This window comes from Triplophysa dalaica, chromosome 22 (genome assembly GCF_015846415.1).
Source record: "Triplophysa dalaica isolate WHDGS20190420 chromosome 22, ASM1584641v1, whole genome shotgun sequence".
Lineage (NCBI taxonomy): Eukaryota > Metazoa > Chordata > Actinopteri > Cypriniformes > Nemacheilidae > Triplophysa > Triplophysa dalaica.
Window position 1 is genome coordinate 6,406,507 of NC_079563.1, and position 72,089 is coordinate 6,478,595.

General features: G+C 37.4%; 7 protein-coding genes across 7 annotated transcripts in view; 6 read left to right on the forward strand and 1 right to left on the reverse strand.

The window, feature by feature from the left end:
• The window catches only part of pptc7b (protein phosphatase targeting COQ7 b), an 11,769-nt gene extending 7,665 nt beyond the window's left edge, over window positions 1–4,104 (forward strand). The window contains exons 5-6 of the mRNA XM_056736868.1: window positions 737–866; window positions 972–4,104. Of these exons, the coding sequence (XP_056592846.1) occupies window positions 737–866; window positions 972–1,030 (189 nt within the window). The 3' untranslated portion in view covers window positions 1,031–4,104. The remainder of the gene's footprint in view (window positions 1–736; window positions 867–971) is intronic.
• Window positions 4,105–6,020: 1,916 nt separating this feature from the next.
• On the forward strand, window positions 6,021–19,917 carry tbc1d10ab (TBC1 domain family, member 10Ab). Its single transcript, XM_056737109.1, has 9 exons — window positions 6,021–6,832; window positions 12,854–12,950; window positions 13,551–13,658; window positions 13,783–13,889; window positions 13,969–14,083; window positions 15,171–15,236; window positions 16,273–16,462; window positions 17,949–18,103; window positions 18,572–19,917. Exons 1-9 carry the CDS (start codon window positions 6,639–6,641, stop codon window positions 18,998–19,000), a joined length of 1,461 nt encoding a protein of 486 aa, XP_056593087.1. The 5' UTR covers window positions 6,021–6,638; the 3' UTR covers window positions 19,001–19,917.
• An 18,019-nt stretch (window positions 19,918–37,936) lies between these two features.
• On the forward strand, window positions 37,937–40,156 carry aplnrb (apelin receptor b). Its single transcript, XM_056736662.1, has one exon. The coding sequence runs from the start codon at window positions 38,179–38,181 to the stop codon at window positions 39,247–39,249; it is 1,071 nt and encodes a 356-aa protein (XP_056592640.1). The 5' UTR covers window positions 37,937–38,178; the 3' UTR covers window positions 39,250–40,156.
• A 13,308-nt stretch (window positions 40,157–53,464) lies between these two features.
• On the forward strand, window positions 53,465–54,725 carry LOC130411414 (heat shock protein 30-like). Its single transcript, XM_056736037.1, is given in 5 exon segments — window positions 53,465–53,537; window positions 53,931–54,077; window positions 54,080–54,118; window positions 54,121–54,225; window positions 54,228–54,725. Coding segments are annotated over 5 exon segments (690 nt in total). The 3' UTR covers window positions 54,554–54,725.
• Window positions 54,726–56,126: 1,401 nt separating this feature from the next.
• Window positions 56,127–57,202, forward strand: pmaip1 (phorbol-12-myristate-13-acetate-induced protein 1). Its single transcript, XM_056737029.1, has 2 exons — window positions 56,127–56,368; window positions 56,486–57,202. The coding sequence occupies exons 1-2, from the start codon at window positions 56,356–56,358 to the stop codon at window positions 56,608–56,610; spliced, it is 138 nt and encodes a 45-aa protein (XP_056593007.1). The 5' UTR covers window positions 56,127–56,355; the 3' UTR covers window positions 56,611–57,202.
• Window positions 57,203–58,238: 1,036 nt separating this feature from the next.
• Window positions 58,239–60,941, reverse strand: golph3b (golgi phosphoprotein 3b). The gene is made up of 4 exons (XM_056737523.1): window positions 60,546–60,941; window positions 59,669–59,800; window positions 59,475–59,589; window positions 58,239–59,213 (listed from the first exon to the last, which is right to left on the reverse strand). Exons 1-4 carry the CDS (start codon window positions 60,753–60,755, stop codon window positions 58,789–58,791), a joined length of 882 nt encoding a protein of 293 aa, XP_056593501.1. The 5' UTR covers window positions 60,756–60,941; the 3' UTR covers window positions 58,239–58,788.
• Window positions 60,942–61,520: 579 nt separating this feature from the next.
• isl1b (ISL LIM homeobox 1b) lies at window positions 61,521–65,026 on the forward strand. The gene is made up of 6 exons (XM_056737013.1): window positions 61,521–61,754; window positions 61,852–62,038; window positions 62,836–63,083; window positions 63,162–63,442; window positions 64,361–64,492; window positions 64,592–65,026. The coding sequence occupies exons 1-6, from the start codon at window positions 61,736–61,738 to the stop codon at window positions 64,712–64,714; spliced, it is 990 nt and encodes a 329-aa protein (XP_056592991.1). The 5' UTR covers window positions 61,521–61,735; the 3' UTR covers window positions 64,715–65,026.
• Window positions 65,027–72,089: the final 7,063 nt, after the last annotated feature.

Consider the following 72,089-nt stretch of genomic DNA (forward strand, 5'->3'; position numbering starts at 1 on the left):
TAGTTTTCATCCAACTTCAACAGATTATTTTCACCATGTGTCATGAATGCTGGCACTTAATGACTATTTTGTTTATTTTGAACCAAAAAGAGGTTAAAGATTGCAGCTTTCGTAGATTTCACACCATGCTTTTTAAGGAATCTAACACTTTTGTTCGACCGGTAATCAACCAGTTCCAATAGTCACAAATTGGCCAGACATCAGGTAGAAAAAAGTGCACCAAGTACACTTTATTTAAGTGCACTTCCATAATGTTGTTAATTTAAAAACATATTTCTTTTTGTCTATTCATGATGTCTTAAAATAGCACAGTTGAGTGCACTTAGAATACTTGTTTTTAGGTGTTTTAAGTACAAAACTGCTGCTAGAAAAGCATTTGAAAGGCATTTACAAAAATGAAATGCCATTGTTTACATGCCCTTTTCATTTCAAACCTGTATTGCTTTCTTTCTTCTTCAGAACGCAAAAGAAGATATTAAAAAGGTTGGTAACCAAAAACCGTTGGTCCCTATTGCATTGGTTTGTGTCAAGGGTTTTTTGGTTATCAGCATTTTTCAAAATAACATCTTTAATGTTTTCCAGAAGGAACAAGTCACATTCGTTTGAAATTACAAGAATTTTCATTTTTAGGTGAACTGTCCCTTTAAGTGTAGTATAGTGCACTTTATCACCTTGGAATCGCCATTGTTTCTATTTCATTTCTTTTCGGACTCTTATTCAAATGTGTTTGTCTCAGAACACCAACTATGATAGCATCCAGCAGACTGCTCGCAGCATCGCTGAACAAGCTCACGAGTTGGCCTACGACCCCAACTACATGTCCCCTTTCGCCCAGTTTGCCTGTGACAATGGGCTGAATGTAAGAGGTGAGTCTTCAAAAACATCTGTTGGAGCTTCCGATATCTCTGTGACCTCTTCACATATTTACAATTCGCAAGACTGACCATGTTATGTTCTGTTACCTTTCATAGGGGGGAAGCCTGATGACATCACAGTGCTGCTGTCCATTGTGGCAGAATACACAGACTGAGCACCCTTGTTGTAGCTCGGTCCTCTTACTCCCTGTGTCTTCCACCCCTCTTATATTGCACTGCTCCCCGTCCATCAGCCTTTCCATTCTTCCATTTCTTCCGCCGCGAGGAGGATTGCATGAACTTGATGGTATGGATAGTGATGCAAGCGGTACACACAGTCCAATTGATGACCTCACTTGTGCCCAAATGGATTGTGGCATTTATTCAACACGTGTAGTACCCGAGTCATTTCTAGATGTCGAAAAAGCCCTTCGTAAGTCTAGCGTATTTACGAGTCCTGTGCGCTTTGGTGAAGAAAGTTGTGTGTTGCCCGATAAGGGTGTGTGTTTGATATGCCATCACAAATGAAAATGAAGTATGTTTTGCTATTTGGTGTGTTGTCTGTCTTGATGGAAAAAACTGAATATTGATGACGCCTATATGCTGGACTTCTATATGTGTAATAAAAGTCCTGTTTGGTTGTCACTCAGCGTCTGGAAGGTGTAATAGAGGGATGAAATGCAGGTACTTCAGGAAGGGCTGGTTCAAGAATTTAGCGTGAGGTCTCGGTAAAGACGTTCAAAGATGGGCATAAATGTACAGCTTGTGTTGATTATATAAGATTCTTATGTAAACTGCACAGACGTCATAGCAGGGAATATCACAGTCCGCTGAAACACACACACCTGCGTATGGGGGCAGTGAATGTTAACTGTAATGCGTTTTTTGGATGTACACTCACATGACTTCACCCTTGAGCGTTGAGCTGGGAAGTCTACACGCAGAAATGGCGAGCATCTGGCAATGCTTTTCATGACAATGAGAGGTCAGGTATATAAATAAATGTTTTATTTTTATAACTATTTCGGTTTTATTGGACGAGGTTTTAAAGGAGATGTTGGGGAATGTTGGTCTTTATGGATCGAATATGTGGTTTGTTTAACGCTTTTATTTTCCGTGTTCCTCTAGATTGGTTCTAGGGAACACTGTCACCTACATGTGCTGCTTTGATTTTGTAAATTATAAAAGTGTGATTGACAACGTTATTTATATGAATGTTTTTACCTGTAGGCCTACAATGAAAATGGGTAGAGCTCATGATGTCTTCATTTCACAAAAGCAACGGATCGTGTTAGTGATGCACCAAAATTTCGGCTGCCGGAATAGGCATTATCGAAAGAAAAAAATAGGCCAAAATATCATACGCTCGCTCTAGATGTTATCAAAGGACGATAATGTCAGAGCGCCATTAACAAAGGATGAAACTAATAAATACAACAAACGGCTCAAACTCAGCGGACAGAAAATGAGACGCAAGAGAGCTGCAGAGTTTGACTTTAACGTAACTACTATATGCTTAAAATAATTCCAGAATTTAAACTACAATGTTCAGATGATTGGTAAAAATAAGTTATATTTGAGTGACCAAGGAAAGATAATATATTTTGTATTGTTTTAAAATATGGTCTCCTTACATTTAATGGGTTTAATGTTTACAATTAATACAGTTAAAGAATTTCAAGTAATTTTCGCAATCGGCTTTCGGCCAAGTACATCCTTAATTTTCTGTATCGGTTTCGGCCCACAATTTTCATTTCGGTGCATCACTAGGTCGTGTGATTGGGTAAAATGGATAAAACGCTGCACAAATTATGTAAACCATATACATTTTTGGACATATTTGTAAAACAAAGCAAATTATCTTTTTTTTACTTGGAATTTTATTAAACATATCTGTTATATATTGTGCATGTTCCGGAATGGCAAACCATAGTCAAGCATCCATTCCATGGATAAAAATTGCTTTTAAGTTTTCCGAATCTGTATACTACTTAACCTAGAGATGGAATTATTGACACGGTTAGTCATCTAACTACCAACCAGTTGTTTTATGAGGTTCATTTGTTTGGTCCGGTGCTTTACCAGGCATAAATGAAAAGCTACGAGAGGGTTTTGAGATTTCATTTCAAATAATCCAAAACTGTGAGTTATGGAAATATGTTGTTTTGCTAAACCCTCACCTCTCATACCGTACATGGAACTCACTTTTCGAGGGATTTAAATGTTCCGTTGTACATAAATCCATGGGTCTAGTTCTCCATTAATATGTAGACCGAGATCAGCCTATCCTTTAAAGTTTGTGCCTGCATCATAATTCGACCCTGCCACATGTAACGTCTTGTGGATTGTGGTCATATTGAGGTCATTGTCTTGATCCACATTGAGTGAAGAAAACCAAAGCAGGAAAGCCATAAGACCAGCTTGACCAAGTTATTCTCATCGAGCGTCTCATCCTATCAGACTGCAATCAAATCTTTAAATGTCGAGAGTTTGTGATGGAGTTACTGTGCTTTGTCTCCTTTTTTTTGATGTATGACCCAACTAATCATCATATATTTATGTCATGTTAATGTTTGTTAAGCTGTCATATTTTAAAGATGAACTGCTATATTTCTGTACCACATATGTATGGTTTAAATGGACAAAACAAAGTTGGCTCAACCAATAATGTGAGTACTGTAAAACTGTATTGTTTGGTGGTGAAGGAATGACGTTCTTTACCTTTAACCAGCGTGTCATTGCATGATATGATCGTGACTGAACTAGTTTTGTATGTTGAGTTTTGCTGCTGTCGCACATAAAATACATTTCCCCTGTTGTTGCATCCTACAAACATCACATACGTTGTCCTTACAAAAACAACTACGTTTGAGTCATTTCAAAGCATCTGCCTCCCTTGGGCTCATAATGACTGAATGCTTATCCACACAAACGCACCATAAACGCCTTAAAATCTCACAGTGTCCCATGCAGAGGCCTTCGTGTGGCAAAGCTTTCGTGTCTCGTCTGGGTGTCGCTAACGGCAGTGTCCTCGATTCAATTTGTGTTCACTCTGGATTGTCTGTTCCTCTGGATGGTTTCTATGGTGCTTCTGCAGTCTATATGAGTGTCTAAAGACCGTCTCTAAAGCAGACAATGTTTGAATGAGAACTATACTTTTTGTGTGTACAGTGTAACAATGCAACAGTTCCTGTAAATATGTTTTCCAAGTTGTAAAGTATTTAAATAAAAAACATGGTATTTATACTAAGATGTTATGTAGACTGTGTTGTTGTACCACCACACCATGAAGATAAATATTTGTGTTTCTCAACAAGGTTAATAACCCTGAATACTGTATATGTACTATATACTGCAGAAACCGTAATCATTTTGTAAAATGAAAAAAGAAGCATTATTAATCTTTCTCACAATATAGTCTGCATATTACACTGAGATAAAGTGTTTTTTTTACATAAAAAACTGTCACACGTCACCTTTAAAGCAAGAGCGCAGTGTGATGACCTGCATTTGAACCCGTGTAGAGTGCAGTGATGGTGGGGGCAGTTTCTAGTTTCCAGGATTAGAATCAAGAAAGCATAACGAGAATATCGCACATTCAGTACAGCTTTAGATAAGCTTTTTAAATAAATCTGATTCAGAAATATAAATAATTTTTAATGTCATTTAAAGGTTGGCTATGATTTGTAAAAATGCATGAATTACTCAGTGCTTTCTTGTAATCAGAGGGTGCTAACCACTGGATAGGAAATGAGAGCAGCAAAGTCATTTAAATGTATTATTTATAACACACACAATACAAAAAAAGAAGCTTGAGGGTCGAAATGGGATTCTTGTTTGACATGGATGAAACAGGTTTAAAAGAATTTCATTTTTTAAATTAAAGCATCAACAATGCCCATAATTTTCTTACAGAAGATGTGAGAGAAAAGATGGCGAGCATTGATTATGCCATCCTGCTGAACATCTCCCTCTTCACACACACACAAAGGAATGAACTGAATCTGAACCATGCACACGGTATTCATTCGTGTTTGGATGAAATCTTTTCTGCCCTAAATCACAAACATGTGAGCGGATGTCTGGCAGCAGGAGACCGTGGGCTGGGGTTCTGTGTTGGAGGCACGTGGCCAGGTGACCCAGGTGTGATGCTCACGCTCACTGACTACAAGACGTGATGTGTGCTTGATTTAAAACATGTCATAAGTAGATGTTAAAATATTTGTCAGGGAATGATACAGAGGGAAATGATTAAAAGGTTGCTTTGTTTAAATTTATGTAGTTGGTTATGCTTTCCCTCTTGATAACTTGCATGACATTCAGGCACATCAAACTGAAAAAGCATTTTATCTTTAAATTATGCATGAGTTTAAATATAGCTGTATCATCATTTGCCCCCCACATAAAAAAAAATATTTTCATAAAAGTAATCAAAAAGGTAATGTGTGAGTCATCCACTAGAGGGCAGCCTTATGCGTGTTTTGGCTTTGTATCTTGGAAACACAGCACATCTAAAATGTGTGGTCGTGCACGTGAAGAGATTGTGCATGCATAACTGCGCACACATCAAGACTTCCTCGGGACTTTTATTACGATCATTAGAAAATCATGTGAGGGATTATGATCCCATAGATTATTACCTTTAGCTCTGCCATAACAAAATGCATCTGTCTGTTCAGGACATAGTTAATCATTATGGACCATGAGTGCCAGGTCACACATAATACTCGGACTGCTGACAAATAAAGAATTGTGTAATTTAATTAACAAGTGCATCATTTATTACAACATGTGAAATGAAATACATGTGACAGCGTGCATCGGTCTGAGCTTTATGAAAAATATAGTTTAGGTCTTTTTTTCTATGGGGTCACTAGGGTGGAGAATAAAAAAATCAATGTTTTAATTGTTATAAACCCTAACGATCTTTACGGTAATATTTATATATTTAGTTATTTCAGCGTGGTTTACGTTACATTAAAGTGCATTCGACTTTATGTGGAGCTGCACATCATATAACATCAAACCGCGAGAGCGACTTAAAAGCATACGGAGCACCCTGCTCTCGCGGTACTTTGACATCATACTGCGATTGGTCTGCGCAGCTGTCCACGAAGGGGACGTAAATAAGACAGCATAATCGGCCACGCCCCCTTAAAGCGGGATGCTGCGACTTTAGCGCGGGCACGTCAGTTACGCTCATACGCGCATATTGTGAGACAAAATATGAAAATAACCGTGTTAAAAAGCTTTACTAGCGGTGGCTTTAAAACGCAGTGAGTCTGAATTGTATTTCTTTGTATAAAGTGGACAAACGTCATCTTTTATTTCAGGTTAGCCTGTTAGCTAGCGTATAATTTACAATTGTTGGTTGTTTGGCAGAATTTGGCAATGCCAACGTTAACTTAATAGATTCAGTCGAGTTAACTTAAGTTTCATCTAACGTGCAACACGTCACAACAACATGCACGCAACGTCACATATTCTCTAACTCGGTTTAGCTAATTTGATGCATTCAGTCTAAGTGACACGTTATGACCTACAAATGTATTCAGTTGATGGAATTGATGTCTGGTTAGTGTAAGTTAAGCGTCAGGTTTAGTTTAGTTTGTCATCAGATATGGCGTATCGTTAGTTTAACTGGAGGCTGTGGCTTAAATCTCAGTCTGTTGATAGTTGAAGCGCTGGACAGGAGGAAGTCCATTATATGTGTCTCAACACAGACTTGACTCTTGCTTGAGCCACACGCAAGACAATATTTTGGGCTTTGAGCTCATTCTTAGCATGGCTAAGCTTCAATCGGGTAATGGAGTTCAATGGACGGACAGCTCGAGTCAGCCGGGGACGGTGGAAAGTCTAGCCGGGCACGACAGCTCTTCTGTGGGTTCGGATGTCGAGCTAAACGGCTCTGCCAACATTGAGATCCATGCTGACAAATATGGATTCATTGGAGGAGCTCAGCAGTACAAAGGAGAAAAGTAAGGTTTGCTTTAATGGGTTAAACATTTGTTACTTCTTAACCATAAATGACGGTTTTATGCCGCTCATAAATACTTCATACCATGCAGAATGGTTATATAGCCTAAGATCACACAGTGAAATGTTGTTCAAAACATGTACATGACTTTCTTCTGTGGACCACAAAGATCATATCATATATGATCATGAAGAAATGTCTCCGGTTTTGTGTATACACAATGAAAGTCAATGGGGGCCAATGTTGTTTGGTTACCAACATTCTTTAAAGTATCCTCTTTGGGGTCCACAGTTTTCTTTTTTGGGCTAACTGTCCCATTTAAGTGTTATTTGATCATATTTCACACATTCATATTACCTTATTAAATCAATTGTCTTTACTAAACGAAGCATGAGCTGACTCTATAACACAAGACTTGGGTCTCCAGTGATTCTGTTCCTGCTGAGTTCATGTAAGCCGACAGCTTTGAGAAGTGCTTGGTCAGCTAACGTCCATCTAGACTAAACGGATGATGTTATATAATGTTATAAGCTTTAAGGATCTGCTTTTGTATCACTTTCTCCTCACATTCTGTAATCTGTACTAATGCAGTGAAGTCATAGGAAACTATTGTACAAACCGGTGTCCACCGCATATTTAGATTTTTCCTCTGGATGGTCCAGTATTACAGAATTTGTCTGTTTCACATTGACTTGTCCGAGTGTCTCTAATGGCACGCGACAATGTGGTTCTGTTAGAGCTGTTTAAAGCAACCATGCTGATCAAATTAAAGGCAGAGAGGCGTATCTGTCCTCTTCAGTTCATGCAGAATTTCCCTTATTCCCTTTAACAGAATGTTTCTTATTGAACTCTTGTGTAGAGCCGTGGAGGATTCTCCCCTCCTACCATAAACTCCCTTTAGCACTTGGAGTTGCTCATTAATTTATTTTGGCATTGTTTTCACATTTGATATAAACTATTCATGACTCATTCTGTTCTTCATGCCGGTAATAGTGTGAAAAACAAATGTTTCAGCCAATGTTCTTAAAATCGCTGATAGAGTAAAATCTCAGATGGTTATTGTCTAGACATTTCAATTTGTTTATGAGTATAAGCAGACCCAGTCTATTTTGCACTTGTGTAATATGCAGATGCTTTTATCCAAAGTGTAAACTCACAGTGCAAACTAGGGATTCACCGATATGTACATTTTGGCCGATAACGATAACCGATAGTTCTTGAACACTGGAAGACAATATTTTGGCCAATATACCATATCTAATTAAAATATAACATTTTCTGAGACTGATTTTTTTTCTCTCCTGAAAATCATGTACCAAGTCTACTTTACACTAATTAAAGATTCTTTAATTCTTCTTTTAAACTAGGTCCAATATAGGACCGTTTTAATGTGTTATTTACCACATTTATTGTTTGTTTATAATCACCCTAAGGTTCTCACTGAGCTCTCATTATTTTACTTAATTCGTTGTAAGGGATCGCAATAAAAATATATAACAATTTAAAAAATAAAACCAATATCAATAGCCAATATTAATTGATGTTGTGGTAATACACATGATATTATTGTAAATAATTCTGCACTAGTATCACATTGACATTTCAGAAGTGTAGGTTAGAGCCACAAAGGTTACTAACACTCTCTCTGCCTCGATCATTTGTATTTTTGAGTGTGATGCATTGGCCAAAATAAATAAAATCAACAAAACTGCGTAACCGTACAATTCAAAATAAATAGTGTAAAGTAGGCTTGATGCATGATTTTTGGGAAAAGAAAACTCAATTAATATAAAAAAAAAAGTGTAATATAAAGCTACTGTATATTGTCGGAGTCGATGGTCGAGTTCCGCAGCATGGAGATAAGAAGGAGCATGCGCAGATGTCTCTTTCACTTATTAGCAGGAGAGAGAGATCATATGTTTGCGAAGTTTTGATGAATGTTATATAAACGGTTGATATAACGCTGGATTTGGAGATCGTTTGAAACTGATATATGGAGCCGTCCCAGCGCTAAAAGATGCCAGACATGAACTGCATGCGGTGAGAGAAACTTGATGTCTCAGTTTTGCTGACAATGTGCTTTAGTTCAGCCTACCCCTCCCCCCCGAACGCGCAATATGATTTCGGAAGTAATCGTACAGCTGTATCTATCTTTTATAAATGTGATTAAACTAAATACTCTTCAAAGCTATGACTACTCCATAGGGTCTCAAGATTAATATGAGATTGGCAGAAACCCCGTGTGTTAGGTCCGCTTTAATGCTTCTAAGCAGTTGCCATGGATGTTTTTTAAATGGAAACTAGACTCGCTCTCTCTTAGTCCATTGTTGTATAAAGGGGGTCTTTGAGGATTCTGGAAGTTCTCCATCAAGGCACAGAAACATCATTCATACTGTACTTAATGTCATTAAAGCCTGTTAGAGAATGAAGGCTTTACTTATGTTACAAGGACAATGTGACTGCAGGGTAAAGGAAGGTTATGCTTCCCCGTAGAGAAGACAGAAGACAGTCATTGACTTGGTTATGAGATTTCACTGTTATGCTTCTGTTGCCCTCCAATTGTTTTCTACTGTCATGGAGATGAGCGCCAAGCCCCTGGGGAGCTCTGTATTGCACCAGCAAATGCACAGCAAACTCATGACAGAGATTCAGTGGTTCTCATATTCTTTTTTGTTATAGAAAAACCATTTTTGGTTTGTCTTTACTTTATTTTGGTGATTTATTTATTTATTTCCTTCTTTCTTTCTCTCTATCTGGTAGGCTTTCTTTAGCCAGTCGGCAAGCTTCACCGACCTGTTGTTTTAGTTTTATGTTAAACCAGGCACCAGGAAGAGAGCGGACACGGAAGGACAATAAAGGATTTTTTCCTTCCACAGCATGTCCTTCCTCATCAGCTCTGAGTTTTAATGCAAAGACACTTTTTTTCTACAGGCCAGGGCCCTTTTATGGCACTTGTAGGGTGAAAGGGTTGCTTACCCTGCCCTCTCCATAAAGCCATTCTCCCTCTTTTCAGCTTACATTGTGTGCTGTTCGGCATTACAATTAGCTTGACGTGTAATGGGGAAAGGTAAACACACAAAGACTGCGTATGCATCTGTTTTATAGATCTAAAGCAGTTACGTGTAATCTGATCGCTGGCAATAATCTAACCTGGGCCACGTAATCTGTGTATGCACAGCACATGTATTTGCTTTTCTTTACTATTCTTCCGAGGTTATGCATATCAAGTAAACCCTTTTTGAAGTGTTATAGAGTAAATCTTTTTTTTATAGGTCCTACTTTGGTTTAAGGAGTGTCCAACACAAAGTTTACATACATAGAAGGTGTAAAAACACTTTTCTGACTTTTCAAATGATTTGTTCGGTGATTTGTGAAATGTAATTAAGGACATTGTAATAGTTACTCTTTAAAGGACCCTTTGGGACTTTTACAACGTTCTTTTCCTCCATTATGATCAACTAACTGCAGTCATTTGTATATTCTTCAGGCATTGAGTAATCACATAATCTGTTTAACCTTTTGCGGGGGTTACTATGCAGTGTATCTGGTCCCGTTTGCAAAAGAAAAGATGTAAAAAATTATTCAATTTTTTTTATCTTAAGTCAGTCCAGCTCCCACCTTTCGAAGTTCTAGATACTACAGTCCGGGGTGTCCCGCTGCCCTGAACCCCCCGGTCTCCCTGATTTTGGTTACGTTACCCAAATGTTGAGGTATGGTCTTATTGCATTTGGCATGGGGGCTAGAAAATCAGTACACAATATCCTGTATTCAAGCTTTTCCGCAATCATCTTGTCATCTGCCACACTGTCTTTTTTATTGTCTCTGTAATCTACACATTGTTTCTTATACTGTACAGTACTTTGTGCTGCGAGACGGAGTGGATTCAGACGACATACTGGATTTTGGCGCTCGCTTTTCAAAAGTTCTCTCAATTTTTTTTAGTAGTTTATAGTTAGTAATAGTTAGTGTGTAAATGTGATTGACACATGGGTTTGTCTAAAAATTTTGGACGCAAATTTGAGGCAATTGGTGATAATGTTTTCAGAACTGTATTTCATTTTCTCCCTAAAGCTATTAGATTTAAAATCTTTATTTGAAGCAAACATTTGAAAAAAAATTATAGGTTCAGCCTTTTAATGTTTTATAAAAGAATGAACAACTCACTTCATGAACCTAAGGATTTAAATAAAACAAAAGTACAGTCTTGGATCATTCATTTATATAAGTTGATAATAAGGCCAAATACTATTATTTAAATTGGTAAAGAAATCCCATAGCAGCAATTTTTATTTGTTTTGTTGTCTACATTATTGTGATATAAGAGTCGCTCAGTTTTACATTAAGGGTGTGTTCATCACATGGATGTAATAAAACCCTTTCAAGCAGATGTTCGGGAGTCACACGCACAGACAGAAAACAAACTACAGAATGATTTCCAGAAACAAGTCTTCCCCCAGTTTTATGAGAGAGATCAGAACCAGACCTCTGTTCTCTCCTGACCCATAGATCTCCCCCACACCCGCTTTGACTGTCAAGTGTTTCTCTGCATTCATGCAGGAAGAATGTTCTTATAAACACCCCTCCCAAATTAAAATCACCTAGTGCTCTGCTCGTATAAGCAAAGTATTTACTCCTCGTACAAACTGTATTTAAAACGGGTGGAACGAAACATCGGTCAAATGTCTAACGATACAATGTCTTAATACTATGTTTAAAATATTGATACCCGCTTCACATTCTGGCGCAGAAGTCTGAAAGACTTCATTGAATGTTTTCATAATAAACTTTAATTAAACTATTGACTTCAGGTTTTTTTCAATAATAATTATTCTTTTGTGTTAAAAAAAATATTTTTTCTGTTGTGGGTTTCCCATTTGTTATATACAGGATGTGCAATAATCAAATGGGTTGAATGAAATGTTCAAGTTGTGTATTATAATAATATCCTAATATTGATCAAATCGATCTATCTAACCCTATTTTGGCAAATATCATATTCCCGGCCAAGAGAATTAATATCAGGTTGTATCGTGATGGAATGTCCGACACTCCGCGTTTAAAACATGTGCAGATTTCACAATCATAAGGAATCTTAAATCTGATTTCACATCACTACAATTACGTAGACTTTTATGTATGTATATATTTTGTGAATGTATAAAGAATATCCAGTGGAAACAAAATACTGTACATGTCATGTTCTTTAGAGAATACACTGAATAAATTACATTACACAGTTGTGTGGTAAAATGTTGTGCAAGTTAAGTTTCAGGGAGTCAAAAAGCACTTTTTCACAGATTTATGGAGTGAGAGAGTTGTCGGTCAGTCAGTGTGAAAACTCATAAGGCCAGTTTTGATCATATCTTATTTCGAGTACTGGACAGATTTAAAAAACAAGTCTTGAGTTTTGATTGGCGAGAGGGGGGGTGGTTGGGGGTCGTGTCAGTCATGGTGACATGATTTGAGTTACATAACTGACGTGAAAATTTATGTTAATAAAACATGTTGAAAATTCACCATTAGTGATTTTGAATATTCAGTTAATGCCCGAAATGGCAGTATAACCAATCAGAAAGAAGATAATTGAAGAAATAATTGTATTAAAAAGACCCAAACGATCATCTTTTTCAATATCAATCGACGCTGACGCATGCTCGAGTACTCGTTTCCATCCCTAGAGGAGAAGGATGGATTATTTTTGTGTTGATTCTTAGGAAAACATCAGTTCATGAATTGGACTATACTGCTTATTCTGTGTGCTGTAAATGTAAAAATACACATCTGTTTGTTTTCTTTACATCTTAAACATACTTTCTATGTCCTTAAAAGTGCTAAAATGCTTCGAAGGACCCACAATAAGTTCTAATACTTGAAATTTAGTACAATTATTTATTTTTGAATTATTGGTGAAAGTTGACTTCTCAACCCCATAAATACATATGCGTGCATTAGTACCTGTAGCTGTACTTGCGTGCATGTTATCAGATATATGCTCTAATCTCTCGTTGTCCTCTGGATGCAGTGATGACATTCCCCCTGAGGTGCTCCGGCAGAGAGAAGCTAAGTGGCTGGATATGCTTAACAGCTGGGACAAGTGGATGGCCAAAAAACACAACAAGGTTGGTCGGAGTTTATCTGTTTGTTTGCTGCTTTTCAATAACTCTGATTCTTCAGACAATAGAATTACAGTACATTCAAATGATGGTTTCTTGGGAATTTGACTGCGCATCTCATCACTCTGTGCTGTGCAAGTTACAAAGTATTTGATCAGATAAAGATGTTGGTTGTTCAACCCTGTACAGACATATTTCATCTTTAACTTTTGACATGTAATTCACACAAAAGCATAACACGTAAAAGTCATGATGCTCATGAGGTTATTGCACTTAGATGAACAAAGTGTTCGTTCCAGAAACCACCAATAGACTTCCAAATGTATGAACTAAACTATCAATTGCTTTGTTTGTGTCTTGGTACTGAATTCCACTCTATTGAGTAACGTGTCAGATAAATACAGTGAACACTATGCTAACATCAGCCAGACACATCCATACCTTACACATAACTACTGTCATTGTGCTCAGCTGTCTTTATTCCATGTAAACTTGTAAGTCTGCACGTATATGAAGAGATGTTGTATTTTGAAAGGGGCATATTAGCTCAGACGCATATTTCTTCTGTTTTATTGTAAATTTGTATCTTTCTGCTACTTTACAAAGGTGAAGTTGCGCTGTCAGAAAGGCATCCCTCCATCGCTCAGAGGACGCGCGTGGCTTTATCTCTCCGGTGGAAAAGTGAAGAAAGAGCAGAATCATGGAAAGTTTCAGGTGAGGACATCTCCAACGTTTGAGTGCTTTATAATACCACAGCTCTGTTCTGAAACCTAGCAGGCAGACTAGACGGGTAACATTTTAGGGCATCATAGATGCGGTTTATGTGTTTGTGTGTCAGGAGTTGGACAGTCAAGTTGGAGATCCAAAATGGCTGGATGTGATAGAGAAAGACCTCCATAGGCAGTTTCCGTTTCATGAGATGTTCATAGCTCGAGGAGGCCACGGGTGAGTCTTCCACACACCTCACGTGACAGACCTCACCTCACCTGACAGACCTCTTTATTATAACCCTGTGTGATTGCAGGCAGCAGGATCTGTTTCGGGTGCTGAAGGCGTACACACTGCACAGGCCAGAGGAGGGTTACTGTCAGGCTCAAGCTCCTATAGCCGCTGTTCTGCTGATGCACATGCCGGCTGAGGTCAGTCATCACGCCTCCGCTCCTCCTGGTCATTGATCTTCTCATATGTATTTACTAACTGTCAAAAAGCACATCAGGGTCAATTTAAAGAACACAGATTATGGCTCTAATAATCTATAATAGTGTTTTTTATGTTAGGATAACATAGATTAGCATTCCTGTTATCAATGTTATTACATATATGCAGTGTGACGTGAAATAATTGTGTCCGCTTGAATCTTAAAGGGGTCATACGACATGCCCAAACAATATTATAATACAATTATAATTGTTTGTTTTGGATGTAATGCAATGCGTAAATATGATTTAAGGTTAAAAAGCACTATATTTACACATACTGTGCATGTTTGTATCTCCTCTAAGCTCCGCCTCTCTGAAACGCGCAGATTTTTTATAAAGCTCATCGCTCTGTAAAGCGAGGTGTGCTATGATTGGCCAGTTAACCAGTGTGTAGTGATTGGTTGAAAAACTTCAAGTGTGTGGCGGTAAATGTAACGCCTCTTACCATATTTGGAACATCAGGTTCCAAAGCAATTGTACTGACAGGTACGTCTTAGTCAAATCATACCACGAACTGGCGTAGATATGTGGGGGTGTGGTTACACCAGACGTTTCAGGAAGGTCTGAGTGAACATTCGCTTTAAGATAGAATGCATCTTTTGTTCTGACACTTTAATTTTTGCAATTTTACGTGTCTAATACATGCATGGGCAACTACACCAAAGACACAGAAAAAAACCGTATCCACGCCATATGACCCCTTTAAGTTTGTTTTGTCAAAAAAAAGTATGAATTATCTACTTAATAAGGGAATAAACTAATAGACAAAGCATAATTTAATTGTTATGAGTTTGATAATTGTAATACTAGAGACAACAACTATAGTTATCTCAAACAATCATCTGTTATACTGTTCAGCAACAAAATATTTGACCATCAAATCCTACGATTGGTTGGAATCAGTCATGTAATAAATGAGTTGAATTTTCAACTGAATCCATTCGAGACCAGAACAGAACATTATGTCACATGTCAGGCCTCACGCTCAACTAATGTCCGGTGTTCTTTTATGGTCATGATCTGTTAGGATGCATTCTGGGGTCTGGTCCAGATCTGCGAGAAGTATCTGCCCGGATATTACAGCGCAGGCCTGGTAAGAGCACACAGCACACTGCTCTGTATCATATCATCCGCACATTGAGATCACCCTAACACACTCATGCAGCATTTACAACACACAGACATTCTTGTGTTGTTTTGGTATGTCTGGCTAGTTTGTAATCACAAACATTTTTCGGCTGAGGCAATGCTGATGTCTCCTTTAGAGCGATCTGGGTTCAAGGGTTGCTTTTCTTCTACGCTTCAAAGACTTTTTAACCCACCGGACCTGTTGATATACAGAGTCCAGCTTGTTAAACTGCATGTTTACAAAACCTGTGTAGCACGATGAGATTTAGACAAACAGCCTCCTCTAGTCTGTTTAAATGGACAAAGCCACAGTCTCTGACGCTAGGCGTTGGAGAAAGTAAAAAGAACGGCATTTTTTTTTAAGCAGTTTTGTGTGATTTTTGACCAATGAGATTTTGTTGTGGGCGGGGCTACCCGGTACATGATTATGGCTCAGAATTAAGTTCTTAACAGATCGACGTAAAGAACCATTTAAGAAATTGAAGCCATGCTGTGTCCAGATTGTGTAACAGGAATCTGTTGGTCAGCGTTATGTAAGATCTTTTGTCTGACCCTTCAGGGTCAAACTGTCAAATATCCCGGAGTAGCGATAGGGCGACACGGCCACAAACATCAGATAAAGAGAGGATTAGATAAAACAAACAAAAGGATCCTGTGCTCTCCATCTCTTTTTGTCTCACTTCAGCCTGGGGTGTTTCCTCTCGCCGTGTTCCTTTTGAAAGCGTGTAAATCATCTCCGTCACAAAATTTGTTTAATATGGAAATAATGGCGAAGTCACCACAGCGTCACATCTTGTGGGATGTATCCAAAGAAACGTTCATCCAACACACAGGATTTACATATTACGAGTCTAAAGAACGAAAGAAAAAACAGTCTACACTTTTTCAAATATATTCCTGACCAATATGACGTGTCGGATTAGCTACAGAATTCTGACAATCTTAATTGATGATGAAATCATTTTTTGCTTAAACATTATTTTGTATCTGTCTTTACACAGGAAGCCATTCAGTTAGATGGTGAGATCCTGTTTGCTCTTCTCAAGCGCGTGTCTCCCGTGGCTCACAGGCACCTGAAGAAGTATAAAATCGACCCCATCCTCTACATGACAGAATGGTTCATGTGCGCCTTCTCCAGAACGCTGCCCTGGGCCTCTGTCCTGCGCGTGTGGGACATGTTCTTCTGTGAGGGTGAGTCTCGCTATCTCAACCGCATGTGCTTTGACTGCTGTTAGACGCCTTTGCAGATCAGTATCAGTTTTAACAGTTCGCTTGAGGAAAAACGATATGCGAAACTTGCAGAGAAATATTTGTGTTTGTCTAGTGTCTAATATAACTTTTTATATTTTATTTTATTCATGTTAATATTAATTTATATTATTATTTTACTGTATCAGAATTGCATTGAATGAAGGATTTGTTGAATTTTGTTGTTTGTTCATTTCATTAAATTAACAATTTGTTGAATGGGTCCTGTAGCTAGGTCGCATTTAAAGAAACCTTATGGCACATTGACATCTAGCGTTTGAGTTTGGTATTGGAGTCTAAATTCAAAATATTGTGAGACAAGTTTAGCCTGGTAACGGTTCTTCTCGGTTTCTTTTAATTGCTCTCAGAAATAATCTACAGGCACTCTTTTGTTTGTGAATGTGTAAGAGAAGTTAAATTGGGGTCATTCGCAGTAACGTTTGTTTATATTAAGATGAAACCGTCTATAGAACATTTAACTACTGTATTACTTTTGTTCTTTGTGTTTTGTATTTACAGTATTGGGATAAATTGATGCCCGGTGAATATATTTGTACAATATTTGATTTTAATGACAGATCAGATTAAACCGTGCAAAAAATATGAACGATACATGGGAGATAAAACAATAAACTATGAGTATTTCTTAGGCAAAGCTATTTGGCAAAAAGACAAACCACAGTGCATATTAATATTTCATTTAAATACTTAGAATTTATTCTAGTCATTGTCTTGGGTTTTGTTTTGACAAACTTTGAATGCTTTTATAATTTAAATGTATAATGTATTATAAAAATATATAATGTATGGAATTAACAAGCCTACTTAAATTCTTCTCAAAGCTGAGCTTAAGTTCACTAATGCAACATTTTTAATAAAAGATTTGAATAATGAGTGAAGATGTCAATTGTCCAAAGTTGGATATTCATTTAGCCTCTACTGTATGTCATCATTTATACACATTTCTGGTTGTTGGTGAAGTTCTTATTTTTTTTAACAAGAAATAGAGTTTCAATTTAAAGCCGCTCTTATTTATTTATTTTGGGGTGTCAGGGGGAGTGCACACAACATATTCTTATTTACCCCACATAGAATATGCAACAGTCTTGACAGATTTCACTGTCTAAAAAATCAGACCTGTAAATGACCAAGACGGTCAGCCAATCAGGACGTTTATAGGTAGCTCTCTGCCAATGCTGTGGGTCGCTGCATGTGTTTGGGCAAAGACGCTTAGGAAACCTTTGTAAACAGACATGACATTAGTAATTTAGTTTACTGTTGATTAAAAAAAATTCTTAGAAAGCGGTTATGAAATAAATTCTGGCTGTGATAACAACAAAGTCATCAGACAACTGATGGTAATTGTGATGTTGCGCTCAAGTTAGAGAAGAGAAAGTTGCATTAAGATGCATGTCTCTGTTTAATGCAGGAGTAAAGATCATCTTCCGAGTGGGTCTGGTGCTGCTGAAGTGCATGCTGGGATCTCAGGAGAAACTCAAGGCGTTTCAGGGCCAGTATGAGACCATGGAGCTGCTGAGATCCATTGAGCCACGATACATGCAGGAGGTTTTCCTAGTTCAAGAGGTATCGCACACATATAAGCTGTTCTTGTGAGGGCATCTCTACAACTTAACCTTCAGTTTTATGTCTTTCTTAAGACGGTGTACTATTTGTGAGTACATTGCAAGAAATGAAACCAAGCGTAACTGACATCACAGTCTGTTGAGATCTGGACAACAGCCTCTGTAGGATGTCTCCCTCTGCTGGTTAATAAAAGTCAAAATGCACATCCATGCTTTAACTAGCACTATATTTGCATAAAAAGTTACTAAAACGTGTGTGTAAAAGAAGGACTTGGGATTTTTTTGTAATTGTGTGTATATCTCATTTGTTGTAGTTTAATTCTATTCATAAGGCATATGAGCCATGTGACATTCATGCAATAGTACAAATCTGTTTCATGTCAAAGAGTATTGATTGTATAATAAGAAATCTGTTTGTAGATTTGTATAATTAAAATGAAGAGTCAAATGCATATCACCTCTCTCTCAGGTCATTGAATTGGCCGTGTCCGAGCGAGACGTAGAGAAAGAAGGCCTCTCTCAGCTCCGGCGCTGGAAAGAGACCCACGGTGAGCTGCACTGTAAATCACCACCCAGAATGCACGGCGCCAAAGCCATCATGTCCGCCGAGCCGCCCAGCCGCCAGGACCTCAAACAGAACCCTACAATCATCGTCCAGGTACCACAGGCCACAGACGGCCAGGTGGAAAAAGAGAGGAATACAAAAAAAAGCAAAGGGGAGAAGAAGAAAGAGACAATAAATGCATCACCACCACTCAATCCATACTCGATTCCTGGCGAAACACCGATACAAAGCGGCAACCCGTCACCTGGCGAATCACATCTCCTGCAGAAAGACGTGGTTCTGCGGGGCTCCATTCAGAGTCTCAGTAGCACAGAGCACGACACTTACCTGTGACCCGTCGCAGGAGAAGATGCTGGGAAGATGAACCATGATTCCAGGAGTCATGACTGACGGTCATCCCACCTCCCCAGTCTCAGGATTTGGACACATATGTGACATTAATGGACCAAATCATCTATCCAAAGATATGTGTGGCAGCAATTACACCTAGGACACGCAGAAGAAACCATCATGAGGTGTTCAGGTGTGTTTACATGGAAATAAAGAGAAGAATGAATAGCCAAGACTGACGTTCAGATCAGTCATATGGGTCAAAGTTTAGAATATAAATCACCGTGTGATCATTCTAATGCTTCATTCCTTTTAATGATTCAGTGAGATGCAGGAACACTTCATCCGTCTGTCTCTACAAAGACTTTATATTTTATCTGAGACCTTACTGGAACAGTTCAGCCAAAAATAAAAAGCCTTCACATCATTCCGATCCTTTAATTTTCTCTTCTCTAGAACAGAAATAGAGGTTAAATCACGATTCAGATACGCTATGATTTTTGGTAAGAAACAAGCTGAAATCTTTGCTATAGCTTTAAATCTCTGTTTGATGTATTTCTGCTTATGGATATATCTCGGGTTTGACAGCAGGTGGACACCGAATGCTATTTGTTTCTCAGGGTTTCTCAGATGAGATCTGAGAGCTGGAAAGAATTGAAAAGTGTGGACTGCAAGCAAGCATGTATCCGTATAAAGGCTCAATAAAGTCTAAATAAAGAGCACCATTTTTTAAGAAGCTTTGTGGTCAACCATCCACGTTTCATATATGTAACACCAAATTGACATTTTGCTTTAAATCTCCATGTTTGTTTTACATAAGAAAATATGGGGTTCAATAAATAATTACGGATGTTTAGTGTTTAGAGGGAAAAAATCCTAAGTGTTTCAAATAATAAAAGAAAGTAAAAGTTTGATGGTAATAGTTGAGATGCATCTATGCTTGACAGCGAATCTGTAGCCTGTTTTTTCAGTGTTGATGTTAAACTCAATACCAGTAGGGGGCTCTACAGAGCTGTTCTACACAGATTTGGGAGCTCAGGCAGAAATCAGTGACCAGTCAATATATCTCGATGTGTCTTGTTTCACAGGTTCATGACTTCTGATATCTTTACAATATGTTTTCTTGCTTCTCAGTAACACGTATGCAAAAATGTGTGTTTTTGACTATTACTTTAAAAAGTTATAAATTAAACAATTTGTTTCGACATTAAAAACATGTTATTTATACTAAGTGCCAAAATTGTCATTCATGAAGGTAGGGCTATTCTTAGTAGATTTTGTTTGTAAGGTTAAACATCAGATACATGTCAGTCTATTCGGTGTGTACATTTCATATGTGTGTGTTCGAGATATCATGACATGTGTTATGTATTTCTAATGTGATTTTATGTGGGACTAATATCATTTTCACCTTCAGTTTTTGACCAAGAGATTCCTTTGCACATTTCTTTCAAATTTTCAGTTTGGTTAAACTGAAGGGATGCTGTCTGGAAAAACCGTAAGACTTTTGTAAGAAAATTATATTTTTTAATATTTTCTGTTATGTAAATAGCATAACCGAGATCGTTTTAACACTATTTTTATGTTGCAAATAGACATTTTCTTCTCTTGCTATGACTTCTTTTAAGGACTGATATTATGAATAAAAGTATATTTATAGGATGTTGTGTATGCTTTAATGGGATGAGGTTATGATGAAGTTGTTTTCCGTTGTTAAAGGGGATTTTGGGAGGATGTGATAATATTGTAAGCTGGCAGTGCTCTCTGTCCGCTGTTTTCCAGATGGTAACCCAATTAACATCTGACATCATCTTTAACTTGCAATGAGAAACCACAGGAATTAATTATTATATTTATTTGAAACATGTACAATCCTTACTTTTTTAATGAACTGTTATTTAAAGAACTGTTAAGTCTCCTCTGAAATATTGCATGTATTGTACGTTTTTTTTCTAGTCCTGAAGCAGTGCTGTTATAACTTGATTTACTTAGTGATTAACTTCTGTAAAGCACTGTAAAAATCTAAACATACTCACATTCACTATTTGTTGCTTTTGGTCAACAGATTTATTTGAATACAATCTTTGTGCCAAAACATCAATGTTACTTTCTAATGAACTGAAGGTTTTTACTTTTCGTGCTCAATCTTTATCATCCTCCTGTACGCCATCATCCTCCTGTTATATTTTTGAGCAAAAAACATTGAAAACATTTTTCATGATTAAATTTGATACTCTCTGAATTTCAGCGTCTGTTGTTTGTCTCATGATTCTTTAACCGTGTGATTATAAGTCAGCTCGTGTACGGTGGGAATAAAGGGAAGAGCGAGCTTGAATATAGGATGAGGAGAGGTGAATGAGAGCACTGTGGTCCTCACGTGTGGACTGGACACCTGTTGTCCTCTCCTCTTCAGCTCTATGCAGAGATTTGCATGTCAAAGATGCTGAACTGCTCCTCTATCCTCATCACGGCCCATCGTTTCCCAGAACCCCCTCACATCCCCCCACCTCACCCCTCCTGCCAGCGGATGTACCGCAATGATCCATCCCTGTATAATGAAAAGTGTGTTAGTCAAACCACTAAATCAAGTCAATTATTGCAAGAATGTGGTCAAGATGGTTCAAGCAATCTAAGCATTAAGAAGAAAAACTCATTTTACCAAACTAAGTTAAATTATTTTCGTACTAAAACAAAGTTGCTAGATTTTGACATGGTTTTCAAAAACGTTTTTTTTCCCCATTCAGACTGTTTAGAATACTTTAGTATTTATTAAACTGTACGTGAAATTCTTTGAAACTATATTGTTTTTTAAAGTTAGTACAAATATCCACTGTAAGTATTCTTCAGTACAGTTTACTATAGTTTACACGGTAGTATGCATGAACCAAGTGTGGTTATTACTATACTTCAGTACACTTCAATAGTTTCTACAACAGTAAATATTAAAGTAAACTAGTATTTACTACCATTTATTGCTTCACTATAGAGTACTAGTATCAATACTACGGTATACTATATCAAAGTGTATTGACTGTTATAGCATACTACAATTTCACACAGTTCAGAATAGTAAATATGAAAGTTTACTGGTATTTACAACCCCTTTTAGCTAGTTAATACTACAAATTAAGTGTATAAGTATAGTATACTAGAGTATAACACAACTTGCTACAGTTTAAATAAATGTCAAAGTATACAACAGTATTTACTCTTTGTCACTTTACCATATTCAATACTACAGATTACTAAATTAGATTTTTCACTTTGTATTCTTTATTATTGAATATGGTAAAGTGATAAAGAGTAGTAAAGACTGTGTATACTATTTTTTTAAGTATAAAACAGAATTTACTAAAATTTATCAATTCGCTGTAGTTAACAATATACCACAGTAGTATATATTAATAAAGTTTGGGGATTACTATAGTGTAATTGAGTATGATACAATTTTATACAGTTTATAATAGTAAATATTTAAGTAAACTACATAGTTTTTTCATGTAGGTACATACTGCTATGCAGTTGCTTGGGTATTTTGCATGAGTGTTAGGCAGTTGCTTACTGACACTTAAAGATAACTTAAGATATTCAGGTGCCTAATAATGGCTCAAGCATTTTGCTAGCACAAAAATGAGTTGTCCTTTAGTAACTGCTGAAACAGTCAACCATCACTGTGTCCCAGAACCACGTGTTGCATCCACTAACACATTACACCTATTCCCCCCTTACGTCACACACGCACACACGCACGCACACACACACACACACACACGCACATTTCCTTAATAATATCGTAAATAATCCAGTATTTGGTTGAAATTTGGTTGAGTGTGATTCGTAAAAAATCATATTTAAACATGAACTTTTTTTCTTTTTGCAGCGTGCAATATAAATAACATGGCTTTGCCAAGGCATGACAGTGAATAAACACCTCAAGATTTTTATTTAATTTTAGGGTGAACTATCCCGTTAAATCAGGAGTTTTTTCCCCCTTCGTGCAATTCTAGTCATATTCACATTGCAGTATCTCTTTCTTCTTGTTCATTCGTCCTCATACTGCAATTATTCAGTAATTTAAGTACAACATAAAATCTGAGACAGGTGACGCGGACAGCATCCATCCAGACCTGTGAGTGTCACAGAATACAGTTCAACAGAAGTGCTGAGCTGTTTATTTTCTGTTTTTATGTATGTTGTTTTCTTACACATAATCCCACTGTAGACACATGGAAAGGCGTCTGGGATTAAACCCGCAGTAATGAGCTAATAGAGTTGTCTGAACCGCTTTAGTGACAGGGGTCTTTGACCTCTAAGGACCCCCACCTCCCCCAGACTGTAAGAAAAAATGTAAGACTGGAGTTTTGATCCCAAGGCCACAGTAACACTATAGAGATAATGTTTACAGCCATGAGACATCTCTAATAGACATACATTTGATAAACAGAGAGCTTCAAACTTGATTTTGGCACAAAATATGTGTCATTTAAGATTGTAAGACATGACAAAGTCCATATGGACAGTTGATGTGGTAATTCACAGCAGTGACAGGAACATCCTGCTGCGTGACACGTTATGGGTCATCTAAACCAACAAACTATCAACAAATACTATTTTCTTATTTACTATTCTCATGAACGCAGTTCATATTCATTAAAAACATAAATACATTTTTCACATTGCTGGATTATTTAAGATAACTGCAAAGAACTTAAATGCGACAAAAAATTGCAAAAAAACATAAAAGAAGTGACAATTTATAAACAAACTGGATGAAAGAAACATATAATACACTAAATGTAATATTTTACATTGCATGTGTCCTTTACATCAGTTTGGGTTTGTTTGTTACGGTGTATAACTGTGTATTATTCATTACTCCAAATGCACGCTGGTCACCGTCGGGGAAAACTCCAGTAGCGGGTTTGAGCGCGTGTGGGTCAGGATATCGGCTCTGTCGGGTCAGGGTCAGATGTCAAACAGATGCTTTTACTGCGCACAGAAGACAGGAAGAGGAATTTGGCTGTTTGCTTCTGGTGCAGGATGACTTGGTGATCAACAACCTTTCACAGTTGACCTCAGCGCTCTGTGTTTATTGTTTACACCTTCGCACGTACATCTTTAGCGTGTGACGGTGGACGCCGTGAATTTGTTTGCCAAAATAATGCAGTGGATTTGTTTCGGTATTTTTGCACTTGGACAAATTTGATCTGTGTAAGAGGAACTGGAACTTTTTGTGACGGGATATTATTTTAAGCTGCCACTACACACGCAGTTTCTGCCGATCTCATATGAATCATGAGTACCTATAGATTAGTATTGCATACTTTGTATCTTCAAAGAGTATTTGGTTTGATCACATTTATAAAAGATAGAGACAGCTCTACGACTATTTCCAGAAAAACACAACCTCATGGGGATGTGCGGGGGGAGGAACTAAATCATGAGCACGCCCTACATCATCACATTCTCTACTGCATAACTATTGATTCACTATAAATTTGTGTTGTTTACATTATGCACGTATGCGCCGATTGGCAACAAAACACAGACGAATTACTTAGTTTGACTTACCGCATGCGGTTCATGTCCGGCATCTTTTATCACTGGGACCACTCCATCTATCCGTTTCAAACAATCTCTAAATACAGCGTTATATCCACCGTTATAATAATAATATCGTCCATCACTGAAATGCCGTGCACAAACAGACACACTTAAACTTCCCTATCGCCAGAGTAACGAACTGCAGCTGCAGGCCCACAACGCAGCCAATCTTGACGCAGCGCAGCCAATCTTAATGGTAAGCGGGTCTCGCTCGTCGGTTGGCGCGTGGGTGGGCTCTTTCTTTCACCTTGCCGTGCTTTTCCGGGAGAATTGCCAAATAAAACGAATAGGATCCCTGTAACAAAACAGGGATCCAGACTTATAAAAGTGGAGTGTATCAAGCACAGAAATATTACTTCATACGTTCAAATCGTTTTTTGACAAGTTGACCATGTTAAGCTTGCATGAAAAGCCTGCATGTTTAACTTTGTAAACAAGCCAGAATGCATGAAACACGGTTGCATCCCCCCTTTAAAATAATGATGGACAAATATAGGTGAGCCAGTTTTAAGTTGATTTTCATGAAAATCTTTTGCCTCAGTGCTGTTTTTTGTCTGTTTATGCAGCCACATTGGAGCCAAGAGGAGGGATATGTTTTAATTTGACCAATGAAAGACATTTTTACATTTATATTTATTCATTATGCCAATGCTTTTATCCACTGTCACTTATAGTATAAATGAGAAAGCATTTAACATTTTGTCAGAAGTAAAAAAAACTGTAAACTACAAATCGGTTCATGTTGAAGATTGTAGATCATCTAGGAGATCTGTGTGAAAACAGTCATAACCTTAAAAAACACATGAATAGCCAAATATACTTACTGTACTCTTAAATTGCAGCAGCGTGCATCACATCCATTCGAGTGTGCCAGAAGAGTGTGTTTTGGGTTTATTTCAGGAACGTTTTTTTACCTTAATCACTATTTGATCTTGACTGTCTTCCTGCCATTGTTGCTCCACGTCTCCACTGTCTCCTATCTTCCCGTCCCTGAGACCTTCTCCTTAGTGAGGAAACCAAGTCTGCAGATACAGGATACAGACACACACACTCATCTGTGGGGGTAAGACGGGTGGCTGGAGTAAGACATGATGTTTAACTGCGTGAAGTCGTACTGAAAAACATGAGAAAGCTAAGAAACCCATTCACACGCAGACACTGAAGATGAAAGGAGGAGGACACAGGCGAGTCCACGATAACAGTTTCCAGCGGCTCCCGTGGGATCCGTCCTCTCCCATCGTTCTTCTGTGCTGCTGTTTCTTCTTCTTTAAAACACTTGAGAAGGTTCAGTTAGTTAATAGAGATGTATGTGAGATTTGGGGATTTTATTTTTTATTCATTCGTCTGAGCTTCTTCTTTTTCCTTTGTGGTCATTTACGTCTCATTTTTCCAAAGACGTTATTCAGAAATAATCGTATTCTTTGCAGAAACTCTCATATCAAATGATATTTGGTCAAGAGAAGCACATATTGGATTTGTGAAGAGAGGGACAACACCCTTACAAAACTATACTTCAACCTAATTTTATATATGTATATATTTTTTTACTGACTTATGTACTATAATGATATGTGTATATATAAATGTGCCCCTCGTGCATATTACTCACACATGTCTCATCATATCTGCTTGCTTGTGACTCTGCTTGTACGTGCACTGCTAAGTGAAAGTGACCTCTTATGTCAGTTTTGCTGACCTATAACCGAAATGTGACCTTTGCATTTAACCCATCCAGTGAATAGTGAACATACACACCCTGAGCAGTTGCTCAAGGAGAGCTCTATACATTTTCTATACAGCGGTGCAATGACAATATATTCTATTCTTTTTTATCCTATTCATTTTTTATTCTGTTCTGTTCTGTCCTGTCCTATACTAACATATTCCAGCCTATAGAATTTTCTAAATAAAGGTGCTATATGGCACTAAAAGTGATTCTTGGATAGTAGGGGAACCACTTTAACATTTACATTTATTCATTTGGCAGACGTTTATGTCTAATGCGACTTACAAGTAGGAGAGCATACAAACATTTGTCAGCAGTTCTTTGGGATGACTGAGGTGTTATATAGAACCGTTGAAGAACAATACAGCACCGTATAAAGGACCTCTTAAGGCTCTGTATGGCCCTTCAAGCGGTCCTGTATAGCAGTTTAGTCATCCCAAAGAATCGCTGACAAAAATATTATATTCTCTTCTACTTGTAATATGGTTCTATATAGCACTTAAAGGGGTTACCCTAATGAGCCAAGAACCACTTGTACTGATATAGCACACATTTTTTTTGTGTATTCTATTATTGTTTTCTACTCTACTATAATTTTAAACAAAAGTTTATTCATTGTAAAATATGTAAAATATACTAATGGAACTTTGTAAGGGTTATCAATAAGTGGAGACATCATTTGTAATCTGATAGTCAAACAAAGCTATTAGACTGCTCTTGAACTAGGAATATAGAAACGGAATAGAATTGTAGTCCCTATAAACTGACACATTATGAAAATTATCTGCATAAAGGACCTTTACATTTTCTGTATTATGTTCAACAGAAATTAACAAAAGCATACAGGTTCAAAGAAGATGAAGTCTAGTTGAACATGTCCTTAGTAACATCATTTTTGTTATTGTTTTGAAAATGAAAAGCCCTGCACTCTGCATGTGCCTCCAGAGTTGTGAACAATGAGTTAATGATGTCATACATCTGTGTGTCCAGACATTCAGAGGCTGCGTGTGTGTGTGTTCTGACAGTGAGTAGGATGGATGAGTCGGCCACGGATGTTGTGTGCAATAGGTCGCCACTTAAGTGCACATTTTAGTTTAGATTGATCACAAAACCATATGGCAAGCAAGAGCTCAGATTTATTTCAGCACAATGCTTTATTGTGTTCCAGCTGCTGCTAGCCCCACCTTCATTACATAAACTATATACAGCATATGTGCAGGGGTGTGTATGATATGATTTGTATTTTGCTCAGTAAAGATGAACTGGATGGTCACTGGAAGTCAGAGTTTAAATTTATTTACTGTAAAAAAAAATGAATTTTAACATAACTGAAAAGTATGAATAAAAGCAACTTGTTGCTGAGTTGCTATCTATATGTGACCCTGTTTTATGGGACAATTTTTTTAAATTGAGATTTGTACATCATCTGAGAATAATTTAGCTTTCTGCTGATGTATGGGTTGTTAGGACAATATCTAGTGGAGATACAAAAAAATCTAAATATTGAGAAAAGTGCCTTTGAAGTTGTTTATCAGAGGCACTGTAGCAGGCAGTTCACTCACAAAAATAAAGGTTTTTGTATATTTAGGGTAGGAAATGTACAAAATATCTTCATGAAACATGATTTTTACTTAATATCCTGAAGATTTTCGGCATAGAAGAAAAATCATTAATTTAGGGCCATTCAATGTAATTTTGGCTTTTGTTAAATACTGAAGACTGGTTTTGTGATCCAGGGTCACATATCATTTTAATGATATATTAATGTCCCAAGACCCCTGCTTTCTGTATTCTTTCCTCTTTTCCGGAGAGTCTCACCAGCTTATTTCCTCCTTCCATATTTACTGGTTCAGGAAGGGCTTTATCAATAATCTGAGGACTCACAGCTCTGGTTTACCAAACAAGACCATCTTCACGTCTCAGTGGAGCAACACAAATGGAAGGGACATCCTGCCAGGCAGACTCTTTCCTGTGACATCCCATAATTCACTGTGTCTCTGTGCCTCTCTGATTGGCAGCATAACCCACCATGGTTAGATTTATGCCGTAAGTGTCTTGGGAACCATTGTGATGTGCAGTGTCTAAATAAGGTTAACCCGGTTGGAAACTTCTGGACCTGTGTTTATTTTTCGTAGCTGTTTTCTGTGTATATGAGCACAACATTAGTTGTGCTGGTGTTTGCGGGAGTTATTTTGAGGGCAGTTCTCTGGAAATAGTGTTTGTGTATGTGTGTGCATTCAAGAACATACATGAAAATGCAACATTTCACTTTTTATGTATTTATAATAGTCATTTAAATAAAATAAAAAAACAGTCCGCAGATGACAGCAAAATTTACCTTCCAAAATTACTTAATATAAGTATATCAATTCCAAATAGACTGTGTCAATGATAATGTAGGACTTGAACTTTGAGTATATGGACAATTTCATGCAAGTTTCAACCTTATGATGAAAAAAAAACAAGATTTAGCCTACTTAAGGTCTTCACCATACCGATAGGTCAGATGTCAATATTTGGTGATTCAAATACCTATGTGAAGCAGGCCCGGCTCCAGGTATGAGATTGAAGGTGGGCAAAGTGATTTTCCTGGTGGGCGTAAGGGGGTCTCTAAATATATTTTTTCTTTTACCCCAAACTATTTACAATGAGCATACTATTTACAACAGAACTATACCGCTTTAAATTATATCCATTATTAGTATTGTGTATTTCATGTTTATTTATATATGAAGAGTGCGGTTCCAAAATCAGTTTTTATATTATGTTTTTTTGTTTTGGTTGTGTTTTACTATGTTAGTTAACTGTATTTTTTTTATAATGGCTTAAATCAAAACAAACCAACAGCAGTTTGATTGATATTAATTGGAATGCACAATAAAAAAAACATAATTATTGTTATCTAATTTTGGAACCAAACTCTTATATAGCCTTTACATTTTTTTCATTTACATTTATTTTACATTTTGCAATTTAGCAACTTTATATTTGATGAAAACATAAAAAAGAGCTATTCATATCACTATAATATTCACAGCATTAACTTTGTGCTCATTTTAGAGAATTCTGTCACAAACTCTTCCATGTCCAGTCCAACGTCCCCCCTGGCCCCCCTGTGGAGGCCAGGCCTGATGTCAAGTCTCAAAGTTTTAAAGCATAGTTTTCCATAGTCAGGTAATTCAATTGTCACATCCATAACTGTCCATAGTCTTCATAAATGGACACATGAAGATTCAAATATAGTAATATAGTTACTATATAGTATAGTAATGTTTAATATGGAGCCATCCCTTCTAAATTTGTTGGGTATTATTGCTTCTTGTTTGTGCATTTTAATTCATAAAAATCCTATGTCATCTTTCAGAAGTTTGTGTCCCAAATTTTCCTCTCTTTTAAAATAGGATACTCGTGCATAGACTGATATCTTTCTGATGTCTGGACTCATAGGGCTTTAGGAAAATATAAAGAGATGATTTAATGGTAATAAAATAAATACATTCTACGAGAACTTAAATTTCATGTTTTGACTGAAAATGTCACATCCATAATGCTGGAATTGAAGACGTAGGCTCTAACCCCATAGTTAAACTAACTTGGGAGTAACAGCTAAAAAAAAACATACATTACCATTTCTTTGAATTTGGGGGGGGGGTCTCAATATCTATGGTAATTATGACCCGAAACTTAGGGTGTGACATGCTAAAATAGGATTAGAAAGAAAATGGAAAGTTTAGCAGTGATCTTTTTGTATTAAATCCTAAGTAAACATATCAACAACAATGCTTCTTTGACCTAAGAATGACCTTTAAGTTTAAGGCAATATATAAGGTATATCATGAACCTTATGTAAATATAAAACAAACCAAAGTAAGCCAATTAAACATTTTCTTATTTGCTTTTGCTAATGGGATTTGTTATGATTATAAAGCTATAGATATCTAAGCCATAAATGTGTACATGTATTAATACGTTATTTTGTCAGGTCATGTGACAGGCCTGTCATGTTGTGGAGAGGCTTGTAAAAGGTGAGGTGAAACATTGACATAGTTGTATTTTAGTTGTGAAATTCGGTACTGTGACAAATGTTAGGTTGACAATCTACAGTATAGTTTCTTAATGTGTGTTTGAAATGAGAGCTTTGAATTGTTTAGATGCCACGCACCATCAATTGTGTCATTTTATTAGGTAGCAGAAGAAGCTGTAGCCCAGGTGGAAAGGCAGAGGCATGGTGATAAGCTTTTACAACATAATTTTATGTTGGATTTATATAAGAATGAGAGTGACAACAATGAAAAACAGTGTAGAAAACTATTTCAAATTAGGGATGCGGAATAAATTATCGGCCATATCAATATCGGCCGATAAATTGACATTTTTGGTGTTATCGGTATTAGCCGATAAACTATAACCGATAAATGATAAATCGTTTTCTCTGGTTAATCCATTTCAGCTGCACGCTCACTGTTAAAATCCAATACAGTACTGTCTTTCTGTCATGATCATTCACTTACTGCTATTAGCAAAACATTGTTAATAGGAACCGTGTGTAGATATATATAAATGTATAAATTGTAGGAACAAAAGCAAAATGTTTAAAGCCGATTGCTGTCTGAATGCTTTTTCTCTTGACACCAGTTAGACAGGTGGCTATTAAGAACACTTTTCTAGGTTGCTCTTGAAAAACATAAATAATTAGTTTATTAAATAAACATACCAGAAAAGTTCAATTGTTAAAGAATCTTTAACTAGTGTAAAGTTGGCTTGGTACATGATTTTCAGGGGAAAAAAGAGAACTAATGGTAACCTTGTTTTCTGCAGTCAATGTTTTTCAAAAGGAGTTGTCCACTTTTAATCTTTTGTTTCGGTCTCAGAAAATGTTATATTAACATTAAGATACTATATATCGGCCAATTTATCGATTATCGGCTTCCAGTGTTAAATTAACATATCGGTACATCCCTATTTCAAAAAAACTTTTTAAAGCATGGCTCCATTATTACATTGTTTAAATAAGTCAAGTAAACGGCTGTAAAATGTTATGTCCCCACCAATGTCAAAATGAAACTTACGCCCTTGGAAAGGGTTATTAAAAACAACACCATTTAAGTAAAAAATAGTAGGCCTATTGATAAAAATACTTTACCCAATCTTTTTGTGTGCTATGAATTGTTATACTAATTGTACTGACATATGAAGGTGAACCCTCAAACTCAGCAACAATGGATGAGAACATCCCTCCTGATACCTCCAGATATGTGCCAAATATTTACATCAGAAGCAACCGCTCCTTTTCCAAACAATGGCTATCACAAAAGTGATTCCTCAGGTCAAATGACCCAAATAGGAGTCGGCCACAAACACAAGCCGAGCACATTAACATCAGCAAGGGCGCCACATGTGCTCAAGATAGCCTTTCCTGTCGAAGCGTGTGTTATGCCCATCTGTGGCAAAAGAGAATACAAAACCTGCAGGCTCTTAAGTGGACACATATTAGGCGCCACACGTTTGGACCCACTTCCATGCTCATGTCTACTGTGAAAAATGTCTCTGATTCAACGCAAGCTCAAAGGTACCGACAGAGTGCTCATATCCTGTTTGCACTTTTGTGCAGGCTGTCGCTTTTGCTCATTGAATGCTATAAAGTGAAAAAGGAAACCATGAAGATACACTACGGAGACAAAAGGCACACTCGGCTTTCTTAAGAGCTTCATTACAGTAGCGTTCTCTGTGGGGAATGAGATAAGAGATAGTTAAATAAACAGAGCCAGTTGCTAACAGCTAGCTAATTGCTAACAACAACAGCGGCACCCATACGGAGTCCATCTTTCAGCTCTTGTAATTGGGCCAAGACTGTCTGTTCAGGCTGGTTTGTAAATCAGCACTACCGGAGAAAATCAAAACGCCGGCCGCCTGAAACCAGTTAGCGGAAGCTTAAGCGTGTTGGGGTTGCGCCTGCTTGATTAGCATCCGATGTTTTCAACAGGTCATTAAAAACAAACGTGCAGAGCAGCAAATGTTTATCTAGATATTCAACCTGGAGCTTGGTGGGGAAACCCTCACCGGGTGCCGATAGGGAGCTCTCCTCACAACAGAATATGATGAAGCCCTCCAGCTCCCTCGGGACATTGGGGAACTCTTTGAAATGTAGTTAAAACCCTGCTGAAAAAACAGCTTGAGCTTTTCTAAGATGGTTAGCTGGGCTTTGCTGGTTTAAGCTGTTCGGTGAGCTGAATGACCAGCTGAAATGTGTTTGCCTGGGTCTAAAACCAGCGAAACAACTGAGAGACCAACCAAACCAATTTAAACCAGCAAAAATCATTTTACTTCAGTGTCTGTTGAATTTCACCAAAATAAACGTTCGGAATGACAAACAGTCACCCAAAGATGCATGAAAGTTGTTCATTAACTGTGCCTGAAATACAAGTAAAAGTGTTAGTATTGTGTTATTCAAGAAAATGAACATTAACGTGTTTTCTTTGCAGCATTCAAGATCAGCAAACCCTGTATCTTCTGTTATGTATTGCAGTTCTCTGCAAATAAATGTCGTTCATTTTGAATTTAGGAGAAATGTTCAAGTTCACAAAATGAGATGTACAGTTCACTTAAACACATACAAATATAAATAGTAAATTCTGAAATACTGAAAATACTTTTGGAGTGGTCTATTCAGTTTTCCACACTTTAAAACACTTTTCAACCCAAAGTTGGGCCAAAAAAGACCAACCCAACTGTTGGGTTATAAATTAACCTTTGTTTGGTTGCTTCAGCCCAATTTACTGAGGTTGTTTGAACCCATTGTTGGGTCAAATATAACCAGTGTCGGGGTTAACTTAACCCAACCGTTTGATTTGTCCCTTTTGACCCAGCGGTGGGTACAAAATACAACAACATTATATAAAGTGCTTGGTTGTGTTTTGGGTGTGAATTGGATGGTGACATGTTCAGCATATTCTGTCCTTCTAAACTAGCTGTCTTTTTCATCTGGATAGACTGTAGTTCTAATTTAAAGAATTTTTTAGGCCAGCATATATTTTCAGTTGTTTGCAATTGGACTGATGGATTTTTTAAAAAGGCATCAGCTGGCAAGGCAGTGAATGTTTATTGCCCCCTCAGCATTGGGTGCTCTCTGTTGATTGTTGGTCACCCAGGGTTAAAAAAAATCAGCTTTGGAATCACGTTCCCCTGAGGATCAAAGTTTTGGGGTCATGGCGGGACAGGAGAGACAGGAAGGTGCTTGGAGTAACCTGGGATGTTTATGTAATTAGTTTGCTTGCGGTCAGGAAGACTCTTCGGATGTTGTCCACGCTGTTGATCCCACAATCCTGTTTCAAATGCTCACGGTCCGAGCTAATCACATCTCCTTGTATTACAGTTTTATACTAGATGCTGCTCTCGCTCTAGCTGAAACTTATTTAAAACAAACATCCACACCCTCAATACGCTGCTGAAAAGAGAGCCAGGCGACAACTCGAAGGTGTGAAGTCGTTCATTGCCCCGGCCCTGCTGCTCAACGGCCTGGTGTCAATGAGTCGGAAACTCTTGTTAGAATCAGTCAATGAAGCACGGGTGGGGTGCCATAAAAGCCTCAGAAGGTTGACACACCTTTCCAAGCGAGGTGGAAAAGATTATGCATTAACAAATGCCTCTACGTGGTATCAGTCAACTTTTAAGAACCAGAATCAACAGCCGAATCAATGAGGCTCTCATTGTTCTTCACGGGTTTTCAATTTAGGTCTTGGCAGCCATGCCGGTCAGAGAATATCAACATCCGAGAGACGCAGTTGTCATTTTGGACAGGGGGACGCAGAGCGTGTGACACTCACACATCAAACAGTCTGGAGACCCCCCTCACACACTCTTTTACCGTGCTAGTCGTCTGGTAAATCGAGACCGTGGGCACATACATGAATAAATACGCGACCGGTCAAAAGTATCGTGACACTTACTCACTTATGTGTTCAGATTATTAAATAAAACAAAGAAGGGGTTGTAACTAAAATGAGTAATGATATTAAAAACTTTATAATTGATCATCTTATGTGCAGACTAGAATTTGCGCAAATGTGTTCTTGTCTTTTTATCAAGCAGCTTCTTGAGGTCTTACCCTAAAATGCTTTTAAACAATACTGAAAAAGTTCTCTTCTATCCTGTGTGCTCTTACTGGCTGTTCTTCTTTCATTATTCACTAATCACCCAAAGTCATCCATTTCTAACACATTTTTATTAAATAAAGTGTTGGTTTGGTCATGGAAAAACATGTAGGTTTGCAAAATTATATTTTTGTCTACTAAACTATTTTCAGTCATTTAAGCATACGGTACTGTACATTAACACCAGAGATGAGGACACATCTCTCAACATCCCATTTTTACAAATAAATTGGTAAACAAGTCAGCAAAACTGTTTGGAAGTAATGTCTGGGACAAATTACTGTTAGTTTTGTGTTTTTGAGTAAGTAATTGAGTTATCTAGTTATATATATACAGCATATACACAGAATATAACTCAACACTTTTGTCTATAACGTATTATCATATAAAGGCAGATACTGTTTAGCTTTCTTTTTTTTTGCAGAACACAAAAGACTTTTGAAGAATGTTGAAACTGAACAACTTTGTGTTCTGCTGAAGTAAGTCATTCAGGTTTGAAATGACAAGAGGGTGAGTAAATGATGCCAAAAGTTTCCTTTTTGGGTGAACTGTCCCTTTAACTTCATATATTATGATTTGGTCCATCTCAATATAAGTACGTTAATGAAAATGATACTATTTTTTACACTAAAAGACAACAAAACAACAGTTGTTTGTGACTTATTAAAGAAAATGTAAAGAATACAATCAGTGGGCAACTGCTGGTTAATAGCATAATAATTTGGTTCAAAAGTAAATAAGCACAAGTGTTCACTTCTGTCAGGTGATGTGTGTGTGTGTGTGTTTTCTCAGGTGTCCAACACACCTTCTGCACATATTAATCTCTGCAGCTCTCACACTGAGCCTTTATATAGATCTGTTGTTTTAAAAGAGGTAGTTCACCCAAAAACCATACAATGGAAGTCAATAGGGACTAATGTTGTTTGGCTACCGACGTTCTTCAAAGTATCTTCTTTTGTGCTGTGGGGAAGAAAGAAAGTCACACAGGTTTGGAATGACATGAGGATGAGTAAATGATGAAAGAATTTTCCGTGTTTGAATCAGTCGGATTATTAACAGTTCTGAAAACCAGAATCACATATTCAAGCTTGAGCAACAACGGATCAAAGTGTCAGTGCTGATTCCAGCTGCTCGGAGAGGTCTGTCACCCTGACTCTTTCTCCCTCCATCCTTTCCAATGTGTGTGTGTGTGTGTGTGTGTGGTCTAACACTATAGTTGCCATTCATTCCATGTACGGTTCATGAATGCAAATACCACATCAAACTCTGTCATGTGTCAACAGCGAGCGACAGAGTCCCTTACAGCAATTCAGTCCCATCAATTCAGATTTAAACAACACATTTAGAGACGGACATAAGATACATTATTTTGGATAGGGGTCGCTTGAGACCTTACAGAATTTCATTTAATTGCCCAGAAATAAACAGTTTGACAGTTGTTGGACCCCTAATGCTTCAACCATTTGCATATCTGTCTTAACCATTTGTTCTGTTATCATATCTATCCAGTTTAGAGCCAGGCGAGATAAGTTTAGTGCCACCTGTGATGTGTGTGTATTTGCGTGTGTGGGGTGATTTGGCTTGAGACAACACGGCATGAGTTTCACAGCACCGGCTAGTTCAAAAAAGAATATCAAATTAAGCTCGGATCTATAGTTAATGTCATGTGCAATGGATAAAGAGAGTTTGGGCCAAACTCATAATAAAGCACAACTGTTAAAGCTTTTTCAATGATGTCACACTTGAACTTCCGAAAAGCTGAGCTTCCCGTCCTGTGCATGGCCAGTGCACGTGTGTGTGTGTGTGTAGGGGACTGGGTCAGGGAGGAATAGTTGTGTCTGAGCGGGTCAGGTCTCAGGCGCCACTGACGCCTCATTGCTGAGAGACGGAGTCGGGTGCCGAGTGAAATCTCCCGTCTGCTTGACTCTGATACAGTCCTACTGCTGCTCGTACTGCACCAAATGCTCTAATGACGTGTGCCATTTACAGTGGGATCTTACTGTAAGATTTCCTCTCTGGAATCAACCCCACTCATTTTAGCTTTGTAATTTGGCCTCGTTCCAGACGTCATGCCAAAAGTAAACCATACTTTTATTGGCAGCATAATTTAATAGCTGCTTCTATTTTTCTTTCAATTCTTGTGCACTTTTAAATACACTTTAAGACCCCATAATGTAATATTTGGGCTGTATCACATCAGACTTTATGAAGAAATAAAGAAATCTCTATTAAGATTTATCCTCTGGTGTTTTTAAATAGGCAATAGAAATGATATATTCAGGAGCATGAATTAACATTAAGAAAGGATAAAAATAGAAACATTGGATGTGGTAAACCAAGTGAATATTTTAAAACAGCAAAATAATTTACAGACAAGTATTTTAACATGTGTAATGCAAAATACAAAGCAGAAAAGGTACATAACTCTAAGTTTGAAAATGTTTTTTTCCCTACCCTCCCATAAATTACTTCTTTCCCAATCTTTATTTTAGCTATTGTTTGTTTGCACTGTAATAAAACGGGAAAAAACGATGATGGCATGTGTTTACGCATTACTGTAGCAAAATCAAAATAAGACATTTGATACCTTTTTCAAGTTACAACAAACTTAAGATGAACATTTTGTACACCCAATTTCATCATAGCCTTATAAAAACTTAGAGGCAGCAATATTTTTAGTGTGTCTGTTTTTATTCCCCTTAGGTTTTTTCAACGTGAAAACTCCGTGAATAGTTTATCCGTTATGCTTATTAAATTTGCATTATATTACTTGCAAAAAATAATTGATAATTTAACTGATTATATGGGAATGACGGTGTTTGCAAGGTTATAAGGGAAAGAAACGGCGAGCGTTCGAATGTGTTTTTTCAAGATAATCTGTTTTCCTCAGTCAGTCAGAAATAAGGATACTGCATGTGCGCAACAAAACAGGAAACTGTATAGTCTTGCACACAAACAAGTTTTATGACAGTTTTTCTGGTGCTGTATCCTTTTCCAGATCATCTTGCTCGGGCAAGTCCGCGAGCGGCAGCATCTCAATGCATTGGGATGGAAATGTGCGCTTGAATCGTCCGACTAATAGACAGATGTTCACACTTTCACATCCGTCAATTACAATATCAATTTATCTGTATAGGGCAAAACATACAAGTCCAGACTTGACACGACAGCTTTTATTCTGTCTTTAGAATTACAAAAGTATAAAATATATTAAAGCTCAGATGTATTGAAACGGCAGACATTATTAGGAAATAGGTACCTTTAAACCTTTAGTGTATCCGCAACAAATATAAAACAAATTTGTTAAGTCTTTTTACGGTAGGCAGTACTGCAGAAACATTACATTACTTGCGTTACATTATTGCTTGCCTTTATTTATGAATGTGTCTAGTCATTTCGCTTTTCAATCGTCATGTGTATATATAAACAGTTTTGTTTACTTGTTGTGTTTCTATTCAGTAATCCTGCAGGTTTTCCTGTTGAGATTAAACGGAGGCTTCGATGTGCGGATCGGCTGCGGATGAGAGGAGTGGTGAGGTGGGCGGGGTCAAGGGTGCCCGTAGGAGGGGTGAGCGCTTAAAAGCACCAGCTTGTCCCGCTGAAACGACATTCAGACCTGAGCGCATCACAAGCAACTTCTCCATTTGAGAATTTAAGCCAACAATTTAAGATTCTAACATCAGAGGAAAGCAAGGACAACAATGGACAACATGAGCAACGACTACGGCCAAGATTACTACGAGGAGTCGGCCAACAGCACCATATGTGACTATAATGAATGGGAGCCGTCATATTCCTTGATTCCTATCCTGTACATGCTCATCTTCCTCCTGGGCCTCACCGGTAACGGCGTGGTCATCTTCACCGTGTGGCGAGCCCAGAACAAGCGGAGAGCTGCAGATGTCTACATAGGAAACCTGGCTTTCGCCGATCTGACCTTCGTTGTGACCCTGCCCCTGTGGGCCGTGTACACTGCCCTGGGATACCACTGGCCCTTTGGCGTCGCCCTCTGCAAGATCAGCAGTTACGTGGTTTTGCTCAACATGTACGCCAGCGTCTTCTGCCTCACCTGTCTGAGCCTGGATCGCTACATGGCCATCGTGCACTCCCTCACCAGCACCCAGCTGCGTACCAGAGGACACATGCAGGCGTCACTGGCCACCATCTGGATCCTATCCGGCGTGCTGGCCTCACCCACGCTGCTCTTCCGCACCACTGTGCACGATGTCGATACCAACCTCACCTCCTGCGCCATGGACTTCAGCCTTATTGTGAGCCAACCGGGCCAGGATGCGCTGTGGATCGCAGGCCTCAGCCTCTCTTCCACAGCCCTCGGCTTTCTCATTCCTCTCCTGGCCATGATGGTCTGCTACGGTTTCATCGGCTGCACCATCACGCGTCACTTCAACAGCCTGCGCAAGGAAGACCAGCGCAAACGGCGCCTGCTGAAGATCATCACAACGCTGGTGGTGGTGTTCGCCGCCTGCTGGATGCCCTTCCACATCGTGAAGACCATGGACGCCCTGTCTTATCTCAACCTGGCGCCCGACTCCTGCACCTTCCTCAACCTTCTCCTCCTGGCCCATCCGTACGCCACCTGCCTGGCTTACGTCAACAGCTGCCTCAACCCGCTCCTCTACGCCTTTTTTGATCTGCGCTTCCGTTCCCAGTGTCTCTGCCTGCTGAACCTGAAGAAAGCCCTTCACGCCAGTCCGGCCAGCTCACTTTCTTCACAGAAGACCGAGGCGCAGTCTCTGGCTACAAAGGTGTGAGGAGAACGGTTGAGGGAATAAGTCAACTACCCTCGAACTGTGACATCCTTCACATGACCTCAGAGGTAAATTGTTGGGGACAAATAGACTTTCCTTTTTATGTGACTTTGGGAACTCGAGGAACCGGCTTCCCCTGTCCTGCACGTTGGTACTCTGTGAACTGATTCTGAAGAACCGGTGCCGTGGATTTATCTCGGTATCTCAAGCTGAGACTGGAGATCTTGGAGGCACCTCAAGAAAGCAGAACCCCTCCGACAGCTGCACTCCAGACGTGCAGAACAGAGTTGAATGTATATGGGTGGGGGCTTTTTGGCTGCCTTTACCCCTCATGCGGGCGCATTGGTGCCCCTTGAGAGATTCATAGACTTGGAGGGTTGTGGGTGGTCCATGGAAGGTTTGGAGAGCAATTAACAGCTCTTCTGACACGTCATGATGTTTTTAACTGTGCTCCTTACCATCTTGTTTTTTGGTTATTTGTTTTTCGTCCTGTAAGCACTTGTTCAAGGGGCAGAGATAAGAACCCAGCTGGTCAGTCTGTCTTATCTAAGTCGTCAAGTTAGGGGAGGAAGGGACGGGTGACTCACCCGAGAAGAAGTGTTGCAGTTTGATTAAAGACCTTCGGGGGGGGGGGGGATTTGAGGGGAGACGATAGCATGGAGGGGGGGCTCAGACAGACAGATGGCAGCTAACAAATGTTGTCGGGGAAGCGGGACGCCCAATTAATAGGTGGCAGCTTCGACAGATGAGATACCCCTGCTAGAATTTGTGTGTGTGTGAGTTAATGAAATGTGTGTTGGCAAACTCTGATGAATTATTTTTTATTTTAAAACATAACCTTGAGAAAACAAAACAACTGCTGTATGATGCTTATATGCAGTACTCTATGAATAAAATCAATCTTCTTTATCAAAAATATCCTCTGGTTTGTGCTTCATTTCTTAAAACCATTGCTTTTGCTGGGATTTTCGCAACATTCCTTTGCATGAACAGTTTTCCTGTTAAGGCCGCGCTGCCGTGGCTCTTATTGTCCTCTGTCAGTTTGAAAATCAAAGCAAGTGACTGGCAGGAAATGCATGTTAAAGGCTGATTTCCTTTTGTTTCTTGGCTGACTCAAAGTGTTTGTGTTACTTAAACAGACACAGCACAGCAAGTTATTTATTAATAGCATGTAAACATAAAAATATACCAAAGTAAACAAGACATTTCTAAAAAAATAATTTTAACTTTAACTTCAAATGTTACTTGCAAACAATATTTTGCTATTATTTAGATTTTCTTATGCATGCATTTCTCCAAATATAGAAATCTTAAATATACAATTATTTAAATATGACATGATTTAAAGAAAGACATATCATTTAGACAACAGGTGAAATGATATATAGGTAATTTACAGTTTATTTCCCTTTGTCAAACTTTTACAGTTCAAACCTGTTACATGTTTTTGGTACTTTGCCAGAAATTATAATTATATTAATAATCAAATGCTCTTCATTGGGAGAGTCAACAGCTTCTAAACAGTCATCTTATGATTAAGTCTTTCCTCTAATAAGCTTTAAGCAGAACATTATCATTGGCGGGGAGACTGTGCTAATCCAAAGGAAATAAGGCCTAGTTCCAGTGTTTTTTTCATAATATTTGTCATTCATTAAAACATTTTTTTTTACTAATTACAACAAAAACTATTATGTAAAACTACATGTGAAAACCTGTCACACAAGTATCAAAATACATAAATTGTATTCAGTTCCTGTTTTGGTCTATAGCCCTTTATCTATAGTTTTATCACAGTTATAGTGTAGTAACCATGTTTTTTTCTATTACCACCTTTTAACAACGAAAAATTATGAATAAACTGTGGGGATTGTGGAGACACCAAAACAGGCCATTTAACTACTGTTGAACACCAAATGCGATATTTTGAAAAATGTCTAATGCCCGGTTTCACAGACAAGGCTTAAAACTAGTCCCAGACTAAAATAAATTGCCCTGACATATCTTAAAATATGTCAGTGCCATTGTTTCGCTTCAAGATTTACACCGGTAATGTTTTTATCTAAAGCATTTTAATAAAAGCGACTTTAAAATTGTAATCTAACTTAGGCATAGACCTGGTTTAAGATGAGCCTTGTCTGTGAAACTGGGCCTTTTTCGTGTCCATACAATGGGAGTCAATGGGGTCAGTGTTGTTTGGTTACCAACATTCTTTAAAATATCAGAAGAAAGAAAGTCATACAGGTTTGGAATGACACGAGGGTGAATAAACAACGAAACCTGTTGATTTATGAAAAATTACCCTTGGTTTTATTACATCAAAAGTGCATGTTTTTTGGTGGATTGATAGTTGGACCATTTGGATTACTACAGTTTCATTACATATAAATGTATCATGGTAATATGTAATATGTTAATAAGTATTTGCAAACATGTCCATTTTTATTTGTGTAGCATTCCACTAGGCCTATACAATTAAAACACACTTAATAATTGTAAGTGTTACTAAAAACTGTCTCATAAAAATTAAGATTTTATCTAATCTAAAGGTAACTTGGGGAAATAGAAGCCAGACTTCGTCTACTGCAATACAGAGATTGTTACTTAGGCAAAAAACACATATTTAGACCGAGAAACATGAAGCAGAAGCAAAGAGGGAGGAAGATTATGATAAAGGAGAGGAAAAGTGCAAGAATAGAGGACGTTTCTAGTATAAAAGTGGCCCATAGACAACTTACAAGTGTGTGGCTTTTTTAGCGTGTGTGTGGGCTAGTGGTAACCTTTGTGTTTATTTTGGCTTGTTTATTTGTTTTCTGTTAGTGTTAAAGGGGTGAGAAACATGCGAGGGAAGACTCACACAGGAAACAGTTTCATTAACTTAAAATGATTTTACTCTGCAGCGTCAGCAGATTTGCTTGTTTTGCACACATTTCAATAATGTTGTTCTTGTCAAAGCTCGTGAACATGTTTCCTTGGCAGATGTGGGACAAAAAACAAACAGAAATAGTGTGAACCTGGATTCCTCACAAAACCACCACAAACCAATGTGTCCAAACCACGAACACTAGCCACATCTTCCAACTTCATCTTTAAGTCAAATTTACCACAGTAAAATAAATATTTCCAGATTGATGGATGATTCAATAAAGAAATCCGTAAGAACAGAAGAACATCAATAGAAGGTGGTCACGCGCCGGACCTGTGTTTTTTGGGGGTCTGCCGCAAACATTGAACGTGTTTCTTTGTGCTCTAACAGCTGCGGTATGTGGGCACAGATCACATGCTCGGCTCAATATTGTCCGCAGGTGTCAAATTATACCTTAGGGTTTCAAAAAAGCCTGGACAACATTTTTAGAGACCTTTTCAAAGATGTCGTAAAGATTCAGAAGAGTAATTTAATCTCCCTGATGAATGGGATTTTCATGGTGTGAAGCTCACATGTGTTAAATGAGCCGCTTCCGTGCTTTCAAGTGAAACATTTACATGATGGAAAGAGGAAACCTGAGAGGCCTTTGTGTAGTCAGTTAAACGAAAAGAACATGAAAAAGTAGATTTAAAAAATATGCTTTGTGGAGCCTGTGGAGTTTTTGTGACTCCATTATTTCCATATACAAATTGTCAAAATGTCTGCATTGGATTTTTAATCTTAAATATGATCTTACGTTTTTTTCTATGCTGTTCTAGAAGAAGTGTGAATGATTTATTTTACAATCTCTGAACGTATTTAACGCACAGATATCTTGTTAAGAAAAAACGCAGTGGAGTCCAGGTGCACTCGTGCTTCTGCTTTGCAACAAGGACTTCTGCAAAAGCTACAGCTGGTAAGACATACGTTCATAAAGTCTAGTGTTTCTTTGAATTATAAATGTCACAAAATACCCATATTTTACAATTATGACTTTGCTCTAACAGATACACCAGGATGAGAAAATGATTCATGGGAGGTATTGGTGCATAAACTATGTCTATAACATTTTGTTACCTCTTGGCTTCCTGAATGTCACATGTTGGTGACGTCCCACGTTTACCTTTGCTTAACTGGAACAACCTAAAGCACTGGTACAGTGTTATAATATGTGGCTGTAAAGAAATCAGAGATGTGTGAGATTATTTGTGACAATGTGATCAGACTGGAGACTCTTGAAACGGAGAGAGGAGAGAGAGTGGAGATGATGGTGGACATCTATGAATGTTCAGGTTCTGTAAGAAATCATGAAAATACAGAGAGACTGCAAACGCGTTCTCACACAGGTACTGACATTCATTTATCACTTGATTTATTGAAGTGAGACAGAAAAGACAAATGTAATGTGATGTTGGTTATTTTCAGGAAGTGTTTCAGTGAAGAACAGAAGACACAGAGCAGTTCAAGTGTGTTTGTGGTTGTTGTGTGTTTTTCTGTTGACTGCTGTAATAGTGCTCTGTGTGTATTTCACCTTTGACCGAAACCGCTTACTAACACACAACGATAACTTGATCAAAGAAAGAGAGAAAATACTTACAGAATACACTGAGATACTAAATCTAAACGGAAACTTGACTGAAGAAAGAGAGGAAATGAAAAACAAGACTGATAAACTGCAGCGAGGCCTTACTGAACAAGGTAATCGTGCGTCTGGACTTCTTTGAATAAACAGTGATAGAAAAAGTACAGTTTTGTAGTACTGTATTTTTGTACAAAAACATGCTTTAAAAACTGACTTTTAAAGTTAATATCTAAACTTTTGTGTTTACAGATAAGCACTCTGATAACTTTAAATGGATTTACTACAACTTCAGTTTTTATTACATTTCATCTGAATTGAAGACCTGGAGTGACAGCAGAGAAGACTGTAAAAAGAGAGAAGCCGATCTGGTGATTATAAACAGCAAAGAAGAACAAGTGAGTGCGATTTAGTTTGTTTTTTATTAACACATGCTTATGATTATGTTTTGAACCACTCGACTTTGACTGTTAAAAAGTATAATCTATCCTAACAGAGGTTTTTACAAAATGGTGTGGGTGAAAACCGTCATTGGATTGGTCTGAGGAATGATCAGGGGCTGTGGAAGTGGGCTGATGGCAACATATTAACAACTGGGTAAGGGGTCGTTGAATTCCACAGATGATCAGCCACAAAGTTTAACTTTACTCAAATAAATCTTCAAAATAAAAATGTAATGTGCCATTGGTGTAGGTACTGGAAAGAGGGACACCCCAGCTCCAAGAATAATTGCTGTGCTTCTTTGACTTCATTAGGATGGACTGATGAATGGTGTAAATCTTATAAAAAATGGATCTGCAAGAGAAGACTTTTAAAATAGCATGTTTATAAATAATCAAACAGTATTTTTATCAATATTATTGTCACTGGTTTTTGCAAATCTATAACCAAAAACGTATTAAAAAGTGCTTGTCACATTTGACAAATCTGTATTAAATCATTACAAAAGAACAGTGCTTTTTCCATTTCCCGGAAGAAAAAATAAGTGTTTATATTTTCATAAAACATGGTTGATAGACATCGGAAAAATTCAATGTTAATATTTATGATGAGGGAAATAATTCTGTATTATGGATGTGACAAAAAGGACACTGAAGCAATAATATAGATGGAAAAATTCATCAAATCTTTGGATTTTTTATATATTGAATATTAAATACTGACATCTGAGTAATAAGTATGATGACTACCTTTATTACTATGGGAAGGTTAACATTTGAATGGAAAATGCCCTTCTAACAAAAACCAAGCGATGAATTACATGTGTAGGCTGTTAAAGTATGTTAATGTATTTTATGCCAACAGAATGAAAAGCGTTGACAAGTGGAATCATTGTTTTTGAACATTACACATATAGGCAAAAGTCAGTTCTATGATGTCACTTCCTGGAGATACTTTTAGATTAAGTTTTTACTCCCTGTTGGTCAAATTAAGAGCAGACTGTTTAACGCCCCCCATCATCCCTACTCTCCTGGTGACTTAACTGATAGATGGATTACAGCTGATGTGTATTTGACTCTTCTCATCAAAGCTTTACACACAGCACCTTTTAACTCAATTAGCCCAGCTTTCATGTCCTTCCTTCACCACATTTGCCAACAAACAATGAACTACCTTAATGCCATGCCCAAGTACGCACTTGATGATTTTTTTTTAATGGGATGTCAGTTTTACAGGTTTGGCTAAGTTTCCAATTCTAAATGTTAACAAAATATCTGTTGATCTATAGGGCCTACGTAGATGTATACATGTAGCAAATGCTACAATCAAGTAAGAAATATTCCCCTAATGAACATAACACATTGTAATGCAAGTTTACAGAAGAAAGATGTTCTCTTTGATAACCACATGTCGCGCTGCAGAAACGGGTGTGAGCAGCACCATCGGCTGATGCCTTGAGTAAACTAACGTTTCATTAACACAGCAATGAACCAAGCTAACAGCGTCTCTATAAAGTCGAAACAACAGACTTTAAGGGAGATGAGCCATTAGTACACAATACACTCTCAGACTAGTAAACATCACAATGTCACACTTTTAAAAAAGAAAGGCCCAGCCTGGAAACCTAATGTAATTCATGAACTGTCTTAAAGAGCCCATTCCCCACGATTAGTGTGTAATGTTGCTGTTAGAGCATAAACAATACCTGCAAAATGATAAAGCTCAAAGTTCAGTGGCAACCGAGATATGTCTCAGAATTCGCTTTTCATGGACCACAGAGAACGGCTGGATCGGACTACAGCCCTCTACTGCCCAGGTACATGATGTCACTGTTCGAGTGCTTTTAATAACCTCCGCCCAAAGGAATATGCCAAAAAATGGACGAGGTCTTCCTTAGAGAAGAGGAAGAGCCGCTGGAGTAGTGTTTGGTTATCAGAGATTGCAAACATTTGACTGAGCTAAGCACTTAACTACTTTCATTTTCATCTCAGTCCTACAGCTGGTAGTAAGAATTCAGCGACACACATTGTAAGAGAGCCAACGGTCAAATAACAGCTTCTATGACTTTAACATCACCCGTGAACGCTGTTCTGTGTAATACACTTATATTGTGTGTGTGTGTGTGTGTGTGTGCACGCATAGCCTACCTCTAAAACACTTCTTTGAAACGTCCTTTTAAGTCCTGCTTGCAAGTGTCTCCTAGTCAATCTCCTTTTTTTATTATCCAACCCGGGTCCAATATAAAAAGGCAAAACTACCGCTTCTGTTATTAGTGATGACTGGTCTGACGCCATTTGGTACTGTATCATTCCCCTCGCCATAGTAGGAATAACAAAACCTGCTTTACACTTCGATCAATCCGCATGTTTTTGACTGATAAAGTGAAGTTGACGCCATTGTACTCATAAAAAGTTTATGAATACATTTGCACTGAGAGGGAGACCGACCAATCACAACAGCCTGAGAAGCGGAAGCTCGCTGATATGGTATAGGTGGGACATCTTCACACACACACTCTAAGCTGGGAACCAATCACGACAGACCTGGTCAGCTTTTTACCAATCAGAGCATTTCGGAAGGAAAGACTTTATAGACCAGATAATAACTCGATTTTGACAGAAAATTCAGACAGAACCTTATTATTCCAAGGAGATGATTTTCTTATTCTAGTAATTTTTTATGACCTATAAGCAGTGTTGGGTAAGTTACTCTGAAAAAGTAATTAATTACTAGTTACTCATTACATGTTAAATAGTGTATTTAGATTACTGTCCAAATTACTGTGTCCAAAAAGTATTTAGTTACTCATTACTAATTACTTTCTATATCCTACATCAACCTTGATTAGTTAAGTGATTCAAGAATATACATGAAACGGCTTATTTAATTAATTGAAATAAATAATATTATTAACTGACCAAAGTATTACAAATGTGAGCAAAGATTTTAAAGTAAGACTTTGAATTTTGATGTCAATTACACTATTGCACACGCATATATTTCATAAAGCATTTAGTTTAATTACATCAAAAGTAACTGTAATTAAATTACAGAAAACATATGAGTAATCCCTTACTTTACTTTTTTAAGGGAAAAGTAATTAAATTACAGTAACTAATTACTTAGTAACTAGTTACACCCAACACTGCCTATAAGGTTGATGATACGGTAGTACCTTCCAGAATCATATTATCGTTATGTGGATGTCGCAGACCGCATTGCAATACATCAAGCCCCAATAATAAGCACAAGGGTTATTGCAAAAATGGCTAAAAAGTAAGTAAAACTTACGATTTGCAGTATTTCTTTAGATATTTAAAATTGAAAAGCAATGAAATTCATACATTTGTGCACATGATTTTTGAGGTAATGCTACTGGACTGGCCCGAAGTTAACTACTGTGCTTGGTAATAATATGATGATTTACTTTATATTTAATTATTATTAATTTATCAATTTATATTTACATTTTATTGTATAAAAACTATACAATAAACTAACTACTATTCAGTAGTTTCCATTAAATTCAAACTACTGAACAGGTTATTTGCGGAAGTCTACCTGAAGTTAGATCATGTCCACATGACCTTTGCGTGTACTTTGTAAGGAAATTTTTAATGTCACTTTAAAGTTTGGTTGCTTAAGTTTTGTTCAAAGTTCCTTTGAATAGAAGTGTCTACTAAATGAATAAACCTAATATGTAAATGCCCTACCACACCTATATTACATGCCACACCCATAGGCCATGATTACTTAAGATGGATCTGAATTACAACAACGCCTGAATCACGCTTTAGTATTCATGGCATATTATTACCGCATATTTATAATAAAGACTGAGAAAGGATTTACAGTAGTTGTCAGTAGTGCTGCTGAATGAGGCTTTGTTGTGATTGTTTTGTGGTTCTGTCAACGCCTAGATCATTCTCGACCAATCAGCATCCAGGACTGGAACCATTCGTTTTATAAATGTGGACATGCCATTAAAAATCCCACCCTGATAGAAAAAGGAAAGACCCAGTCGAAACCCAAACCATTATAAATCAAAACAACAAAGCAGATCTGGCAAAAATAGCTCGTGAGGAAACGTGTGAGGCGTTGCTGGACCCGAACAATAGGAGTGGGGTTGGCTCAAGGAACCGCTTCAATCTGAAAGCCAGTGATGGAGGGAAACAAGTGGTGACCCCCGAGGCGCTCGTGGAAGACTTGTGGCTTCCTGCTGGAAACCCTGCTTCATACCTCCTAAACTCATCACATCATTTTGTAGAGCGAGATGGGGGCATTTGTGCACAGGATAGGGGTCACATGGCAGGAGAAGGTTGGAGGGACAATGAAGGAGAGGAGTTCCTTTCCAGGGAAATCCTGTCTTTCATCGGCATCACATCGTGGTCGACGGTTGTGTGTGTGTCGTGACCCCCACAGATTAATCTGATAAACCAGGCCTTACTTCCCTGAGGTTTTATGATCGAACCCGAGGTCACAGATAGCATTCACTCCAGGAGCAGTTTGTGGACACCTTCAGCAGGGCTTTCAGACACTGGAGGAAATCATCAAAGATTCTTCCTGCATGCGAAACAAGACCAAACTGAATATCGTGGACACAGAGACACGTCGGTCGCATGCGAGATGCCATTCCACCGGATCCACCGGAGAGCTCATCCTCAGGGCACAAAGCATCCCTTCATGAGCAGCTCCGTTCTGGCCATTGTGAGAGCTGCTTTTAGAGTCTTCTCAAGCTCTCTCTCTCGTTCTCTCTCTCTTCGGGCCTGTCACTGGAGCTAAATGAGTTCCCTGTCATCAGCTGAACTCACAGAAGGCTCAGCTGCAGGCATTCAGGGGTATCTGAGCTGACAGCTCTCTCCTCATCATAAACACTCGTGGTATGTGCTTAATCCAATGAAGCTGAGCGAAATTTCACGGTGTGAATAGGAAAACATCACCTGTCTGTCGAAACTAGAATTCAGGCTTGTCTAAAAAAACAATGACACATTGAAATAGAGATATGCCTGCAGTCTAAGTGCCATGTAACGGGAATGAACCGATATATTATAGAAGCACAAGCGGTAACCTAGACAGACAGTATGTGTAACATTTAAATACTCTTATTAAAACACACATATTTGTTATCTATTCAACTACTGTTTGACAAGTTTTAGAGATCAGTAGAAGTCAATATTTTGACAATAGTTACAGTCTATCTAACCACACAGACACTGAGTGCATTCAGGAAAAACACTATAAAATCTCTTTTAACTGCTTTTAAACAGTTGGATACTGCTGGCTGGTGTTCAACACAACTAGATGCCACACACAGACAAACAACACTCTTCTAGACAGGTGTGTATATGTAAGAAATAACAGCAACATTACATCACACAAGTGACACTACCCGTTTGGACTTTTCTTGACACAGTATATTCTGCTAAAATAATACACTGTGTCTGGGTTGTTAAAAGATCTGTTAGTTTGGTAGTTTATAGATGGTTTTGTGTCTCAACGGAATTCGTGACATTGTCACAAACTGTTATCTATTTATTTGTGTTTACTGACACGAATTTGCCCCTTTTTCAAGTCACCCAGCATCTCAGTGTTTTGCAGACTCGTGAAACTCCCGTTATTAGCTAAATATGCCTTTGCGGCTGCGATTTTAGGGTTTGGGGTGAGGTGTAAGTCACATCCAAAAATTTGTCCAACTTGTTAAGATATCAGGTTCTAAATATATAAATGTAAATACACATAGTCTGTGTATTGAAAGTCGTGCTGAGTGAAATGAAAAGAAAGTCATGCTGAGTGACATTAAAAAAAGGTTGTGCTCACTGACACGAAAAAATGGGGATATTCGTGTCCATGAACATGCATTAATAGATTCCAAATTTCGTGTCTGTGCCAGGATCTGCAGTGAGAATGGGTTGTTTCATCGGATGCACACGCCTGGCTCAAATTTGACTTCCGGTCTGTTTGTTGATCGATCTGGCTAGTGGCTAATCATATAACAATTACAATTTTAATCAACTCAATTTGTTGAATGGGTCGTGTAACTTTGTCGCATTCAAGTTTAGCCAAGTAACAGATTTCATACTGGCTAGGTATGACATTAGCTAAACATTCTATAGAAGGTTTCATCTTAACAACATAAACAAACATTACTGCGCATGCGCTGTGAACCCAACTTAACTTCCGGTATACATTCGCAAACAAAAGAGTGCCTGTAGAATATTTCTGTGAACAATGAGAAGAAACGTTACTTGCCTAAACTGTCTCTCCAATATTTTGAATTTAGACTGCTATACCAAGCTCAACCACTAGATGTCAATGTACCAGCATCCATTCAACAAATAGTTTATTTAATACAATTATTATACAGTAAAATAAGGATAAAAATGTGTATTAACACAAATAATATAAATATAAATATTTATATTATTAGAAACTATCCAAACACAAACCGGAAGTTGACGGGGGGTCAGGCGCACGCATGTCCAATGAAACGGTCTATACATTTTGTTTGTTAAAACATGGCAATAAAAATACAAAATAATTATTACTGGTACAAATTCACGACTTCATCCATACGTTTAATATTAGACTTTTTCCTTTAATTTGACATTAGAACATTTACAAAAATCAAGCCATGAAATGTTATCTCTGTAAACGTTGACGAGAAGTTAAAATAATTTGTTGTGAAACCACGGCACCTGCTGGTTGATCTTTAAACACGCGAGTTTCAAGAGAAATAAAAGTTGTTTAACTATGCTGTCTTATTTGTGTGATTTAAAAATACTTAAATATGCAAAAACAAATTATTTGTTGAAAATCACTTTTCTTTTGATTTGTGCTTCTCCTAATTACTTACATTTATGCAATTGGTAGACGCTTTTATCCAAAGCGACTTTTCAAGGTTTTTTACTTGACTTAATTTTTTTTACTTAAAATAAAAAAACTGTTTACATTAAATTAAAAAAAGCATGTATAGGTAAGCTTGGAACTGTGTTACTTGGAAATCTATCTAGTTATTATTATAACGCTTACATTGATGTAGTAATCATGGCAGGTGAGACAGACAGTTCAGTTGATTATAATTAGAAAGCGGCTGGTGTGGCGTAATCAGCGACGTTATGCCGCCACCAAGTGGATGAAAGTGGTACTATCTGGAAAGTTCCAGGTCCATTCATGAGGATTCGCTTGCCAGTGTGCAGTCTGTGTCCAGAGGTCACACTCTTTACAGACAAACAGACGCACTGAAGGTGCAGAGAAGCCTGGAGCAGCTGGAAAAACTTCAGCACAAGATCTCTGAGGACATCCAGCAAATGTCAGAATCTGACATTTCTGGTCCTGTGAGGCACGACATTTCGTAATGTAGGCCACCTACTTTCTTCTCAGTGTTCCCACAATGTACACAATATGTAGCGGAATGACAATAAAGCACAACTTGAACTTCTTTAGGGAAAAAGAGCCACAAAACCTCTTCATCCTGATAATTTAAATCTATCTAGTGTCACTTAATGACGTGTATATAAACAATTGCACGACAAAGAAGGTATAATCCAAATTGAGCTCTTTCACAAATCCACAAGAGAGGCAGGAGCAAACACACAACGTAATGCAATTAAATCTGGACAATGAGCACAGGCAAACACAAATAGAATAGACAACAGACCATAGGACCAAACTAGCGAGTGGAATAGAAACAAAGGAAAGATGATCAACACTATATTCATAATGTGAGTATAAAGTCTATCAGATCTCAGAGAGACACGCTGCTGTATAACCACAGTTTCATATACAGCCGAGGAGGACATTTGAATCTATACACAGTAAGATGCAGGATGTATTAATGTTAAACTAAGAATATGTAAGAAAATAAGAAAATGTATTATTTAATATATTGCATTAGATTTTCCAGTACATTCCCATACATCTTTGTTTCATAAGGGCGACACTGATTCATGGAAATCTCTTTCTAGACGTGGGTTTTAACATTTAACCTGAAAACTGTAGGATCAGGGACGTCTGAGATTATTTATCACAATGTGAATTTACCTGAGACTCTGGACAGAGAAGCTCAATATCTCAAACTTCTCAGAATGCAAAAAAAACCTTTATAATTCAAGGTGATAAAATCTAACATGATGTTGGTTATTTTCAGGAAGTTTTTCAGTAAAGATCAAAAGACACAGAGCAGTTCTGTGTCAAACAAGTGTGTTTGTGGTTGTTGTGTTTCACCACTCACAGAAAACACTTAACACACAAATATGACCACTTAAAAAACAGAATCTTGAACACCAAGCTGCATTACAAGGTAATCGTGTTTCTTTGTGGTTTAAAAAGAAGATAAAAAGAGAGAGTTAAGTCTTTAAATTGAGAAATTTTCAGCAATTCTTGGTGTTTTTAAAAAATTTGCTGAAAAGAATGTTTAAGATGGACAACAAATCTGAAAAAATACTTTCAGTGTTTTGCAGAGTATCTATTGTTTTTACAACAGACAGGATGAGAATAGTCCAGACTGTCCGTAAGAGTGGAGATTTAGTCCTTGTCTCCGTACTCTGGAAAATGTAGAGAAGCACACAACACCTTAATCTGGACACGAGTGAAACAAACAATACATCGCAGTGGGGAGTGAAAGAAAAGAGGAAAGTTAAATAGCGGCATGGAGAAACAATAACCAGGTTTGGGTCATGAGTCTCATGAGTAGCTCAACAGGGATCCAGGGGAGAGAACCAGACAAAAAAACAATACAACCAAAAACCAAAACAACAAGCATGACTTGTTTGCTGTCCTATATTCTTCATAATATGTTCTTTGTGTTCAACAGAACAAACTAAATATAAAGTAAATTTACCCACTATGGTCAATTGGGTCCAAGAACAGTTTGATAAAAAGCATTCATACAAAAATATCTTTCTCTGTGTTCATCAGAACAATGACATTTATACAGATTTGGAACAACTTGAAATTGAGTAAATAATGACAGAGTTTGTATTTTTTGGAGAACTGTTCCTTTAGTCATATAGTCATGGTGGATCATTTAATAAGTACAAACAAACATGATCCAACATTGTAAAAATTATAAATATCTCATCCACATTTTCTTTCTTTCTGTTATTTGGGGTCTACTGATTTCGAGATCTTACACTGTTAGAATTATTTTAAATGTACAAAATAATTAATTGAGACATTTAAATAATTAGTTCCTTCAACATTTAATCCCATAAATTAAAATAACAAACAACTTTAACACAGTTATAATGCTTGTGAGGTTTGTAGGTCAGTTGTTTATATGATAAGTGGAGGTGGAGATGATGGTGGACATCTATGAAAGTTCAGATTCTGTAAGAAATCATGAGAGACTGCAAGAGCTTCAACACACAGGTACTGACATTCATTTATCACTTGATTTATTGAAGTGAGAAAGAAAAGACAAATATAATGTGATGTTGGTTATTTTCAGGAAGTGTTTCAGTGAAGAACAGAAGACATTCATGTGTTTGTAGTTGTAGTGTGTTCTTTTGTTTGACTGATGTTATTTAGAAATTACCTTTATAACAAACAAACAAACAAAAATAATTCATTGAATTTAAGTTTTATTTAATGTGTGAACTATCTATTACCTCATTGCGCACGATTAGACAGCAGCTGTAGTGGCGTCACCAACGACGTCATGCCGCCACCAGGTGGATTAACGTGGTTTTGCCTGGAAAGTTCCTGAACTTTTTGGTGCTGATGAACAGTCGGTATAAAGCTGAGAGACTCACAGAACTCGAGGCAAATCTAAAGGCTCAACCAGAGAGAGAGAGAGAGACAGAGCGATTGAGAAACAAAACAACAACAGAGAAGCACTGAGTCTGTTGAGTCTGCATGGATACCAGCCTTCTATCAGTCCATTCATGAGGATTTGCTGGCCAGTATGCAACTTGAGATCACATCTCTTTACAGACACACAGACGTACTGCAGGTGCAGAGAAGCCTGGAAAACTTCAGCACAAGATCTCTGAGGACCTCCAGCAAATGTCAGAATCTGAGATCCAGCCGGTCGCCTCCACAGTGGAGAAAGAGGGACGAACTGTCCAGAAGAACTGTCAATCAAACAGGTGGGCAGAAAGCTGCAGGTCAGTGGAAAGACAGAGAAGAAGCAGGAGGATGGGGAAGGCTGTTACTCTTACAGAATCCAAGAGTTCAGACGTCTGTTTGATCTGCCTGAAGGAGTGAATCCTGAGACAGTGAGCTACTTCATGACTGATGGAAAGCTTTACATACAGACATCTGAAGCACCTGAGAGGATGAAGACCATTGACTGCAGTGTGAACACAGCACAGACAGAGACTGAAAACACTCAAAATAACACCACTGAAACACACAAGACTGATCAGTCTTCTGAAAAACTCTGAGGAGAAGATCAACTGAACAGATTTGAACTGTGATTACGTGACATACTTTTAGCTTTATAATAATTAATTCATGTTTACTTCAAAATCATTTTTGTACTCTTTAAAAATATGTAAATGATAAACAAACATTTTTTTACAGTTACTGTAATTGTTGCAAAATAAAACTGCCTAATATGAGATTCCTTTTTGTTTTTAGTTTTTTAATATCTTTTCATTTTTACACAAACATTTATGGCCATATGTGTACAAAATTTGACTGTAAAGTAAAACAATAATACATGTTGTTGAAAACATAAAAATAAACCTTTTAATCAGATTGATGAACACTTGATACCGTTATAGAAATGAATGCTCAGTGCATGCAAAACAGTCAAAAATATTTTTTTACCATGGCTGAGTAGAAGACAAACCCAACTGCTGGGATAAATCATATATCATTTATCTTTTCAATACTGTTATTATGTATTTTAAGGATGTTTAGAAGAATGTTTTATAGTTTCAAGACAGTGACACGAAATATGTCTAAAGTTGTGATCCAAAATGTGAAAAATATTATTATCATTATTAATATATTTTTACTTGTGATTTATGTTAAGCTGATTTGCAAAAATGAAAATTTTGAAAAGCACTACTTACAAAAAAATTGAATTAAATGGAAAACGCCTATAAATTACATTTTATTTTGCAGTTCTTTTTTTAACACGTACGTTTTGAAATATGACACTACATGTTGTAAAATACACTTTTAATTATATTTATTTGTAGTGAACTATTAGATGAATTGTCAAATAACTGTGCCATAAAATATAATAAACAATTAAAAAAACTACAAGTTCTATACATTGTTTTTTTATGGCTCCTTCAACCATAGATAAATGTTATCTACACACGGTAAGGACATAATGACTAGTATCTTTGGAAAACATCATTATGACACCTTGTGCATATATTCCTAGTACAAATAAACAACATTTGTTATTGCCAGAATGGATCGTCTTGTAGGCAGTTTTTTGTTGAAACCACAAACATAATACAATGCAAATGATATGCAACTTCCCATCCAATCACTGTTCTTCCGTCCTGTTAATGCGCTTCCTTTTCACTGATCAGAAATGGATTGCGTGACATGGACAAGCCTTAACAAGAACTGTGAATGTGAAAGTAAAACATTTAAAGTAAATGGCATGATGTTTTGCAATCCCTTACATGGTTTGTATGCTCACATGATGAGGTCGGAAACTCCGTGATTCTTATTCACACCCGCCTCACATGCAATGTTCCCATAGAGGAAATATTAATAAAGGGCATTTAACATTATTTAATATCATATATTGAATAATTTACGTTGTCATAAATGATGTGATAAAGAATATTGGTCAAAGTTATGTTACTTCAATATATGAGGCTGCTGTTGTTGTTGCTGTTGAGCGCTTACAAAACAAGAAAGGTTCAGTTCGACAAAACCACTTTCTCTGTTATCACTGTCCTTGTACAAAGTGTACAATACATCTTATGCAAATCTATTCTGGTCAGTTTATGAGGTTTTAAAGGTGATAGCCTCTGATGAAGAACAGTGGCCCTAACACAGTATCGATTGTGACGTAGACGTTGACTCTGAAATGATCACATGCTACGGCGTCATAGCTACACAGGTAGGCTATAAATCCCAGGAGCTTCTAACTTTAAAATAAGGGAAGACAGCTCACGTCAATAGCTTTAGAGGAACTAGAGTCGTGCAATTGAAACCGGTCGTACACTTGACGGAACGCATACTGTAAACAGCCTACTACACTACTTTGAAAATGGCAAAGAAAGGTAAAACTGTTTTACTGTGTTACTTCTGTTAATAATTTTAGTTATTTATAGAATAAAAGTATAAAACAGGCTTTGTTAACGATGTTAGTAATTAACTTTCGATTCCGTCATGAACAGAACAAGCCGCTGTCGTCGAGTGCGCGCTCCAGCTGCGCAGGTTCGGAGATGTGTTTAACTGGAAATATAAGATACTGGAGCTCATCGTAACACTGAAGAACTTACACAACGACGATAAACGCTGAGAAAGACAAAGGAACTGAAGAACGTCATATAGAGCATCGGAAGAGGATTCATTTCCGACGAGTTGCGCTTTTCTGACCCCAGCAGCAACAACAAAAAAAGGCGAAAATGTGAATTCAAGGATGAGATGGATGGGGGTCACAGTTTGGACCGTTTTTGGGCATTTCGGTGTTTTTAGAGGTTTTCCGGACTATGCCGGTCAAAATGTTATTCATTCGACAGTCTTCATCGTCGATGGCAGACTGGACTTCCTCTTATGAATTGTCGTCATTGGATCTTCGGGACTGTAGACTGCACGCGGGGAGCTTTGAGCTTAAACTCCAGCTAAAGCTTGGAAGCCAAATTATAAGATTACTCATTTCATCTAGTTTGCCTACTATTAACAAATACTATTGAGTAGAAATGTGTAATTAATATACATAAATATGTAATTTTAAGCGCTACGTTTTTATCAACGTACTGTATCAGCTTCCTGAATATGTATCGAATGCAAATAGCAACATCTTACTGTTAAATGCTGTTACGTTGTACGCTTAATAAAAATGTAATGAAAGCAAAGAAATTGCGTGTAAATATGTGTCTGGTCCTTATTACACCAGTTGCTTAGATAAATGTTGGCATGATATTTAGAGTAAAATGTTTGTAGCAAAGTTAAATGCAGTTTATGCCCAATGTAGCCTATATGTGCAGACATCTGTCCTTAATGCTATAGGCCTACTATAAAAATAATAAAGTACTTTTAAATATATGTTTATACGAAAATATTTCTCATTTATGTAGGCGTGCATGTCATGTTTACTCAGAAATCAAACCATCACCAGGTATTATCAATGGCATGCAATTCAAAGCAATGTCTACATTATTTTGAGGACTAAACTATCCCTCAAATTAAACTGTAATGAAAAAAAAACGAGGACAGATAATATTCAATATCCCTTTCAGGCACTTAAAGATATTCTTTTATTATATGGTAAAAAGCAGATGTACAAATCAGGGCATCCATTTTACACCATCTCTACATTAACAGCTCGACAAGCATCGTTAAATGAACCATGTCAAACACCTGTTTGCTTCGACCGAAAGGAAATATCCCTCCATTAACTTCACTCGACCTCTTGCAGGACACGAGACAAGCGATCAACACCAGACATGGCAAAACGTGATATTCGGAGAAGTATTGAGCTAATAGCTGACAAACGAAATAAAAAGGATTAAAATAAATGTACAAAAACTGAAAATGAAAGCAGAAAGTACAGACTCCGACAAAAGCAAAACAGATTTAAAAAGACCATAAATGAACGCAGTGTTTGCTAATAGAAAGGCCTCTGTGTAGCCTTTCAGGATATTAGGGCACTGCAATCTCTATTAGTGTTTGACTGGCCATTCTTTTGAAATGAATGTCATTCGTGAGGCGACTCAAATCCAGAAATTTGGACTGTTTATGCGAGTTCATTGCGTCCTCGCCCTGTGATGTAGTACAGCATTAGGCCACATGTTGTCACAATATACTAATAAGTAGTGTGAGTCTTCAGCTTTGGCCACACTGGAAACATGGCCTGAATATTCTGATCACTTAAACAAGAAAAGAGAAGGCTGAGAAAACTAGAGAAAACCAAATGCTTCAAAAATGTCAGGATTGTGTAATGATTTATTTTCCTTCAACTCAAGATCTTCCCCATATCAGGTTGCAGAAAGGCAAACATTTTCCACTGAAAAAGGAACTTTTCATTTCTAAACCCTGTCAGTGAGAAGCCACAGATCATCATGCCTGGATAATAGGAAGTATTGGCTGTTCTCTTAACATGGAGACTGAGATTATTGTTCAATTACGGATTAAGATTAGAGTCATGGCCTAGTTACTTCAACACCCTCTTTTTGTTCTTTTCGTTCTTACATCTAAATTCATGAACTACAAGAAGCCTCACAGTGAATTGCAATCATGTAGCAACTATTGGCCATTAAAAGAAGACAGGGCAACATCTTTGTGAAGGTCAGAGACAGATCCGTGACTATGAGAAAAAAGCGGTCCCTTCTATCGTATCATCCTCATCTTCTTCATAAACTGTATTTCCATCATAACCATCACCAATATTAGTCTGAATCAACCAAGCTTGGGGCCGGTGGCCCGAGTCCAATGCCATGAGCACAAAGTCAAGTCCCTTTCTCGCTATTCTGGAGGCTCATTTGGTGAAAGCAGCAACTACTGCCCAAAGCAGCTCGTTGGCGCCTGATTTGGCGGCCTCCGTCTCGGGATCAAGATCTAGAAGCAACCGCACCCTCTTCATGGCCAGATCATACTGGTCATCCAGCAGAGGAGCAAAGGCGTTCTCAAGAACATCAGAGGAATGTGCCAGAAACAGCAGCGCTAGCATCCGCTTATCCATTCGTTGGGGCTCGTTGACCCATTTCTCCAGGACAGCCTCCTGGACCTTGCGAACCAGCCGCTGCTTGATTGTGTTGTTGGTGAGCGGGTGGGTGGTCATGTCAAAAAGCAGGAAGTTTTGTTTCTCAGTGGTGAGGACGCCCTTTTCCACCAGGTTCTTAGCCAAGCGCTCTCGCACGTTTCGCAACTGGTAGTGCAGCTTTAACGGATTCCAAGTTTCACCTACAGAACACGAGAAAAACTATTAAATTTTAGTTCGTAGATTTCTATTATTATATACAACTCAACGATGCAGACTATAAAACGTACCTAATACACACATTTAAAATAAAACCCACACCTCATTTGTTCTAATAAGTCACACTTATAAGTAAGAGTTATATTACACCATTAAAATAAGATGCAAACCGCATGTCATGTTGACTCAATAAAGAAAACATGAGCCTAGAATACAGCTGCCAAATAAATGTTACCACAACTCACCACTTAGCAACTCGATCCAGCTCTGCACCGTCTCTGGAGGTTGCGTTTCTTTAATATGCTTTAACGCCTCATCCAACAGCATGTCTCCGGTGGGAGAATCCGATTTAAATAAAACCTAGACAACAACATGTTTAAATATTTAAGATAAACTGTACAGTGTTAAGACAGTCACGAAACGTCACAAATGTACAAACCTTTCTTGTCAAAAGGCTTTTCCTTCTCATTCCTGAGGCTTCCAATTGCAGGCGTCCCCGGATGGCCAACTCGATCAGCATGCAACCTCGAAGCCCAGATGAGATGCAGTCGTTCCAGAACGATGTATAACCCTAGACAAAAAATTAGCAAATCATTATTCTGGTCCTTCCATTGCCTGGATTTTAATAAAATATAAGCACTAACACGATAAATATTATACAACAACAGCAATATGTACATTCAGAGAATATTACACGTTACAAATGTCTCATGCATTTTTTCATTTTCATTTCCAAAGACATTTCCTTGTGTGTGCACACTTGGCAGTAAAGCATTCGAATTGTGAATCATATAACAAGTGAAATAAACAGATTTACGTAAGGAGTAAAATATAAGTATTAATATTAAACTGAAATATGATGGAAACAAGATCATAAAAATAAAATACAAACCTCTTGCATTACTTTGCTATTGTATAGAAATCCAAGTTATATATTTGAGTTCAAGAATACATTTTGGCATATAAAATATTTTTGTTTGTCAACATTTACACATCAAAGCTACGGGCATGATTGACTCAAACATCAACAGGGTTCGGCCTAACGTGCAACTTGCTCAGTTTTTTAGTTTATTAGGATCAGTTGGTCTACTCTTACATAACATATATTGACAATCTGACACACTGCAACCGCCAACCGCATGCGGTTAGGATCCATTTAAAAGGTTTGTCAGTCGGTAAACGTTTAAAGTCTTTATGAACAGTTGTTCTCAAGACACTTAATCTGCTGTATTACAGGATTTATCTAGTCCTCGTGTTACCCGCCGCTTTCAGGCTACCATTTGACTAACAAACAAAGCCAAAAAGTCACGTCAAACCTCTCGATCCTTCAGTCCGAGGAGCAACACTTCCTCCATTAATGTCAGACGTGTTTCTTTGGAGTCTCCCTTGTCTTCGTCTTCCTCTTCGCCGCGGCGAGAGTCGTAATCATCGTCTTCCGAGCTCCTCTCCTTATCAGCGGCGGCGTTACGCGAGGCCTCGGTCCGTCTCTGCACTAGGCCCGAGTTTCTCTGCGTTAGGGAAGTCATTGTTTGCGCAAGTCTTAAAACACTAGCGTCTTTAACAGTCCTTTAATTATACATCAGACGGTACGACAATGACAATACGCAAGCTATTCCCCGACGCTATAACTGTTTCATTAATATACTTTGCGTTGACGTGGATGTTTACATGCATCCGGGACGTTCCTACTCTTATTTCCTCATTCAATATGGCGGACGTTGGTGACGCAAGCACGCACGACTCCAACGTCAACGTGACACTCGCCCGTCTGTAGGAGAACAATGCAGGCTAAAGAGTTTCTTTCCAAAAAACATATTTTTTTTATTGTGTTATGTTTTTATTGTGTTAGTTAGCAATATTGTGTTGTGTTATGTTTTTATTGTGTTAGTTAGCAATATTTTTATTGCGTTATGTTTTTTATTGTGTTTATTGCGTTAGTTAGCAGCATCATCTTGCATCACCCAACTGCAGTTTGATTGATATTGGAATGCACAATTTTACGGTAAATTAAATTATCATTTATAAATTGTATCCTATAGATCGTGTGATTAGTTTAAGAAGCCTAAACTGTTTCTGTTAAAAATAATTATAAATTAATTACATGTAGGCCTATGCAAAATTAGAGCTTTGTAAAAAACACACATCTGAGATGTACATGCGCAGAACTGTTCGCCTGCAAAATGTGTTTTCGATTCAGTTGCATGCCGTTAATATTTCATGTGACTATCCAGTTTTACCTGTCGCGCTGTGGGCGTGTCTTAATGAAGAGGGGGCGTGGGTTGCAGCTGGGCGGTAATTAGATATAATATTTGCTATCAAGTGTTCATACATCTGACGCTCCGGCACCTTGCGTAGGATTCACATCAAATAACTGCACAGTACAGTGCACAGGACACGGAAAGACTTGAATTGGCTTTGTTGCTCCAATACAGTTTAAACGGCCTTGCTTTATAGGCTTTTTAATTTAATTTAGAAGATTGAGGCACAATTGCATTGGCTTTTTGACATGGAAGATGTCCAGAAAAGTAAGTTCGTAATTTGTATTTTTGTAATGTTTTTAAAATTGTCAGCAATAATGAATTGGCAAACACAAACATGACGAGAGGCTTTTTTTCCTCGAAGGAAATAAAGTGACTTCGTTTTGCGTGGGTTGCGGGCATCAGATCCTGGATCGGTTTATCCTGCGGGTTTCTCCTGATCTGGAGTGGCACGCGGAGTGTCTGAGATGCGCAGAATGCCATCAGTATCTGGACGAGTCGTGCACCTGCTTCATCAGAGACGGAAAAACCTTCTGCAAAGAGCATAGTAGGTGCGTGCCTCTGTTTAAGAATGAATTAATGTGCATCACACATTAATATTCTCGTTATCAAATCACTTTACATAAGTCTTCATTATAGTACTTTATTACAGAGTGCTTCTTATTAGTTTGTTACTGTTTTGTATAGCTGTCTGTAAACTGTAAAAAATCTAATAATTTAATTTAACTTTATTTTCCTGAAATACATTGAAGTTTAGGAGAGAAACCTTAAATATTGTGTATACACAAACATTGCAAGTTGGCAGAAAAAATTGGGAGGTAAATATTATTATGTTTGTTGTCTCACAGATCTCGTGTGTAAAATATGTAAAATATAAATAGATTTTGACACTGAAAGCAACATTACAATACTTGATAATAGTCACCTTCCTAAGAGGATGTAACTTGAGATAGAAATGAAAAATTTTGGTCGGATATTATAGTTATAGAGCTATAGATTTGACGGGAAAATTATTTTCAAGGTAATATTATTTTAAACCTCTTTGCAGACGAAAAGAAAATAAATAGATTTTACTCTTAAAGAAAATGAGAGATAATCTGATCTACGCAATAGAACTGAATAGGATTACGGGGCTAGTTATAACTAAATAAGTACATTTTTGGGGATATTTTCTAGTTTTACTATGAGACAGCTTCCTGTAGAATTTGTCAATATGTAACATCGCAAATGCACATGTAATGTACAGTGTTATTACGTTATAAGTACTGAGTAACAATAATGTCATACCTTTGAAATCAATTCTGTTCACACTTATTGTTTCATATTGTTACTTTTTATCGTCTTTCAGATTATGCCCCCGTATATGTGCGAAATGCTGCAAGGTCCTCAACAGAAATGAGTATGTTATGCGAACACGAGTAGACGTTTATCACACTGAGTGTTTTCGATGTGAGAGCTGTGATCGGCAGTTACTCCCCGGAGATGAGTATGTCCTGTGGGAGGGCCGGCCGGTGTGTATGGACCATCACAAGTTCTTCAAGCGACTGAGTACTTCAAATGATTTACATGATAAAACACAGGACACTGATGTGTATGGTAAGTCTGGCGATTAAAGACATCAAATTGAGATATGGATATTTGGTCTCTGGGTTAAAGTACACATGTCTATCGCAGAAAACAGCAGACCCATATCCCAGTCCAGTTGTCCCTGGTCATCAGCACAGAGGAGGTCAGAGAGAGCCACCCGTGTGAGGACGGTTCTCAGCGAGAGTCAGCTCCGCATGCTGCAGACCTGTTACAGCGCTAACTCCAGACCTGACGCCCTCATGAAGGAGCAGCTGGTGGAAATGACGGGCCTCAGTCCCAGGGTCATTCGGGTTTGGTTCCAAAACAAGCGATGCAAGGATAAGAAAATTATGATGAGACACACGCAGAAGCAGCGCGAAGGCCATCCGGTAATTTTCTTTCTTTCTTGAGCTAAGACAGCCTACACTGAACATTTTTTTTTGCTGCTTGTCCAATTTGAGTAATTTAAATAAGTTAAATCAACATCATTTTAGTACAATTTTGTAACAACATGATTTTTTCACGTTCAGTCATGTAACTTAATCCATTCATGTTGGCACTACATAAATGATTTGTGTTGTGTTAACATATATTCGCTTCAACTAGGCAGAGGATTTATATTTCCAAGCATGCTTTGCATAAGACTGCCTTTTGGGAGTTATTTTTATAATCAAGTGTTGTTTTATGTGTTTTTCAGTAAAGATAAACACTTGTTAGGGTTTAATGTTCATTTATCTTTGAGATTTAGAGGAGTTTGTTATACTTTTAAGTTTTCTGGTTACCATTGTTTAGAAAAGCGTTACCATTGTTTATTGGGCGGTTACATTTAAAATGAGAACATCCGTTAAACTTGGTTAACTTCATATTTTGTTAGAGATGAACGAAAATGTTATGTCAGTAACTAAAAACACTAATGTTGAGAATGATAAATGAACATATGAAAGATAACATATCAAAATCAAGTTTGTTTTACATTATTTAATTTAGTAGACATTGCAAAATAAAGCATAGATAACCTGACAAAACTCTTTCTATTATGCATTGCAAAACATTATTCAGTAGGTATGACACAAATGAGCTTAATCAAGACTTCTAAAATAATTAAGTTCTTACAACAAGATTATAAAGTATCGTTTCAAACAAATTAGATTTAGTTGGAGCAACGATATTCAATTTCGCGGAAAAGTTGTACTTAATTTAATAAAGTTAATTTGAGTTTATTGTTATTAAAATGTGAAATATGTGAAGTGAACGTTGAATTATGTCAAGTGTCAAACCTAAACCTGGTTTAATATTTCATACTTTAGGATGTTTCTGAGGAGCCAATTCTGGCTGATATTCAAGAAAGTCAAGACATTGACATGTTGGGAAACCCATCGTGGAAACTCCTGACCAACTTTATTCAAAAGCACACAGACCTGAGCTCATTCCGTCATGTGGTAAATATAGAGACAAAAATGATGGCTCGTCTTTATTGAACGGATCCAACTTTGTGATCATTTTGTGCTGTTCCTCATTTGTTCTGATTTGGTTTCCAGCTTTCTTTATCGAAGGAAGGTCCCTGTTCTGGTGCAGGTGAAGTTGAAGTTGTGTCAATATCAGCTCAGTTATCAGACACACCCAGCAGTCTTACTGCAAGTCCCACAGGAATCAACGAGTAAACCGTTTTTACAAACAGAGCAAACTGTGAGTTCACCCTTTTCCAACATAAACTCACCCACTGGATGACTTTAAACACTGTGAAAATAAAATGTCATTTTTATACAGTAATAAGAGGTAATTGTGAATATAATTCGTGATTTAGATTGACCATAAATCATAATTATTAATCACCCTTTATGTTTGTCACTGGGTTTTGTAAAAATCTAACCAATAAAAAGTATTAAAAAGTCCTTATCAACTTATCGACTCCAAAGTATTTAATCATTGAAAAAGTACAATGCTTTTCAATTTCTGAATTGGAATAGCGATGATATTTGAAATCTTGTGTTGTTTTGTGTTTCTTTATTACTTATAAATAAACTATGAATCTGTTATAAATGCATTACTTGGATATTATTGAAAATGTATTTGTCTATAATTTATTTATTTATTGAGTTGTCATATGTTGCCATATTTTAAATCTCTGATGTTTGTTTTGTTCAGTTTTCAATAAAAAAAAATATTGCTAAGTACTTTTGCTACATGTTTCTCATCCCGCTAATGTAAATAAAGCGACAATGAGAGTGGGAATTTCTGTGGGATATTTACTAACAAGGCGCGCATTAAAAAACATAATGACCAATGAAACATACCAGGAGCAGCGCAAATTAGTGCAGGGTTTAAGATATGCTTTATTGAGACGTTTTTGGCAACGTTGCTTGATTCATTTTAAATACTCCCCTCCAATAAAGTTTGCATCTGAAGAGGATATTCCTACAAATGCATATGCAATAAGATATATCAGCTGTGTCCACTGCATGTCCTTACACACCACAATGTTGGACCCTATTGACTTCCATTGTCCAGACATTCCAACAAAAATTTTCTCAAAATGTCTTTTTGTGTGTTCCACAGAATAAAGAGTCAGGTTTTGAATGACGATAGGGTTAATAAATGATGACAGAATTGTATTATTGTGTGGACAATTACTTTAAGATCCTATTGGCAAATTATATAGAGTATCTCACTCAAGTGAGTACACCCTTCACATTTTTGTAAATATTTTATTTTATAAGTCAAAGTATATATATATATATATATATATATATATATATATATATATATATATATATAAAGTAGTGAGTCTACAGCTTGTATAACTGTGTAAATAAAAATAACTCAACACAGCAATTAATGTCTAAACCGCTGGCAACAAAAGTGAATACACCCCTAAGTGAAAATGTCCAAATTGTGCCCAAATTTAGTGTAGCCACCATTATTTTCCAGAACTGCCTTAACTCTCTTGGGCATGGAGTTTACCAGAGCTTCACAGGTGGCCCCTGGAGTCCTCTTCCACTCCTCCATGATGACATCACAGAGCTGGTGGATGTTAGAGACCTTGTGCTCCTCCACCTTCCGTTTGAGGATTCCCCACAGACGCTCAATAGGGTTTAGGTCTTCACCTTTACCCTCAGCTTCTTTAGTAAGCCAGTGGTTGTCTTAGAGTTGTGTTTGGATCGTTATCATGTTGGAATACTGCCCCGCAGCCCAGTCTCCAAAGGGAGGGGATCATGGTCTGCTTCAGTAAATAACAGTGATTTTGTTCCATGGTTCCGTCAATGAACTGTAGCTCGCCATTGCCGGTAGCACTCATGCAGCCCCAGACCATGACACTCCCACCACCATGCTTGACTGTAGGCAAGACACACTTGTCTTTGTACTCCTCAGCTGGTTGCAGCCACACATGCTTGACATTATCTGAACCAAATAAGTTTATCGTTGTCTCATCAGAGCACAGAATATGGTTCCAGTAATCCATGTCCTTAGTCTGCTTGTCTTCTGCAAACTGTTTGCGGGCTTTCTTGTGCATCATCTTTAGAAGAGGCTTCCTTCTGGGACGACATCCATGCAGAACAAGTTGATGCTGTGTGGGGCGTGTGATCTGAGCATTGCCACCACTCATACGTCTATTTACCAAAAACAACCTCTGGATATAACGCTGAGCACGTGCACTCAACTTCTTTGGTCGACCAAGTGAACCTGGGTGGAATCTGTCCTGTCAAACCGCTGTTTGGTCTTGGCTAACGTGCTGCTGCTCAGTTTCAGGGTCTTGGCAATCTTCTTGTAGCCTAGGCCATCTTTACAGTATGTAGAGCAACACTACACTTGTAGTGTATTCGTTGTAATACACATTTTCACTTAGGGATGTACTCACTTTTGTTGCCGGCGGTTTACACATTAATGGTTGTGAGTTAAGTTATTTTGAGGAGATAGCAAATTTACATGTACAAGCTCAACACTCACGACTTTGTATTATAGCAAAGTGTCATTTCAGTGTTGTGTACTCACTTCTGTGAGATACTGTATTATTATATATTGAGTCCCCTTAATCTCTTTCACTTAAAACCCAATAAAGGCATGCTGGCCTTCTGTAAACATACAAAACACATTCTCTGACCATTACCTGTAGTTTGCCCTTTGTTGGCTTTATCAAGGTCTCCAGAGCGTTTAATCTCCATTCTAAACAAAGATTAAACTCAAAGAGATGGAATAATTCCACCCACCACAACTAATCAGATTCAGATAAAGAGAAATACTATTCATTTCAAATGTAATCTCGTTGCCTAACTTTACCTGCCAAACATGCCCATGAATCACAAAGGGAGCAGATAACACATTAAAGTAGTTTCAGATAGACTTTGGGTTGATTTTATATGCAACTTCAAAGGAGTGATATTACGAACATGTGCATTAGTTGGATTGTCAATTGAACAGAACAATTTCCCCAAGACCTGTGTACCGTGTACTGGTACCAGTAAGCATGTAAGTCTGCAGTGAATTGCTTTATTGCACCGGCACATACGTATAAAGGATCCTTTAATGTTGGATGCGTGTTTTGAACTGTCAATCACACAGCATATAATCGAAACAATGCCTCCACTTATTTTCCCCATTTCTCGTCTGTTGACCAGCGGTGAATTGAAAAGATCTTGTTTAGAGATGATGCTTTATATCCTTGGTCTGGGCTCTCAACCTTTTGTGCTCTAGATCAAATAACGAAAGAGGTGCTGCACTTCAACGAAGCAATTCATCCCTGCAGAAAGAGATGAATTAATGGAGCAAATCTCTGCTTTTTGCTCTCAGAGCTTTTATCTTTGCCCCTGCCTGTTTTTTTGTCAAGTTGCTAAAAAGAGTGTGACATATCAAGCCTCCACCGTATCCACGTCTTTGAGAAGGTTTCATTAAAATGCTAATTAAGTGAATCTGCCGTAACAAGAAAAGTACATCTGCTATTAGCATGGCTGAGAAATTATTTTACTTTTATTTTATTTTACTTTATGTATTTTATTTTTTAATAAGGGTTCTTCCTGTGATACACAGAGGTCAAGCATGCATATATCCACTTTACTTTACTTTACTTTCATCTAATATTTAAACTTTTTTATCTTTACCCCTATTTTTTATATTTCTTTCCTTTAAATTAATTTCATTTCATATATAATATAATAGTTACATTTTTGTCCAAACTTCCTTGTTTGCATTTTCTCTCCGCAGTATATCATGTAGGTGTTTAAAGATTTTTTCCCAATTATTTGATCAAATAAGTTAATAAGTATAGGCCTGCAGTAAACACAGTTTTATAATTTAAATAATTTTTTAATAATTTGATATAATAATTGATTGTAATATAAATCCACCACTCGCTGTCAGTTAGAAATAGAAGCCCACAGAAGATGAAAATATCTAAATGTCCTTTATTTCAAAGATGAATAAACATTCAGTGGTTTTTAACTTCACATAACTTTCTTATCGTTCTCACACGCTGTTACTTCAATATTGCTTTATTGCTACAATATTCTTACTATTTGCCCATGGCTGAAACGATATCTGAAGTGGTTTGTTCACTGTTTAATGCAGATTAATCTTTACAATAAGAAGAGGTGTAGTTCTGGCATCAGATACAGCAATACAACAGAGTGAATAATGAAACCAACAGAGTAATTTTATACAATTGATGCACATTTCTTGGGTCCCCTCAGTACTGTCAACTTCTTTCACTTCAACAATTAAAAAATCATGTATGACTAATTATGTGTGTGATGTTAAAAAGGGAAAATGCCCCTTCAAGCCCCTATTACTCATAAATATAAGTACCATTCCAAAACTCCATAATATATTCCATATAGAACGCATAGATTCACTGTAAAGAACAAATGCTGCGTTATTTTAATACAGATTTGAGGCCAAAAGGCTCAAACCCAACTCGTAAATTAACCTTTTCAAAAAGACTGGGTTGCTTTAAAGGCCCCATTTTTTCAGTGTTTTCGAAGCTTTGATTGTGTTTTTTGGGTGTTCAACAATGGATGTTCATGTGTCTAGTTTAGAAAAACCCTTTATATTTCACATATTTTTAAGTCTATCGTCCACCGCTGTCTCTCTTCAAACGAAACGACTGAATTTCTTCCGCTTTCCACAAAGTCCTGCCTTCCGAAACGCTTTTTCTTGGTAAAGCTGACCAGGTCTGTCGTGATTGGTTCCAAGCTTAAAGTGTGTGTGAAGATGTCCCACCCATACCATATCAGTGAGTTCCGCTCCTCAAGCTGTTGTGATTGGTCGGTCTCCCTCTCAGTGCACGTGAATTCATAAGCTTTGACTTTTAGCAATAAACAGTAACAATGGCGTCAACTTCACTTCATCAGTTAAAATCATGCTGATGGACCGAAGTGTATCGGAGATCTAATAGTGCATACGCAAACTTCAAGCTTTGTTAGAGATTGCGTCTTTTTCTACTGTGGTGAGGGAATTGACACTTACCGGTTGGGTCAGACAGGTCATATTATCACTAATAACAGAAGCGTTAGTTTTGCCTTTTTACATTGGGCCCGAGTTGGATAATAAAACAAGCAGATTGACTAGGAGACTGCAAGCAGGACTTCAAAGGACGTTTCATAGAAGTGTTTAAGAGGTAAGCGCACACACACACAATATTAGTGTATACAAAGAACAGCTTTCACAGACAATATTAAAGTAATGGAAGCTGTTATTTGACCGTTGGCTCTCTTACAATGTGTGTCGCTGAATTCTTACTACCAGCTGTAGGACTGTGATGAAAATGAAAGTAGTTTAGCGCGTAGCTCAGTCAAATGTTTACAATCTCTGATAACCGAAAACTACTCCAGCGGCTCTTCCTCTTCTCTAAGAAGACCTCGCCCATATTTTTTGGTGTATTCCTTTGGGCCGAGGTCATTAAAAGCACTCGGAATGGTGACATCATGTACCCGGGAAGTAGAGGGCTGTAGTCCAATTCCAGACGTTCTCTGTGGTCCTTGAAGAGCGAATTCTGTTAAAGACAATATCTTGCTTGGCACTGAACTTTGAGCTTTATCATTTTGCAGGTATTGTTTATGCTCTAACAGCACATTACACACTAACTAATGGTTGAAAAATGGGATTGCCGGGAACGTGGTCTTTAACTCAATGTTGGGTCAAATATAGAACAATTCTTGGGTGGTTTCACCAAGCGTCTAGGTTTTCCATTTTTGACCCAATGCTGTGTGTTAAAAATATTCATTCTTATCATACAGCAAGCTTTTTCCTTCAATGGCAAGTGATGAGTATACTAAAACTCTTTGTCTGGATGCACTTGCATTTTGAAGCATTCATCCTTGGTGTAATCCTTGTTAATCTAATCAGTGAATCAACTAATTTTCTCTATTTGTCTTCTGTTGGATCAGTGGGTGACTGAAAGAAAAAGATCTTGTGTGAAGATGCTTCTTTATAGGCTACGTGTGCTCTGAGCTCTCAACCCCACACATGCACCTTAGTGCTCTTGATCAAATAATGAAAGAGATGCTGCACTTCAACAGCCCAATTCATCCCTGCAGAAAGAGACAAATTAATGGATCAAATATCTGTTTTTTGCTCTCACAGCTTTCATCTTGGCCCCACTGAATTATTTTATCCAGTTACTAAAAAGAGAGAGAAATATGAGGCCCAATACATAATTATATATTCCTTTGACCAATCCTTATTTTGGTTTTCAAGAGTTTTCTAATGAAATGAAAGGAAACTACATCCAGGTGTTTTTTCAATGACATTTGATTCTTTGTTTGATTTAATAAAATTTGTTTGTAGTAGCGTTTAAAGATTCAACCACAAAAAGTTGTGCTTTGTCCAAGGACATATAATAAACACTTCTGTGCAAAAGCACAGTAATTGTTTCACTCAAAATTTAACCCAGTTATCAATATATTTTTCTCCAGTTTGTCAGTAGGAAACATCATTCCTTTTGCCATTATGTGTACATTATGTGTAATATTATATTTTTGTATGCACAGGGATTTTGACAACAGCCAGTGCTTCAAACATATATTCGGTCCATTATCGAGTCAGTCAATTGTCATGTGAAGAAAGAGAACAAACTAAGACAGAATAAATCCAGAAATGCCAATATCTCCAAGACGCTTGAAGACAAATATCAATATCAATATACAGTATATATTTACATTTATGAAGAGTTTGGTTCCAAAATGAGATTTTCAAAAATCATGTTTTTTTTATTATGCATTCCAATTAATATCAATCAAACTGCAGTTGGTTGTTTTGATTTAAGCAATATTAACAAAAAAAATACAGCTAACTAACACAATAAAACACAATAATATAATAAAAAACATGATTTTTGAAAAATGTTAAAAACGGATTTATCTCATTTTGGAACCAAACACTTCATATATATATAAACATAAAGACAAATATGTGAAGACAAACACAATGCAAGTCTCACTTTGACCCAAGGAACATGAATCTGATCATATATGCATTTTGGGAGACCCTCATGCTTGTAAACTCCTTTAAATGCACTAAATATGGTAACTCTCCCTGAGATATATTCAAAGAACTTATTTTTAAAACACCCAATGAAGCCGAGGTGCACAACTGATGATGTGTCGCATTGATGGGAAACAAATGCTTGTTTCTCTAAGATAATGTGATGAAATTGGGACAAACAACTCATGAGACGTCTCTCTGATAATGGCAAGGAAAGGTCAGTATGCTATGTATTTCTAAAATAATCTATCCCCTAAACACAGAGAAATTTTTCATGTATTTATTGTATTAGTTATCTGTATATATATATTTGGTTATTCTTAATAGAAACATCACAACTGCATTAAAAAAAATGGTCTGCACAATAAAGACATAATTTAAAAAACTAGATAACGGAGTTCTGTTTTTGCAAATGAACTCTTCTTTTAGAGTTTGTTCAACTTTTTAAAGTATTTCTTTAACTCCTCCATACCATATGTTATATTAATAGGTTGGTAATTGATTAAAAACCATGCAAATCATGTGTTTTTAAGCACACATTTCTTTTACTTAAATAAATGAATA

Excerpts from the sequence above, each read along its gene's own strand:
- tbc1d10ab (XM_056737109.1), top strand. The coding sequence starts at position 6,639 with ATGGCTAAGCTTCAATCGGGTAATGGAGTTCAATGGACGGACAGCTCG. Across the intron at positions 13,659-13,782 it reads AGAATCATGGAAAGTTTCAG|GAGTTGGACAGTCAAGTTGG; the intron begins GTGAGGACATCT and ends TTTGTGTGTCAG. Across the intron at positions 14,084-15,170 it reads TGATGCACATGCCGGCTGAG|GATGCATTCTGGGGTCTGGT; the intron begins GTCAGTCATCAC and ends ATGATCTGTTAG.
- aplnrb (XM_056736662.1), top strand. The coding sequence starts at position 38,179 with ATGGACAACATGAGCAACGACTACGGCCAAGATTACTACGAGGAGTCG.
- golph3b (XM_056737523.1), bottom strand. The coding sequence starts at position 60,755 with ATGACTTCCCTAACGCAGAGAAACTCGGGCCTAGTGCAGAGACGGACC. Across the intron at positions 59,801-60,545 it reads TCGGACTGAAGGATCGAGAG|GGTTATACATCGTTCTGGAA; the intron begins GTTTGACGTGAC and ends TTTTTTGTCTAG. Across the intron at positions 59,214-59,474 it reads CTGGATCGAGTTGCTAAGTG|GTGAAACTTGGAATCCGTTA; the intron begins GTGAGTTGTGGT and ends CGTGTTCTGTAG.
- isl1b (XM_056737013.1), top strand. Across the intron at positions 62,039-62,835 it reads TTCTGCAAAGAGCATAGTAG|ATTATGCCCCCGTATATGTG; the intron begins GTGCGTGCCTCT and ends ATCGTCTTTCAG. Across the intron at positions 63,443-64,360 it reads AGCAGCGCGAAGGCCATCCG|GATGTTTCTGAGGAGCCAAT; the intron begins GTAATTTTCTTT and ends TTCATACTTTAG.